The sequence below is a fragment of the Gymnoscopelus braueri genome (assembly GCF_963280865.1).
Source record: "Gymnoscopelus braueri genome assembly, chromosome: 15".
Taxonomy (NCBI): Eukaryota; Metazoa; Chordata; class Actinopteri; order Myctophiformes; family Myctophidae; genus Gymnoscopelus; species Gymnoscopelus braueri.
Window position 1 is genome coordinate 15,044,002 of NC_137620.1, and position 72,089 is coordinate 15,116,090.

The 72,089-nt window shown below is 41.7% G+C and overlaps 4 protein-coding genes across 4 annotated transcripts; 1 reads left to right on the plus strand and 3 right to left on the minus strand.

Annotated features, from left to right (window-relative positions):
• Window positions 1–2,402: 2,402 nt before the first annotated feature.
• On the minus strand, window positions 2,403–4,139 carry LOC308101383 (tetratricopeptide repeat protein 39B-like; the record flags this gene model as incomplete). The annotated part of the gene is made up of 1 exon (XM_080450805.1): window positions 2,403–4,139. One exon carries the CDS (start codon window positions 4,137–4,139, stop codon window positions 2,403–2,405), a length of 1,737 nt encoding a protein of 578 aa, XP_080306931.1.
• Window positions 4,140–6,358: 2,219 nt separating this feature from the next.
• Window positions 6,359–14,956, minus strand: LOC308101384 (uncharacterized protein; the record flags this gene model as incomplete). Its single annotated transcript, XM_080450806.1, has 5 exons — window positions 6,359–8,072; window positions 8,186–9,123; window positions 10,422–10,555; window positions 12,788–12,949; window positions 14,332–14,956. 5 exons carry the CDS (start codon window positions 14,954–14,956, stop codon window positions 7,253–7,255), a joined length of 2,679 nt encoding a protein of 892 aa, XP_080306932.1. The 3' UTR covers window positions 6,359–7,252.
• Window positions 14,957–40,726: 25,770 nt separating this feature from the next.
• Window positions 40,727–42,258, plus strand: LOC308101806 (uncharacterized protein). The gene is made up of 3 exons (XM_080451289.1): window positions 40,727–40,896; window positions 41,360–41,788; window positions 41,911–42,258. The coding sequence occupies exons 1-3, from the start codon at window positions 40,745–40,747 to the stop codon at window positions 42,008–42,010; spliced, it is 681 nt and encodes a 226-aa protein (XP_080307415.1). The 5' UTR covers window positions 40,727–40,744; the 3' UTR covers window positions 42,011–42,258.
• A 7,867-nt stretch (window positions 42,259–50,125) lies between these two features.
• LOC308101998 (uncharacterized protein) lies at window positions 50,126–54,687 on the minus strand. Its single transcript, XM_080451572.1, has 3 exons — window positions 54,135–54,687; window positions 53,030–53,220; window positions 50,126–52,564 (listed from the first exon to the last, which is right to left on the minus strand). Exons 1-3 carry the CDS (start codon window positions 54,210–54,212, stop codon window positions 52,522–52,524), a joined length of 312 nt encoding a protein of 103 aa, XP_080307698.1. The 5' UTR covers window positions 54,213–54,687; the 3' UTR covers window positions 50,126–52,521.
• Between the last annotated feature and the right edge of the window lie 17,402 nt (window positions 54,688–72,089).

Below are 72,089 nucleotides of genomic sequence, written 5' to 3' on the forward strand. Positions count from 1 at the left end.
GAACTAATGGCCTTGGGAAGAGATATTGACGATGTGATGTGATGTAATTTATTTAGTCAATCCTGATGACTTGAGCATCTTGGTCATACAGCTGTTATAAACACTTAAAGGGGCATGAAACCCAAGGCCGATTTTGTAGTTTGTTGTCAAGTTCAGGTTAAAAACTACAGCAGGGTATATACGTGGCAGGTTAGTATGCAACGCAGCTGACCAATATAACGATGGCTGTGTCAGATTTAGGCTGCCATGGATCTGCCACTGGTCAATGCTTGCACATTCACACACCGAAATCCTACTCACCCATTATTAATAGCTGCAGGTGGGTTGCTTACACCACGGTGAACTATAAAGGTCAGTATGCAGTCTGCCATGTTTTTACCCTGCTGACAAACTCCAAAATCGGAGCCTGTCCGCCCCTTTAACCACTTAACCTCAACAATATTCAAAGTTATCGAGAATAGCTGATCTAGATCACAGTGAGTGAGTGTAGATCAATCTGCTATAAAACTAAAATAAGACAAATTCTCAATGATGACATACCTAAATTGGGACGCCAGGGTTAAAGTGATTAAACTAACTGTCATAGTCGTTTGCTAAAATAGACAATGGGTGCACTATGGTTTTTGTTGTTTGGCAATTTAATATATTTTTTTTGGCTTTTATATGCCTTTATTGATAGGATAGTAGTCTGACAGAAAATGGGGAGAGAGATGGGGAGTGACATGCAGCAAAGACCGTCGGGATCGGGGCTCGAACCCGCAACGCGCTGTCAGGCTATTTTAGAGCCTAGGTGCCTGGACCACTGACGTTGCGGTCCAGGCACCGTTGTGTGTCATTTTCATGTAATACTATGTCTACAGTGACGTTAGTCCCTCACTTTTTCACCTCGTCAGAGAGTAAAACACCCTGCCCAGTACTCACGGTATAATACCAGCATAAGGAAAGTTAAAGTAATATCAAGTGTTCTTTAAAATATTGAAAATTATAAAGTCTGACTATATTGGGTGTTATTTTTAGCCATGTAGTTATGGCTATTTGTTTTATGCAGGATATTAGGAAGGAACATAATGACATAAGGTGTTATATTCTGTCATGGCAGAAAACACAAAAGGACAGCTATTCTGGTGGTTGTGATGGTTTCAGATGTTTATCCCTCCAAGGCAACGGAGTCAAACCTGGGCACACATGACAACCCCTTTAACCATATTTTATACTTTGGCTTTTCAAAAATAGCAGATACACAAGCTCTGAGCTTGTAGATCTGCTATTTTAGAAAAATCGTGATTTTTTTTGCAAATCTATATTTACATTTTTTTTAACTAAAATCTTTGCTTCTGGAGGTCCCTCGCAAACTGTTTTTGAGATGGGGGTCTGCGGCTAAATCCAGTACATATGAACTTGGGGGAAAAAAGTTTGAGAACCACTGGTCTATGATGCATCTATGACGTCTGACTCGAAATGTGGGCAAGGTCTCCTCGGTCTGATCAGAGCCCCATTGACTTTCATTATCAAATCAGTTAAACATTTCAAAAAGTCTAAAGCATAATGTGGGAACGCAACAGATATTCAGTCGATTTCTTTTCAACGCAGACTCAAAGACGGTGACGGCATCAGTGAACACAAATACGGCATCAGAACAAACAACCGAGATTACCCCATCCGCCAGGCACTTTCCATGCCATGCAGTAATGACACCCTACTGAGAGCAGAGGGAATTGAAAAAGGGGGATCACCTCAAGAAACTTCTCCAGAGAGAAACGCTCTGGATCTTCAAGCTGGATGCCATGGTTTATCCAGGCTTGATAAACCATGGTCTTCTGTCGCCTATCACTAGTTGACTGCACACCTGTGCAAACAGTTCCTGCCCTGACGAAGGCCACTTGGCCAAACACGTACGTTTCTTTCCTTCTCCCTCAACCGAGAGCAGCCTTGGATGCGTCAAGACCACCACCAACCCCACAGTAAGTGGCCTATGGCATTTTTCCTTTCCAAGAGCACCTCGGCTACACAAACAAACAAACAAGACAGAGCACGCCAGACCCTAGCTTTTTTTTAATTCCTTTTCATGTTTTATGTCCTGATGAATATAAGTGCAATGCTATAATTTTGGTGGCGTTTGAATGGATTCTCAACTGTAAAAAATGTATAAAAAATAGCAGATCTACAAGCTCACAATGCGTTGCAAATGGCTAAAATGTATATAGGGCTGAAGTGGTTAATGTATGTTTTGTGATAATAATCAAAATCTACAAAGTAACTAGTAACTTAAGTGTTCAAATAAGTAGTGGAGTAAAAGTATAATATTTGCCTCCGAGATGTAGTGAAGTAAAAGTACTGAAAATTGGAAATAATCCAGTAAAGTAAAAAATACCTCAAGATTGTACAATACTTGAGTAAATGTACTACGTTACACTACTGCTGGCCGTTGACTTGTTGAGGCTGTTGAGCGTTGCATGGATTCTGAAATGGAGCCTGTCCTCCATGGAGTAGTTTTTATAGTTCTTTGTGTTTTCCATATAGGCAGTAGCCTTGGTGATGTCTCCCCGCTGTTTGAAGAGTAAACCCAACTCAAACAGAGTAAAGGGAACCAGGTAATGATCGTACCTGATTCGATGCTCACTGGACAGTACTTGTGCGAAACACAGCTCGGCCTGCAGGGGTCTGTCCAGGTGTTTGAGACAAAGACCCTTCAACATCTGGACCAAACAACTGTCATCCGCATGGAACTCTGATGGGTTGGGGTCGCTGCGCAGCATTTTCTCTGCTTTCTCTACAGTGGTGAGGAGAGCTTCGGTACAATCTGCTCTCTTCCCAACCATGGAGTAACTATTGCACATATACATCATCTCCAGTGCAGGTATGACAAGTCTAACTGGCGTGGTTGCGTTGTATCTTCTAGATTTCCTGATTGCAAACTCTTCTGGAGGTATAGTCTGGCCTGCCACACACCGTTTCAATCCCTCTACCTGCCTGAACAGTTCCACCAGATTCTCTCCAGTTTCCACTACTTCATCTTCTGACATCATACTGAGAATCGCTGCTTTCTGGTACGCGTACATAGCCTTGGACCATCTGCTCTCCTTACACAGAAGGTCAGCATACTGGTAGGCCTGCATCCAATTCTGCTGGTAGGTATGACACCACATCAACTCCCAGTAACACAGATGATGGATCTGTCTCCATTCCTGTTGGGAACACATACACTCCTCATACCTGGACATGGCCTTCTCAAAGTCTCCTTTGAGTGTTGCGATGCGAGCCGAGTAGAAGAGAAACATTGCGCTGTTGGGGTATTTCTGTTGGCAAGGCTCCAACAAAGCTTCAGCTTCCACTAGATCAACTTCTCCTGTTCCCATTATCAGTGTGGTAAATGTGTGGTAGAAGAGCAGTGTCAGGGTGCTCATTACCGATGGAAGAGTGCAGCTAGATACTACCTCTCTGAGCTGAGACAGACCATGGTCCCTGTTTCCTGAGACTCCAATGAACTCCAACAACCTCAATATTCTCTGAGGAAGGAGAGATAGCATCAGGTTGAAGGAGCCAATGCCAAACTTGACTCCACCCTCAAACTGTCTGAACAAATCAGAGCTGCTGGCTAGATCATTCATAACCTTCTGACAGTCCTTGTAGATCTGATAGCTTGTTCTGATCCTAAGTCCTCCTTTGACAAAACTGATCATGTTCTCATCCTGTAGAAAGGATAGCGAAGCTTTATACAGCAAACACTGAGCATAGCAGATATCTGCATGCATCTGCTCCTCCTGCGGGACGGGCTGGTTGAAAACAAGGCCGAACAGAGAACCAAATATGGAGTTTCTCTTTCTGAATCTCTGGCATGTTTGCAAAGCATCATTGACGGTCGTCATGGCAATCTGGATGTCTCTCTCTTCAAATGTCATGGTAGCCTGCATCGCCAGGATACTGCTGTACCCCAACGCATGGTACATACTGTCTCTCCACCGTGGTTTAAGCAGGCCCAGAGCTTCTGAGTACTTGTTATTGAGGACCAGATCGAGCGCACACTGGGTCTCCTGAATGGCTGAATGTAGATCCACCTGCTGACAGGAGACAGGTATCCTGTCAAAGGCACCTTGACAGCAGTCTGACTCAACTGAGGCGGTGTTACCGACGTGTGCCATGGTGCCATGGGTCTATCTTCACATACCGGTACATACTGGTACGTACTTATATAGGCTGACCAAGCTTTGGTCTGACATCACACACAACACAAACCATTGCTTACGACGTCAATTTGTGCAGGCAGGCGTGTTGTGAGTTGACCATTGATTAATGGATTAATGTTTTAAGTTACAGGCAGCCACAGAGGTTGAATAAAGCACTTTAGAGCTTACTGCTGCTTGTACTACTGTAGTATATTAAATAGTTTATTTAAAAATCTGATTTGAAGTTATCAAACAATGCAACAGTTCAGCTGTGGAGGTGGGTGGTGTGAGGTGAAGGGAAGGGGGTAGAGCGGAGTGTGGACTAGCGCATAAGACACTCGACAAATGCAAATATTGATATGAAACCTTTTAACTAGCAGGTGTGGGTGTGAAATTAGTCAACATTGTGCAACTATGCACTAGGTAGATAGGCTATATTTACTGCTAAAATGTATACATCGTTTACAAACAAGCTGCCAGAAATGTGTATTGAGTGTCTGTTTCTACTTCTTTTGGCAGCCTGTCAGCTCCCCAGCCCAGTCGCTAACACTAAGCTGAGTCAGGCTGCTTGGAGCACCGTTGCATTTATTGCTGATATATAACTCTTCTGAGCTGTGCAGTGTGCACCCAATAAATAATTTTGTTCATTACTTTTCACTGAGTTGTGCTTGAATTCTTTCTAGTTTGATTCTCCTCTCTTCCGCACACAGAAGATGTCATGTCCTACTGTCACTGCAGTTCTGCTACTAACATTAGGTTTTTCAACCCGGAGAGGGAAAAACTGCAGATCTTTATTTTTATATTATTGTTCTCTCCCAAGCAACTGCTGCTGCTGTAACTATTTATAATGATGCCTCCATATACAGTATAATGTACTGTAGGCTACTCACAAACGCGAGTACTGCCCACAAGCCACATTTAATATATAAGACACTTCTAATGCTAATGTAACATTATAGTATACATCACTGCTAGGCGGTTCTATGTCAACCTTGAGGATTTCTCTGCAGTTCTCTTTCCCATTAAATAAAAATAATAATAATAATAAATTAATTCAACCTAAAGTGGGCCACAAAACGTTGCAATATCATTTCCAGAATAGCCGATCTACAAGCAGCTTTTTTCCCCGCCTAATGTTTTCCCCCTAGAATAGGGACGCTAGGGTTCATGTGGTTAATGTAATAGAGTACTGGTAACTGGTAAATTAGCGCACTGAACTAGCTTATTATAGACATCTTATTATTAGACATCCTTATCCAGAGCAACTTACAAAGTGCAAGATCAGAGTAAATGGCAATGTAATGGTGTAAAGTAACTAAGTACGTGACATGTATTCAAGTACTGACTTTACTGGAGTATTTCCAATTTTCTGTACTTTTACTTCTACTCCACTACATCGCAGAGGCAAATATTGTACTTTTTACTCCACTGCAATTATTTGAAAACTTTAGTTACTTTGTACGTTTTGATTATTATTACAAAACATACATTAATCACTTCAGCCCTACACATACTTTGGCTATTTGAAAATAGCCGATCTACAATCTCACAACGCGTCACATCGCGACACATTGTGAGCTTGTAGATCTGCTATTTTCAAAAGCTTATTATACATTTTATGCATTTGAAAACTTGTGAAATGGGACATTCTGCATGATGAGTACTTTTACTTTTGGTACTTTAAGTATACTTTGATGTCAATACTTTCATACTTTTACTCAAGTACATTTTTAATACAATACTTTTACTTGTAACAGAGTATTTCTATATTGCGGTATTTATACTTGTACTAGATTTTTCTAGATCTTTCTTCCACCATTGATGGCATGTAAACCAAGTCAACAAACAGGGCTTTTCTATTCTTATTCTTCCTTTAGTGTCCAGTTCTCTTTCCCTTCTATGTGTTCTATGTGTCAACCATTCACGTTGACGTGAGGAGAGAGGGGTGTATGTATAACATTTACTAGCCATGCAAACTAGCCATTTCTGAGAACATTCTAGTATGGTGGGCTATAAATGTTTATACATTTTTTGTTTCAATTCAATATTGAATCTCATATAAACTCTCTCTCTTTTCTTCAACATATTCTACCTGTTGAATAAATAACAATGGTACAAATTGAAGGTTGTGTCTTAATTGAACAATGTTTATTATATTCCATCAAACAAATGAAACTCTGTGAAAATTAGCCACGGATAACCATTTCATCTCCCACTCCCCTGTGACTTACAGCCAACTTTCAATCATTTACAATCATGTGAGAAAAAGGTGAAAATAAGCAATATGAGAAAAGAAAAGGCGAAAATAAGCCCTAAACCAGTGTTGCTCAACCTAGGGACAAGGGACCCCAAATATCATAAGAGGGGCGTGAGGCCATATCAGTTTTGAGGTAGTCAAATGTTCATATCATATCACATCACATCAATACCTGCTTGTTCAGATAAGTCTTGCACTCACCTACTGTCTCTGCCTGTGTGTTCTCAATGTGATATCAGTCCAACTCATCATACAGTATCTATTTCCCCTAAACTTTAACGTAGCTAACTCCCATCCATGTGATGACTCTCACAATAACAGCGTGTGTGTGTGTGTGTGTGTGTGTGTGTGTGTGTGTGTGTGTGTGTGTGTGTGTGTGTGTGTGTGTGTGTGTGTGTGTGTGTGTGTTTGGGGTATTAGCTTCTGTCAGATGGGATAAGAGGTTGGAAACCATTGCCATAAAACAGTGGTTCTCAAACTTTTGTAATTTCTGAGGACCCCATAACTCTGAGTGTACAAATGGGGTCTATTTGGTTCCATCTGTACACTCTAAAAGGGTTACAGACCTGCAAGGGTCCATTGGGAAACCCCTCAAGAAGGAACCCTGAGGGTCCCTGGATTCCACTTTGAGAACCCCTGCCATAAACCAAGCCAACAGAATATAGACAAGATTGATCTCTTCCCCCGCCCCTTTTTCTTCTTCCCTTTGTTTTTATATTTGTATGGAAATAACAAAAACGATAGAACTTGCACAAAAACAAATTTCACCCACTTTTTAGGACTTCTGTAAACCTGTGATGTGATGTGACAATAAAGCAGATTCTGAATCAAGTCAGTGTGGTCCATGACACGCATAACAAAGAGGAGGTTGTTCTACACGACATGAGCCACACATCCTTCTCTTACATTTGCCACATTCACCTTTGGTTTTGTTTTTACACCTGCCCAGCTGGCACTGCCTTCTTTTCAACGGACGGATCTCTGTGTCCGGTGGCGATCGTGCTCTCTTTGTGGGTAGCGGCAGGTCGGGTAGGGGTACGGGACACCGCCCATGAATATGGTCCTGACGCAGCTGAAGTCCCAACTCATTTATGAAGGCTCTCCTGGTGTTCCGTGTGAAGGCTCTCCTGGTGGTCCGCGGCGTGTCCATGCACTCTTTGAACAACGCGTAGGCATTGATGGCGGCCAGGTCCAGAATGTTGTAGAACACGGTCACTGGCCAGCGACGGCTAGCAACTTTGACCGTGTAGCTGCGTGCCATCTGATCCAAAATGCCCTTTCCACACATAGTCTTGTTGTAATAAGTAACAGAATCTGGCTTTTGCTTTGTGTCCGTGCCAATGGAGACGGCGGGGTGCTTGGTGCTCAAGACACACACGTTTTCGTTGGGTTTGCTTTGGTAGATTGTAAGAGTTGCATTTGTGCTCTTCATCACCGTCGTGCTGCATCTCTCTGCCTTCTGGTTCCGTGCACTAGGAGGCAACTCACGTCTCTGTCTGTTCATAGACCCGACTATTGTCGTTTTCTTCGCTAGAAGACTTTGTGCGAGCTTGATCGAGGTGAAAATGTTGCCCGTCGTAATATTTCGCCCTTTGTTGAGAAATGGTTTGACCAATTCCATAACTACATGTTGAGACAAAGGCACGTCACTGCTGCAAGTGAATGACAGGGGGGGGGGGCAAATATCATTATTAGATATAATATTAGATATAATTAGATATTGTGAAATGTGAATACATGATTAGAAAAATCATCATTAAATTACCTGCATTTCAGGTCCTTCCCAATGTAGGGAAATCCATTCAATAAGTATTTGGCATCCACATCAACAGCCATCCAAAACTTTATGCCAAACTTGCAGGATTTACTGGAGTACTGCGTAAAACCACATTGCGTCTTCGTGGGAAAAGGTTGATCATGCACGGTGATGTTGAGGCCAGGTACAAAGCATTTCTGACAGTTCTCTATGAAACCATTCCAGACATCTGTCATTGCCGCAAATTTGTTGTGCTTTTTGCGAGCAGACCTTGTTTCCTTGTCATCAAAACAAAGGTACTGCATGATTGACCTAAAACGATCCCGAGACATTGTTTCTTTAGCAAAGTCCAATCCATTGCGGTATCCCCAGAGTTCATCAAAGGGCTTGCCCGGTGTGTGAATGCAACGCATGAATAAAATAGCAATGAATGCCTTCAGCTCACTCACAGACAAATCCCAATTTGTATTATTTCCTTTAAAGCGGGCCATCTTGACCGTACAATCTGTGATATACTGCAAAATGTCCATATCCAACAAACACAGGAAACTGCTCTGCTGATCGATAATCGCCGCCTTAGCGTGATTTGTAGGGCCGGGCTTGTTGTCTCTGAAAAACCAAGGCGCGCTAAGGACACAACTTCTGCCAGGAGGAGTCCTGTCCGTATGCCCCGTAACAAGTTCTGTCCACACGGTCCCATCCTTACCGATCTCCTGTCTGCGAGCAGTTGTTGGAGCAGGTTGTGGCAGCTCGGGCGCGGCGAGATCACCGGGATCGTCCAATTCCGATTCGGATTCAGAATCGGAATTCTGGCAATCAGAGTCTGGTTCCGAGTGGTGCGCCTCTGGTTCTGCCCGCCCCGTCTCGTCATCTTCATCGTCCGTGTCCACATCACTCCACTGCATGTCTTCAAGCATGACGGATGCCGCCGATTTCGTCATCTTTTCCTAAAACAAATTGTGAAAGTCAATCTATGAATGCATGTCGGAGAGCTTTTTTGTTTTGTTTGTTTGTACCATTATGTCACGTTTGTAAATGATATTTTGGTGTTAATCTAATCATCAGATTAATGTTGTATGTACTGTATGTGTACGTGCACTAGGTGTGAGCCTACGTCACTGTAAGTAAGTAAGCCTTGCCGGGCCATGTGGCCCTGCCTGGCCCATGGGGCAGGATAGGCCTGTCACAATTATCACATAATCGTCTAATGGCAATTATTTTTGCATAATCGTAAAAATCGTTTCCTTGATCAAAAATACATTTTCAAATATAAAAAAAGCTAGATCAGCTATTTCATCTTTTTAAATATTTTTTTGAAAGTATAAGATTAAATGTGTCAGTAATTTATTTGTGAACTCAAGTTACCTGCCCTGTGCTTTTCATTACGAAGCTTAAACGCCAAACAGAAATGTAAATTAACTATTGAACCCTATATTTTTTTTGTTTGGCGTACAAATATTGAGGGATGAATGTAGGGCTGTCCCCGACTCAGGATTTATTGAGTCGACTCAGAGTCGCAGGTTTAATGCAGAATCCACGGAGTAGAAAAAGGTTGCCAAAAAAAAAAAATCCAAATAAATGCATATTCATTCATTTGTAGCGTATTGTGTTCACAATAAGCAACGTGTCGTATTAGTCAGATCCGGAAGAGTGTATATTTATACTCCTGCTCCCAAATAATTAATTACATCACCAGCGCGCAGCGCAAAAGTAGGTCAAATCAATCAGCTGTCTTGTCACTGCAAGTCAGAGCCCCCCTTAAAGTTTAAACCATAACATGACCTATAGAATGGATCTTCAGACAAACTATTGAGATTGAAAAGCTTTCTTCATGTCTTCCTCACCTCAAAGAAAACGTTGGATTATTTCTTCAAATGACCGGAGCACAGGCAGCGGCCAGCGGACAGTACGAGGTAACATGGGCGATTCACATCCAGGTCTTTATATTGGATGTGATTTCTCCATCGCAACTCTTTCCCATCAAACAAAGTAATCCAAACTATTTTCACTGCTTATTTTGCTTGTTAAAAGCATAATTTTATTAAGACATGACAGCAATATGGAAAAAATGAAAATATCTCAATTCAAAATGCGGTATATGTCATAGAATAACCAAATATAATTTTTTTCTTTTTTTTTTGATGGCTCGACTCAAGGAATGTGAGTCGACGTCAGGCTCTTTGCCCGACGTGTCGACGCGTCGACTTTTAGGGGACAGCCCTAGATGAATGTCATCACTGCTCACCGTTGTCCCAGGCTCCTCTGGTCTTTGAAGTAGCTCCTCCGGTTCCTCTTTAATCTGTGGATGTTTTGAGTCCTCTTCGACTACATTGGGGCTCCAATCCTGTGGAGGTATTGATTCCTCTGTGACTACGAATTCTAGGAAGAGAAAAACATAACACGTATCGAGATATATGTAAATGATTTAACAACAGTACACATTTGTATTTGGTGATGTTCCACTGTTCCTGTGATGTGTCAGATCAAAACAAGCATGACTTGTCGATAGAATTTACTCGAGCTCATAAAACATCAAACTTGTGCTCCTGATAACGGAGAAAATTGAGCGGAGCCACAAGGACTGAGGCGACCCATTGATGCCATTGTTTGTGGAAATACAGTGATATACATAACGTACGTACATTGGTGTATCGCAATGAAGTAAGATGGCAGCCTGTGACCAGTCAAAAAATGATTTCCCCAGAGAACAACTGAAAAAAACCTTGCCCACGATCATCTAAAGTGTGTGAGTATTTTAGACGAAGACGCAACAACATGGTGCGCAGTATACTTAGCGAATTGGAAATGGCTTATCACAGCATTACAATAGGCTACAACGGTATAAAAGTTATTAAGAAGCAATGTTAAAACAGAGCGGTTTCCTAGCTTCCTGAAGAATTGTTTTACTCAGGTCAGGAACACAAAGCATTTACACTAGAGCTACTAGTGTTGCGAATGTGTGCCTTCTTAACCTATTCAAACCGGGAAAGCCATTTTAGATTTTAACAACTTTAACCATTATTTAACACATTGACTGCCAGAGTTAAAACACCAGCCATAGCTGCCTGTGCCAGACATTTTTGAGCATTCTGACCAGTCTATCTAGAACCACAGAATATTTTGTGCAAGGACTATGAACACATGGAATACCTCAAAATAAAGATCAGAATCTCTACTCTAACCAGAAAAAAAGTTCCTAGCATGTTCTGTTCTTTAGCTATTGGTAGATGAATATAGCTTGCTTTCACCAAAAACAGTTGTCTGGAACAAAAAGCTGAGATAATGAGGTTTTTGTGAAACAGTCTCTCTCAGGCAGAACAGTGATTAGACCCTTATATTTTCACCTTCAGTGACACATTACTGACATCAGACAGTGAAAGTGTCTGAAAAGAAAGTGCTTTTGAATATACTTTTATATAGCTTTTTCACATCTCAACGTTTATCAACATGAATCTTGTTGATAAACATCTCAAGCTCATTTCAACGTTTTTCTTTTCAAAGTTATATCAAAAGAAGTGCAAAATGACACACACCATTTCATCTCTGTGTGTGTGCGTGTGCGTGTCAAGACTTGGCATTATCTGTGCCAAATGTTTGAGTTTGTTTTTTCACACACACACACACACACACACACACACACACACACACACACACACACACACACACACACACACACACACACACACACACACACACACACACACACACACACACACACACACACACACACACACACACACACACACACACACACACACAGGTTTTGGCTGGCTCATCTCCTAAAACTTGAAAGATGTAAGGATTTAATTTGACCACCAGAGGGGGCCCTCCTAACCTCCTAAATGACCTCCTCTTATATGAAGTCCTCTTATAATTTAGGTTAGGAGGACCCCTCTGGTGGTCAAATTAAATCCTTACATCTGTATTGGATGCATCCAATCCAATAGACATATTGATGACCCCTGATAGAAACCATATAAAGACATATAGACTGTATGAACGATAAGTGAGGCCTCCCTCATTACACACGTGCAGATTTATACACTGAGTGAATGCAGTCATACAGAATTATTTTCTGTGAATGCCATGCAGACAGCACTGAGATCCAGATAGCATCTATGACATAAAACCAATCAAATCAGAAAATGTTTGACTTTTTATAGAGTGAAACAGTCTTACATACAGCCTTATTTTGATCACAACACCCAATAACTGAATGTCAGTCCCCCATAACTCTTGAGTGTGTGCAAATGGAACCATACGGGTCCATTTGGGTCCATTTGTACACATTGTACTGTAATGGTCATTTAGGGCTAGCTATTTATGTGTATGTCTATGTCCAGGTTTTCTTCAGATTAGGACACTGATTTCACTGGTTCCATTTGTACACACAAGAGTTACATACCTGCTAGTTTGCAATTGTATATCTATGATATAAAACCAACAGTCTACCGTCTACAGAAAATGTTTGAAACGACTCAGGCAGACACATTTGAACACACTTTATATGGCTTTCACATTTTCAAGTACAACTTTTTCAAGTACAAGTACCTTTCAAATGTATATACAAAATACAGTACAAAATGACACAATATATTTTGTGTGTTTTGCCTGGCCAGCACATCGATGTCTCCTCAGATCCCTCAGGGGCAGTCTTCACCTCCTCGGATGGCGGAGGTGGTCCCGGCGGAGGTGGTCCCCGTGAGGGTTCTGAGAACGTGAAGGCATAGATGTCTTTCACCGACAGAGATGGCTCCACGTCCTCAGATCCCTCTGGGGCAGTGAGAGACATTAGCAGCACATTTACTGCCAACTGTTGGCTGGCTCAGAGCATAATAAATCATAAATCAAAGTCAAAATAAATACAAAATGAAAATAAAACAAAAGTGCATTTTAGTAAGTAAAACAAACAAATACAATCAAAATGATTCAAAAATACTTCTCCTTAGTGTGGTACACACTGAAGCATTTCTTAGCATGGAGGGGGACCAAACAGCTTTCGCACTGTAACGTTGTCTCACTCCGCGTTAGCCCTCTCCTCTTACAAACTCTGCACCACTTCGATGTGTGCGTTCGTTTGGCGGTGGGGCCGATATAGACAAGCTTATGGACATCCATATCGCCACTCAATCGGTGAAGAGGGTCCTTTCTTGGTGCATAAGGACGGCGGGGGGGGGCAGGGGGGGGGCGGGGGACGGCGGGGGCGGGCAGGGGGGGGCGGAGGGGGGATGTCCGCCCTAGGTTCCCAATCTGTGTCCTTCCACTCAGGCTCTACAGCTGGGGGCCTCCCACCACGTCCTGTGAATTACAGAAATACACAATTACCATAAAATACATATTTTTTCATTTGTGTGGCAGTGTTGATTCATATGAAAATATGAATAAAACTAAATGGAATTTTATTCAACAGACTATGACTAAAACTGAATCAAAATGTGCTGTCAAAATCGTGTGGTACAGCGGTGATGATGAACAGAAAACTGTCTTACTTCTTTTACGGGGGACAGGTGGTACAGTTGAAGACGATGGCCCTGCTTCGTCCAAATCCATCATGTCTGAAATCACAGTAAAACATAAAATCGTTTGGTAAATAGTATGTACAATTATTTTCACTGCCAGCATGTCAGGTGGTGCATTACTTTGTGGAACTTAGAATGAATGACATTTATCATTGCAGAGTGGGGTTTTAGCCATTACTGTGGTAAATCTGAATGCAATAAATAATATTATATACATCAAATAAGTACAAAATGGCACAACATATCATTGTGTGTGTGACATTACTGGCAGAAATAAGTAAGAACGATGCCAGCTATGATGTAAAACCAATCAAATCAGAAAAAGTTTGACTGAAGTTTGAGTGAAACAGTCTTATGGCCTTATTTTGATCACAATACCCAATTACTGAATGTCAGTCCCCCATAAACTCTTGAGTGTGTGCAAATGGAACCAAATGGACCATTTGGTTCCATTTGTACACATTGTACTGTAATGGTCATTTAGGGCTATTCTGTATGTGTTTGTCTATATTGTATGTCCAGATACAATACTATACTATACTATATTGTGAGCTTGTAGATTTGCCATTTTCAGAGTGCAACCAAAAGGTAAGATATGATAAAAAAAAAGATATATATATATATATATATTCTTACCACTGGTAAACGGAGACAGACATCGTTTCCTTGGGCTTGGCTCCCAGCTGCCAGAGTCGTCGGAAGTTTCTGGGTCTGGGCGATACGACGCGGTCCTCGGTCTGCCGCTACGACGCAACGGGACCCCGGTATCGATGTCTGGTACCGTTGGGTTCGTGTCCTCAGATACCTCCGCAGGTGGGGGAGGTGGTTGTGGTGGACGTGGCGGAGGTGGTTGTGGTGGAGGTGCCCGCCGGCGCCGCCGCGGGGCGGTGAAAGACACCGATGTATCCTCAGATCCCGCGGGGGAAGTCTTCACCTCCTTGGATGGCGGAGGTGGTCGCGGCGGAGGTGGTCCCCGCGAGGGTTCTGAACATGTGAAGGCATAAGTGTCTTTCACCGACAGAGATGGCTCCACGTCTTCAGATCCCTCCAGGGCAGTGAGAGCCTTCATCTCCGCCTTGATCTCCGCCTTCATCTCCGCGGATCTCCCAGGTGGCGAAGGTGGTCGCGGCGGAGGTGGTCCCCGCGAGGGTTCTGAACACGTGAAGGCATAAGTGTCTTTCACCGACAGAGATGGCTCCACGTCTTCAGATCCCTCCGGGGCAGTGAGAGCCTTCATCTCCGCCTTGATCTCTGCCTTCATCTCCGCGGATCTCCCAGGTGGCGAAGGTGGTCGCGGGGGAGCGGTGAAAGACGCCACCGCCGACGGCTTCACGTGCTCCACAGGTCGTGGTGGTGGTGGTCCCGGTGGTGGTGGTCCCGGTGGTGGTGGTGGTCCTGAGGGAGCAGTGAAGGACATGGTCTCCAAAAGAGTTCTTTGGGTCGGGTCCCTCCGAGGCCATTTGGCCTTGCATTTCCTTCCTCGCATCTCGCCTAAAATCTATATTCCCGACTCCCACCTATAAATATGTACACCTAACTCTCTCACCTATATATCTTATAAACTATAAGATATATAACTATATATTGCACCTCTCCTAACTTTACCTAACTAACTCCAAACTAACGATCGCTTGCTCTTTCTCTGTCTCTCAGTCGCTGTCTCTCGCTCTCTCTCGCTCTCTTTCTCTGTCTGTCCGTCTCTGCTCAATGTTTGTTTAGAATGCCACAGGGACTGTGACTCTGCACCCGGATTTGTAGTGTTTTGCTCAGATCATGAGACTTTTGCGATCATGTGACTTTTCTTTTGTCCTAGAATAGGGTGACCAGATCCAAACAGGGCCATTGAGGGACAGATCAACCCGTTCCGCGGGACATCGCGGGACACATGCACGCGCGCGCAGCGCGCGTGCATGCGGACCCCCGCGCGCGCGCGAAGCGCGCGCGCGCGAATTTTTTTGGCGGTTCTGGGCGGATTGGGTTGGTTTTTGGGCGGTTCTAGGCGGATTGGGTTCGTTTTTTCCCCAGTTTTTGGTTACTTTATTTCGGTTAAAGGGTTAGGATTAGGGTTAGGTTAGGGTAATGTTATTTAATTCTTATTTTTGCCTGATTTTACCGATTTATTATCAAAAAAATTAAACACAATTAAAACTTTTTTTTTTTGCAAAAAGTGGGGGGTATGAAATCTTAATAGGAGTATGATAATAACTATAATAGAACTACTATGCAAATAAAAACTTAACAACAGAAATGCATTTGAAATGATCTGTATTTACTGGACAATACAACCTACTAAGAGGCTTTGATTTGATTGTGAAGACATTAATTACATCCAATAAGGAGCTCACAATAAAGTATGTAGTTTTCACAGTAGTCAACTACAGTCCCAAGTCTCATGTCTTGAGGTACAACTTAGGCTACTACTCAACTCTCAAGTCTACATGTAGAGCAGCAACAGCAGTATCAATTTTATATTAACAAAGAAAATACCAAAGCAGCATCCTCCTAACAAAGCCAACTACTGCAAATTATTTTCAAATTAGACAGGCAAAACATTAAAAAAAATAGATAAAATAAATAAAATCAGTAATATAAATCAAAACTGGTCAGGACTGGAGGGAACAACAACTAATAATAAATGAAATTGTAAACAAACTTGTCCACCATAGCAAAACAGGCTACAGTATGCACTTCCAGAACCAAGGAAATATTTTAAGTTTTGTCCATCACAAGTCTTTCAGTTTTCTCCATCACAGCAACAACTGTGTGTAGGCAGGCCTGGCCCACACAGGCAATGCACATTCAGCACCATAGAAAGCACCTGGCAGTGAGTGAAACACAAGAATAGCAGCACAAATTTAAAATCTAGCACCACACTGGCCCAGAGCCCACAATAAACTATTCTATTTAAACATATCTTACCTTAGATGTTCTTCTTGGGTTTATACTTTTTGCTTGAGCGTGCTGCTTCCAATAAGGCCTTCTGCTTGAGAACATAGCTGTAGAATTCCTTACAACTGTATTCAAAGTTGGTCTTGACTTGGATTTCACTCTTAATAAGCTCCACAGAACAACGGTTCCTCTGGTCGCTCCATGCAGCAGTCATGAGGGAAAACACTCTCTCTACTGGAGCATTGGTGATGGGGATGCTGAAGAGAAAGGATGCAACAGCAGTCAGATTTGGTGTTGTTGTGCCTTTAAGCAAGATGGACCACTTCTCCAGAAGAGGAGCTCTTCTCTCCACAATTTCCTGCTGGCGTGGCAGAATCACACAGTACTCATCATACAGTTCATCCATGTCCAGTTTCCCTCTGATCTGTAGGACCTCCACCGCATCACTGAGCTGGGAGAATGTGAACCTGCTCTTCAGTGCCAAGCATGCAACATTCTTCTGGTAGTTGTTGTCTGTGAAGTCATACCACTTTTCCAGGTAGTTGAGTGCAACGTTGTAGAAGTTGGAAAGATCATTTCTGATTGTTGCTGCCTTTTGGTCTGGAAACTCTTGGAGGAGAGCACTGGCCTCCATTCCAAAGAAGGAATCAATTTGGCGTTGTTGGAGCTTTGACTTGAGAGTGAACATTATATCATATAGCTCACAGACAGTCCCATCCTGTCCCTCCAACAGCAGAACAACATCATGGAAGATCTTCAGCACATTATTGAGGAAGGCCAGGTAGACCTGTAGCTCAAGGGGTTGCCCTTCACCGTGCTGATCCTTTTTAATCAGCTGCCACAATGCTTTTGGGCACTGATTCTCTCCCAGTGACAAGAAGTAGCTCTTGATAGCTGCCCAGCTGTCATGTAGCCTCTTGACAGCAGGCCAAAGACTCAACCATCTTGTGGGTACGTGTCTCCGTACAGCATGATACTCCTCTTCCACAAAGGCAAACACTGCTTTCAATGCTTCTGTACGGTGTGCAGATACTGAAAAGTGACTGAATATTTTGTTCACTACTGAGTCAATGTCAATGTTCAGCCTGTCTCCAGCATGCTTTGCACAGTTGTGTACTATGTGGGCCATGCAGTTTGCCTTGATGATGCCACTGTTGTCTAACTTTAGCTTCTGAAACACAGAATTATTTTTCCCATAGTTTACACTAGCATTATCGGCAGTATATGCTGAAATCATGTCTAGTTGCAGGCCATTTTCTTCTAACTTGCTTGTAATCTGGCGGTGTATGGTAGCAGATGTCTCATCACTATCCTCATAAAAGTCAAGTATTTTGCTTTTCAAACCCAGCTCTGGTGTCCAATATCTCAGAGACAATGGGAAGAGCTTTGTTGTGCCATGATTAGAAGCATCTGAAGCCACTGAAAAGAATGGAGTGTGGGCTTTTTTGTCATCTGGGAGTTGAACCACTGGTGTTTTTAACTCTCTCAAACAACTCTCCACACTGGCAGGTGCAAGCACATCTGTAACTATGGATGCTGCTTTTGTACGACCACATGCCATTTTCTTTGCAATATCAGAGTCTGGAAACATGACTGATGAGAGCTTATTAACACAGTCTTCTGACCTGTATGACTGGGCGTGTTGCACAGTGTGATAAACACTAGTTATCTCAGCAGCTGTTACCTTATCTGAGTTAGAATCTTGTTTTTTTTTTTGTATGAACGTATCCATAGACTGTGAAGCCTCCTTTTGAGCAACACGTTTTTTGTGAGTGTCACATTGTCTGTGTCTTTTCACGTCGTGTTCACCTCCATGTGCTACTGAAAAACGACTTTGACAAACGTCACAGAAAACTCTATCAGATTCGCCTTGCACTGGTTTCACCCATGTATAAATACTTTCCCAGTCCTTGTTGTAACTGCATTTCCTTTTCTTTGCCTTGGTCGTAGTTTCCTCCCTTTCCTCCATGTTTCATTCAGTAATGTATCACATTCCACTCCAGTATAAAACGCGTCGCGTCTTTATCGCTGTGTTCCACGGTTTGTTGTTGTTTTAGGTGGGCGTACCCGTAACATGCATTGAGTTCCGCGCCGGCTGTTTGATTGACAGGATCCCCCCCCCCCCTCCCTCCCTCCCACACACACACACACACACACACACACACACACACACACACACACACACACACACACACACACACACACACACACACACACACACACACACACACACACACACACACACACACACGGCCCGCCCCCAGTGATGACAGACAGCCACACAGGCAGCCTCAACAGTGAGTGGAGGCTCCACTGCTCCGCTGCGCACAGCCAGTTAGTTGATAAAACCGAGATTTTAAACGCACATTTGAAAACTGGAGCCTATCGATCAGAATGCGGGACAGCGTCTCAATTTGCGGGACGCTTTCAAAGTCACTGAAATGCGGGACTGTCCCGCACAAAGCGGGACATATGGTCACCCTATCCTAGAAGCTTAATATTAATACACAGGTTGTGGAAGGTTGCAATATACCATATACCAATTAAAAGTCAAATGAACGCATATATGCGATCTTGGCACTCAAGCGATGGATTTAAAAGAACGCATCAATGCGTTCTTGGCAATCAATGTGTTAATACTTTGGCTTTTCAAAAATAGCAGATATACAAGCTCATAGCGCTACGTTATGAGCTTGTAGATCTACTATTTTTTTTTATTGTGAAAATTTGGAAACTTACCACGGCCTAGCTCGTCTTCAGGTTCCTGTTTAATAGAAATGGTCCGGGCTGGCAAAGGAGAACTCTCAATCTTCTGGTCTGGAATGAGTGAAGGAATAGAATAAGGACTTATAATGTGACATGGGTTGTAGATAGACAGACTGAACACAATAAGTGTTTTTCAAAGACTGTGGAGGGGGGATTGTTGCAGTCGAATAAAATGGCCAATAAATAAATTATTAATTATTAACCCGCAATGTATAACAAACATTCTATATAATATAGAATTTTACTCTCTTTATACTTGCATAATGTGTATGTTGTACTGTCATTCAACTGTTTCCTTATGTAGAATAATCACCAGACAGCTTGTGTTTACTTAACTTACTAATCCTTTTTTACACTCTACAGTCTACACCAAATATTTTGGTAAAAATAGCTATTGTACAAGTCATTTTCAGTGCACAACACCCATGTGCAACTAACACACATTTTTTGTTACTCCGCTGCGCCCTCTACAGTTTGGAACTGTAGAGGCCGCAGCGGAGTAACTAAAAAATGTTTTCCTTCAGGTGGATTATTATACATTTTGGTGTGAGGTGGGGGGCTCAGAGTGTTCCCACTTAGTAGAGTTGGCTTTCAACTCCATAAAACCATCTATGTTTTGGTGAGTAGCCAAAGTGTTTTTTTTTTTTTATTGCAGATGAGAGCCTGCGCAGCCTGTGGTGTGGGCGCATTGGCTCGAAAGTCCCATACCCTTAAGGGGTAATCCTTCAAGGCTATGAATCAGAGCTAGGGACCCCCCATCCTGACAAGCACTTGGAATTGCAGGAGTTCAGGCATTACATTTAGTCTGACTCGATTCCACAGCTAAACATTCTGAAAAAAGCCGATCTACAAGCGAGCTTGTAGATCAGCTATTTTAACAATTGTTACCTCTTTCTTATATTATTTGACAATTTGGCCAGGCAGTCTTAGACCAGTTTTATAGTTTGTTGATTACTTTTGACGTAGTAATGGTATTTTTATTTGCTTCTTTTGAAAGAACGCATCAATGCGTTCTTGGCAATCAATGTGTTAATACTTTGGCTTTTCAAAAATAGCAGATATACAAGCTCATAGCACTACGTTATGAGCTTGTAGATCTACTATTTTTTTTTTATTGTGAAAATTTGGAAACTTACCACGGCCTAGCTCGTCTTCAGGTTCCTGTTTAATAGAAATGGTCCGGGCTGGCAAAGGAGAACTCTCAATCTTCTGGTCTGGAATGAGTGAAGGAATAGAATAAGGACTTATAATGTGACATGGGTTGTAGATAGACAGACTGAACACAATAAGTGTTTTTCAAAGACTGTGGAGGGGGGATTGTTGCAGTCGAATAAAATGGCCAATAAATAAATGATTAATTATTAACCCGCAATGTATAACATATATTCTATATAATATAGAATTGTACTCTCTTTATACTTGCATAATGTGTATGTTGTACTGTCATTCAACTGTTTCCTTATGTAGAATAATCACCAGACAGCTTGTGTTTACTTAACGTTGTATACTAATCCTTTTTTACACTCTACAGTCTACACCAAATATTTTGGTAAAAATAGCTATTGTACAAGTTATTTTCAGTGCACAACACCCATGTGCAACTAACACAATTTTTTTGTTACTCCGCTGCGCCCTCTACAGTTTGGAACTGTAGAGGCCGCAGCGGAGTAACTAAAAAATGTTTTCCTTCCGGTGGATTATTATACATTTTGGTGTGAGGTGGGGGGCTCAGAGTGTTCCCACTTAGTAGAGTTCTGACAGATAACTCACGAATAGATTGAACCAATATTATAGACCAAATATATGAAACAATATAATAGAATGAGAATACAAGAGTGGATGTAATATATTTTATTTTGGCGTTCAGGCTCTGCTACATTTTTCTCCCTGCTCAGCATAATTAAGACAACCGTCATTAACCTTTAAGAGCAGGGAGATATATATATGTTACAGGGAAATTGGCATTCCAGGGAAATTGAAAGGGGTACGCTTGTTTTCATGCCCCTCATGCAATTCTGTAGAATCAACGCTAGAGGGCAATGCAAGCCAGACATGAGCCCCACACCACACACGCAGCATGCACAAACGAGCACGCATGCGCACACGCACGCGTGTAAGCGCGTGTACACACACACACACACACACACACACACACACACACACACACACACACACACACACACACACACACACACACACACACACACACACACACACACACACACACACACACACACACACACACACACACACACACTCTCCAGGGGGCGGGCCTGGCGGGCTATGTTAGTGCAGTGAGTGGCACTTGGGGCAAACGCAGTCCCCACACAACATCATTTACGATTCTGTGCCTATCGGTACATAACTCGGACGGCGCTTAAGTCGACTAGCAGACCATCGGCCGGTCGTCGCGGGCACTCGCGCCTGGAGGCACTCGGGCGCGACTCCTCGGCCTCAAGGTCTGCTAAGTCGGCGCGCCTCCGTCATGGTCCAAAACTATACTTTATCAGCGAAAAAAAGTCCGCGGTTGTTTGAAAAAGTAATGTCCCAAGCTGGAGTCAAAACCCGGCTCCCAGTGGTAGTGGGTGGGGAGTCCAATGATTATCGAAGTGCGCCACTGAGGCTTGTACTAGTGATGCAAAGTAACAAAGTATATTTACTCAAGTACAATTTTGAGGTATTCGTACTTTACTTGAGTATTTCTCTCATATTATCCATTTTATTTTCAGCGTTCCCCTAGCGTAGCTTCCTGGTTACTATGTTGTTGTTGTGGTCGTCGTCCTCGCATCAAAGCCCCGCCTCACAGCACCGCCCGCGCCTATAAAACAATCGCTCCCCTGTCAATTTCCCTGCAATGCCAATTTCCCTGTGACATATACATAACAACCCCCCATGGGGAACAGAACCAATAGCAGAGCTCAATGGTGGTGCTGGGAGTAAACGCTGCATGACAACACCTATGAAACACAAAGCAGACAGAACACAGATGAAGGTGAGCTTAAATAACCCGCCCGATTGGACAGCTGACTGCCACGTCAGAGTATGACGTACTGTATGGGTCTGCATGATGCTGTAACAGCCCCATAGAATCTCTCTCGAGTGTATGCTGCCAGAACTAACTCGCAGGCTACGTATGATTTCTGTCAGATAACTCACGAATAGATTGAACCAATATTATAGACCAAATATATGAAACAATATAATAGAATGAGAATACAAGAGTGGATGTAATATATTTTATTTTGGCGTTCAGGCTCTGCTACATTTTTCTCCCTGCTCAGCATAATTAAGACAACCATCATTAACCTTTAAGAGCAGGGAGATATATATACATAACAACCCCCAACACTGCGGAACCAAGAACGCCCTACGGTGAACGCTCACCAAGCAGATATCCCACTTGACTCCTGATGGAGACAGTGACAAAATTGCAGCTAGCAATTCTGGATCATGCTAGGATATTCTAACATTATGTGAACTTCTATGTGGAAACTATGTGTGGGGTGAAACCTCAAACCCATACCAATTGACCTAGCTGATATCCCATCCTTTCCCCCAAAACAGCGAAGACCAGCGTCTGGGATCAGCGAGGACATACTAACTTTATGTGAACTAAAGGCCTTAGCTGCCATGGCATGGCAGCACTTGACCATTCCCCTAATAACACATAGAGGAATATCCTATCTGATGGTAGAACTATGTGAGTGGTGATTACCTCAAACCAATTGACCAAGCCGATATCCCATCTTTTCCCCCAACACACCGAGACAAGCGTCTGGGATCGACTAGGACATACTAACTTTATGTGAACTAAAAGGCCTTAGCTGCCATGGCATGGCAGCACTTAACCATTCCTCTAATGCCACATAGAGGAATACACTACTTAAACTTAACATGACTAAGTGACGTAAGTGTTAATGCAACCGTGATGCAAGCTCAGAGTTGATGCCCCCGACCGCATCACCGTGATGCCCCCAACCACATCAACTCTTATGCTACCCAACCGCATCAGCCGTATGATGCCACCCAACCGCATAAACCATGATGCGATTTATTTATTATTATTATTATTTTTTTCCATTATTATTATTATTATTATTATTATTTATTTAATTTCTCAAATCCATGAGTTCAACAGAGCACCTGTTGATTCCTGAACTTCAGGAGTCCTAAACGGTGTCCTAAAGCGATGTCCACCGGCGTGCGGTGCCGCACCGCGAGTAGGATCGAAGAGGACATCTATATATATATATATATATGTATTATTATTTTTTTTAAGAAATCTGAAATCAGTACCCGTGCACCATGCACCACGACCCAAACATGAGCAACCCAACCGCATCAGCCATGATGCCACTTAACCGCATCAGCCATGATGCCATTTAACCACATCAGCCATGATGCCATTTAACTGCATCAGCCATGATGCCTTGAGTTTGAGTAACCAGCTGAACTCTCTAGTGCCAACTAAAGAAACATTTTAAACCTAACATGACTTTGAGGTTACGCTACACCTTAAAGGAGAATTCCGGACAAATTAAGTGTTATCTTTCATGTCTCGTTACTCACCTAGCGACGTAAAAAGTGGCGTTCTTTTTTTCCATATATTCCCCTGTCGTCATTTTTTAAACACCCTCCGTTGTTATAATGGGAGCGCGTGGCTTAGTGAAGTTCGTCTATTATAACCGACGCAATGTTATTTTTTTCTCTACTACGATTCATTGTAGAGTCTCATGATAGTCAAACATGCGCTGAAAATTCCTGCGAGCCTGCCGTTAATGGCGAACGATTTAACACTGGTTGCTTGTTTCCAGAATCTGGCAACACGAGTTGCCAGGTTCTGGAAAGAAACAAGCATCCAGTGTTAAATCGTTCGCCATTAACGGCAGGCTCGCAGGAATTTCTCCCATTATAACAACGGAGGGTGTTTAAAAAATGACGACAGGGGAATATATGGAAAAAAAGAACGCCACTTTTTACGTCGCTAGGTGAGTAACGAGACATGAAAGATAACACTTAATTTGTCCGGAATTCTCCTTTAACTTCACCCAGCGACCACCATATATGCATGGTAATAACAGAACTACCATTTACATTTAGCAATTACAACACTTGTATTCATTACATCCTGAGCCAACAAACTCCCCATTTTAGCGCACATGACGAACATGGCACTAAGGACCATTTTAATCAGAACGGTTGAACTGTGCACCAACTGAAAATATGCAGAAAGTTGAGATTTGTTCTGCTGAATTAAAGCTTAAACTAAAGATGGGACATGACCTGTTGAACAAATGAGCCACAGATAAAACATAATGCTGCTTTGTGTGAGAACAGACTAAGATCTGTGTGTTAACAGCAAAGATCTATGACTGCCCCATCTAACCACAGATTGACTTTCTAATTAACAGAATACTGAAGCAGCTTCCAATGAGAGACTTAAGATAAATCATAAATGTCCTTCCATAGAAATGCAACATGGAATGATGGATGCATGTCTAGCTCTTGATATACGCTCAGATTAGACTCCACATAGATGAAAGCAGTGGATATGGACTTGGCTAGCAGAACCAACATATTTAATCTGAATCCAGTACTCTCTTTACATTACATGCTTATAAATTGCAACCTTGCTTACAAGACTGCAAGGAGAACCACAGCCTGTGTCAAATACCGAGAATAAAACACCCTTAAAAGGACAACAACTGGAGTAAACTAAAATGTTTGCCTCCTGAGATGATTTAATTAACGACCATAACATTCATCAAGTTCAATAACTTCATAACAAAAATGTCAAGTTTGAGCGGTTTCAAGATCTTAAACCTTAAAAAGCCCCTCAACCACGGTACTTGGTTTACTGGGTAATTATTTTTTTAACATGGCCAGCGCCACATAACCTGGACGGAGATGACAGCTATTAAATTGATGCAAATCGGAGACCGCCATTACAGTCTATCGCAACAAGATGTCTCCTTCCCTAATGCACACTCTACTATTTAATGATCCGTTAGGCCAACCCATTAAACAAGCAGTGTTAGGTTCCCAGTCACATCGACAACCAAGATTATCCTGCTGCAATACTTACTTCTGAAAGCTTGTCGCACGTAACATGTCAACATCACTTGTCAACCGCTTTTCATAGTATGCATTACATCCGGGGACTGGAACATACGTTGTTTCCAAGACAAAACCAACTTAGCAGTGTTTATAACCATCTTCAATATATCACCATGACCATTTAAACGGGCTGCCATTTGCTAAAGAATCAAATGAAACAGATGGGTTCCTTTCAGTGTTCAAAGATTACTCAAGAAAGTTACTGCAGCCTACCATCCTCATATCCAAGATGTGTGCCGCAAAATGAGAATCACCTTTTACTCATCCCGACCTTTAAAACAAGTATAGCTTAGCAATACAAGAGCATAGGCAACAGTAGAATGCAACCAGTACATCGAACCAGCACTGCAAGCAAACACAATAACCTATTATTACTTGCTTGATTTGAAATTAATTCACTTCATTATAGCCTACAGCCTACTTTACCGCCACCACAAAATAGAGGCAATTGAACTGCTACAATTAATTGACAACCTCCGATGCAATTCAGCCTACTCTGCAAAGTAGATATCAGAAGACGTAGGTTACACAAATGATAAATAGCTATAACCACCATCGGGCACATGAAAATAAATCAACCCCACACCTACTAGCTGCAACATTAAATAGATTAACATGATATGACCAGTCTGCACAACTATAGACTACTTTAATTATAAAATGTTTTATATATCTATATATATGTATTATCCAAGGTGTATTCAGCAAATGTAAATCACCTTTAACTTATCCTGGCTTTTAAAGCAAGTTTAGCTTAATTAGCTTTGCAATACAAGAGCATAGGCAACGTAGAAGTACATCTAACCAGCATTGCGAGCTAGCACAATATAAAGCCTAATATAACTTACATGATTGCAGATAATTACTTCATCATTATATTTAACAGCCTACCTCCACAACATCTTAGCGCAATTAACTGGCTACAATTATTTGACAACATCCAAGCCATTTAGCCTACTCAGAAGTTATAATAATAATATAATAATATGATAATATAAGTTATAATAATTAAAAGAATACCGGAGAACGTAGCTACATCGAATGAAAATAGCTGTAGCCACCATCAGCACATGAAGATAAAATCAGCCCTACTCATACTGGCTGCAACATTAAAAGATTAACACAATATAATGACCAATCTGCACAACTATAGACTACTTTAATCATAAACATTTTCAGATGCACCAAGAGCCATTATAGTTTCTTTACAGTATATTTAAAAACATCCATTGATTGAATATTGTTTGAAATCATGAACCAGACCAACTAACTGAGACTTACTTTTTAATTCCTAACGGAGATACTTGCTATAATTGCTGCTTTACTCAAGTGAAATCTGCCTACTCCTGTATCACTAAAGTGACAACAAGTAAACTTTAGCTGAATTACTTGAAATTATTTGACTTTATCTTGACCAGACTGCACCAAAATTTCAACCAGTGACGTCATAGTCAGACACGACAGCGTGTATTGCGGAATGCGGAAGCGAAGCTCGCTGCTTTATACCATAGAATTAATCATTTAATCCATTCCGCCCAGAAGCCATAGGCTACCAGAACATTATATAGATTGATAAAATTATTTTCAATTAATGCTTCTGGTAGTAAACGGTAGCAGCGTAAGTTTCACGATAAAACATCTGATATCCCTTGAACCCGTCTCTCTGTCTGTCAGCCGTCAGCTAAACGGATGATCTCATCCTGCAGGAATGCTTAAGTTGCCAGATGTTGAGAGAGAAATTAGCATGAAATGTAAATTATCTGCTAATTTCAAATCCTGAGATACAAGCGGAATATTTGAAAGATTTTGAAACAAATCCGGGGACCATGACATAACCACCTTAGGAAGCAATCCTAAGCAACTATACCCCAGAAATAAGCCAAACCAGAATAACAACGACTTTACAGAAAAGTAAGCCCAGCAATGCTTATAATAAGACATGGCAACGTAGATGAAATCACATAGCCCGGAGGGACACACACCGTTGTTATTGAATGAATTGTGAAGCGTTTCGCCAGAGACAATTTAAAGTAGCTATGCCTTTAGAAATCGAACGAATACCACATTAGAACCAGCAGCCCACAGCTGAACATCAACAACAGCATTTAGCAGCAACAGCAACTTAGCTTTTGTTGAATCAGAATAATGCACTTTAAGCATTGTGTAGCAGTAGCACCAGCAACAACAGCAGCTACTGAGCTAGGGAGCATGATTTTTAAACAGTGTGTAGAAGTATCACCAGCAAACAACCGAACAACCAACCAACCGAACAACCAAACAACCAGCAAACAACCGAACCGCAACCGCTGCATGACAACACCTATGAAACACAAAGCAGACAGAACACAGATGAAGGTGAGCTTAAATAACCCGCCCGATTGGACAGCTGACTGCCACGTCAGAGTATGACGTACTGTATGGGTCTGCATGATGCTGTAACAGCCCCATAGAATCTCTCTTGAGTGTATGCTGCCAGAACTAACTCGCAGGCTACGTATGATTTGGCTTTCAATTCCATAAAACCATCTATGTTTTGGTGAGTAGCCAAAGTGTTTTTTTTTTTTTATTGCAGATGAGAGCCTGCGCAGCCTGTGGTGTGGGCGCATTGGCTCGAAAGTCCCATACCCTTAAGGGGTAATCCTTCAAGGCTATGAATCAGAGCTAGGGACCCCCCATCCTGACAAGCACTTGGAATTGCAGGAGTTCAGGCATTACATTCAGTCTGACTCGATTCCACAGCTAAACATTCTGAAAAAAGCCGATCTACAAGCGAGCTTGTAGATCAGCTATTTTAACAATTGTTACCTCTTTCTTATATTATTTGACAATTTGGCCAGGCAGTCTTAGACCAGTTTTATAGTTTGTTGATTACTTTTCACGTAGTAATGGTATTTTTATTTGCTTCTTTTGAAAGAACGCATCAATGCGTTCTTGGCAATCAATGTGTTAATACTTTGGCTTTTCAAAAATAGCAGATATACAAGCTCATAGCGCTACGTTATGAGCTTGTAGATCTACTATTTTTTTTAATTGTGAAAATTTGGAAACTTACCACGGCCTAGCTCGTCTTCAGGTTCCTGTTTAATAGAAATGGTCCGGGCTGGCAAAGGAGAACTCTCAATCTTCTGGTCTGGAATGAGTGAAGGAATAGAATAAGGACTTATAATGTGACATGGGTTGTAGATAGACAGACTGAACACAATAAGTGTTTTTCAAAGACTGTGGAGGGGGGATTGTTGCAGTCGAATAAAATGGCCAATAAATAAATGATTAATTATTAACCCGCAATGTATAACATACATTCTATATAATATAGAATTTACTCTCTTTATACTTGCATAATGTGTATGTTGTACTGTCATTCAACTGTTTCCTTATGTAGAATAATCACCAGACAGCTTGTGTTTACTTAACGTTGTATACTAATCCTTTTTTACACTCTACAGTCTACACCAAATATTTTGGTAAAAATAGCTATTGTACAAGTTATTTTCAGTGCACAACACCCATGTGCAACTAACAAAAAATAATGTGTTACTCCGCTGCGCCCTCTACAGTTTGGAACTGTAGAGGCCGCAGCGGAGTAACTAAAACATGTTTTCCTTCCGGTGGATTATTATACATTTTGGTGTGAGGTGGGGGGCTCAGAGTGTTCCCACTTAGTAGAGTTGGCTTTCAACTCCATAAAACCATCTATGTTTTGGTGAGTAGCCAAAGTGTTTTTTTTGTTTTATTGCAGATGAGAGCCTGCGCAGCCTGTGGTGTGGGCGCATTGGCTCAAAAGTCCCATACCCTTAAGGGGTAATCCTTCAAGGCTATGAATCAGAGCTAGGGACCCCCCATCCTGACAAGCACTTGGAATTGTAGGAGTTGTTCAGGCATTACATTTAGTCTGACTCGATTCCACAGCTAAACATTCTGAAAAAAGCCGATCTACAAGCGAGCTTGTAACAATTTGGCCAGGCAGTCTTAGACCAGTTTTATAGTTTGTTGATTACTTTTGACGTAGTAATGGTATTTTTATTTGCTTCTTTTTTCTTTATTTTTTTAGGTCTAGGGCCTAGGCTATTAAAAGGGTCTTAAAAGTCCTTAAATTGTCAAAATCATGGACCCACAGGTTGAGAACCACTGCTCTAACCACCAACCTGCTCTGTGTAGTTTGACGTATGGATTCAGAACCACGTCCAGCAGATGGCGCTGTCGGTCCAGCTGTGTGTGCAGCTGGTCTATCTCTCTCTGGTAGAGGTTACAGATGAACTCTGCGGCCGCACTGAGTCGCTCGTTGACAAACACTCTGGCGAACACTTTGAGCTCGAGTTCTGACAGATCGCGTGTTTTTTCCAAACACCTGAATATCTCATCTCCGACCGACGTCAGTGTGTTGCTTGTGGACGCCCTGAGAGATTGTATTTTACACGTTTTAAATCGTGTAAACGACATTTTTACGCGGTGCTGCTGGTCTCTGCTGTTCTTCTTGCCCACCGCGCCAGAATATACAAAAATTGTAAACAAACAAAACGATAGACTTCCGGGTCAACCAGTGTTGCCAGATTTTGTGAGAGAAATAAGCAACCAGGTCTAGGAAAATAAGCCCAAACGTAGAGACTATGCTACGGCTATTTAAAAATCAATGAAAAAAAATGTACATTTTTGAAACATTTTAACAACACATATCTGGGGTCCCCTGGCATAAAATATTTTCAGATGGGGGTCCGTGTGGACAAATACATATTAATTTGGCGGTCCTTGCCGTGAAAATGTTTGAGAACCACTGGTTTAAACAACATTAGGAAACAAGCCCAGATAACACTTTAGAAACAAGCCCAAATAAACATCTACACTTTGGAAACAACAAGCCCAACAAAACCGCAACCCGCAACGACCAACATTTTACAACCAACAGAAAACCAAGCCCAAAGTCGCTTATAATACGCAGACATGGCAACGCTGGTCACCACTCAAAGCTGCTGCCGCCACCTGCTGGCTGGAAGTGTATGGGTGCGTTCGGAAATACAGCACTGAGCGCACTGGCCAATAGATGGGTTTCCTGTTTGTAAACATCAGAGGATGATGCGCGCGCAGTGGCGGGAGTAGCCTGTAGAGGGCGCTATTACCCGCAGCAGCTCTGGCATTGTACATTCAGAAAATAAATGGTCTTCACCAGGTTTAATGAAAGTAGATTAAATGATGCAGTTTGTAATATCTTCTTTACTCAATAAAAATGATTTGTCGAAAGTTGGATCTGTTTGTATATAATAGCAGCATTATGCCTATTATGCCTATAATAGCAGCATTATGCCTATCTAAATCCCGAAAATAACGAGAGAGTGAATGGCACTTCCGGTTCGTTCTCCCCCGCGCATGCGCAGATTGCGCACTCTGCTCTGTGATGACGTCGCGCGGAAACCCATCTATACAAACTAATAGGCGAGTGCGCTCCGGTGTGCAATATCCGAACGCACCCCATAAATCACTGAATTAAGTTTCCATGGACAACTGACAACACATAATCCAGTAGGTCTGGTCTGGTTCAAAATACTGTACACCCCACCAGTGGTGGAAAAGGGACTCAAATGTTTTACTTAAGTAAAAGTATCAATATTACAGTGTAGAAATACTTTACAAGTGAAAGTCCGGAATTCTAAATTTAGTTCAAAAGTATTGGTATCAAACTGTACTTAAAGTAGGACCAAAAGTAGAAAGTAGGCTACTCATTATGCAGAATGTCCCATTTCACACGTTTTCAAATGTATAAAATGTATAAAAATATTTTGAAAATATTGTCAAATGCCCGAAATGTATATGGCCTATGTTTTGTAATAATAATCAAAATCTACAAAGTAACGAGTAACTAAAGTTTTCAAATAATTGTAGTACAGTACTTGATAAACAGCACTTGAGTAAATGTACTTTACACCACTGTTCAAAACATGCGTGTGTATTTTCAGTCAAGAAAATAAAAGAAACAGCACACACAGTTCATTAACTTATGGAACACATGAGATGTGATTCCAAAACACTATTTATATATTTTTTATAAATTAAATGGGTTATCAAGTAGGCCTACACATTCTAACCTTCTGTAAAGGCAACAGTAGCAGCAACCAGTGGGGATATGGCAAAAAAGGGGGGTATTTAGTATCAGCTTTTGTGTATGGTATACATCAATACACTTATCTACAGTAGTATAGATATTGTTTTTCTTTTCTTATGTTTTTGTTTTCTATTCATTGCACTGTATGTATATGCCATGTTCATATTGCCACAGTACCATTCAAATGGCACCTTAAACCACCTCAAAAGTGTAGTGTACACATGCACATATTGCATTTTATGTTTATTTATTTTATTGCTGCTATTTTTCATTATTTATTTGTTACTGTTTGTTACTCTTGTGTACTAAGATGTAACAATGTTATAGTAACTTATCAACAGGTGACACATTCTTGATATGTAAACAATCTAAAGTTGCTTATAGGTTACCTTGCACTACTAGAACAAAGCAACTTAAGCAGGAATGCATGGAATGATTTAGACATTCAGATGATGAATAAATGCATGACCAGGACATTCAGCCTTTAGAGTCAACTGAAAAGGCTGCCCCAAAAGTACAATTAACAGTTTAATTACTGCCAGCCACAGACAACAATATAATTCTAACGCCAGAACTATTCATAGCAGACTATGGTCGTTGTCACTCAATTGTTATGTAAGCATTGACTCAGGTAGTAGATGTCTTTGGGTCTATTCAAGCAGTATTGCACACATTACATTACATTACATTACATTACATTACAGTCATTTAGCAGACGCTTTTATCCAAAGCGACTTACAATAAGTGTATTCAACATAGGTAGGGAACAAAAACTACTAATCACCAGAAGTCTTTAGTGCATTTTCTGCAAAAACAAGCAACCAAGAGTATACCTAGCGCTAAGGTAAAAGTGCAATATATCAGCTACCTATTTCCTTAAACAGATGAGACAAAATAGCTAAATCAAATGAGCATGAGCTAAAACAAATAGGTATATCGACTAAACAAGATCCAATAAACAATACAACAATAGAAAACAAGCGTTCTTACAACAGGCCACACAGATGCAAATCACCTGCACAAGTAGTTTGTAGATGTAGAGCAGCCATCATGACGAGAGTAGATGAGAAGAAAGAACCACATTATTTTATAAAATCTTCAATTGTTGTTCTAGCAGCTTATCAAATCTATATGGTTGTCATCAGAACAAGTTAACTTCAATGGTGTGTGTAAACAATGTATGCTGAATGATGAGTTGCACCATTATGATGGGCTGCCATTACGTCATCAACAGGCCTCAGGCAGTCAAGGAACCCACTGTCCATATTTTTTACTTTACTTGAGTAAGACGGGGTGCCGTTTTCAGTGATCCCCCCCCCCCTAAAACATAATCATCAGGTATTATGGTTATACTAGGAGGAAGATTTTTTTCAAAAAAGTGTACAGAAATTGTTAAAATTATGTTTTTATGTGGACACGCCTCCAGTTCATTAAGTATACCTGGTTCTCACCTTAGCACCTCCTCCACCACCTTAGCACCACCCACCTGTCCTAGTCCCTCCTCCTCCTCATGCCCACACCTGTTGTGTTATGATAATGAGGGGGAGGGTATGTTTTTACTATGTCACTAAAGCGCTGTTTCTCTATTGGCACGTTTGACCCTCAAGGTTTCAGCCTCCAGGTAGAAACTCAAAATAGTGAGTAATGAAGTTCTATCAACCTCATAGAAAAAGTGCAAAACCATGGCACCACCTCTTTGAGTATCTTCTGATACTTTATACTCCACTACAATTATTTAACAGCTACAAGTTACTTTACAGATTGAGATGATCAATACGAAGCATAAGATAATTATTTTGAAATGACAATTGCATGCTGAAACAGATGGTTTCTCTTGGATGCCAGAGGACCAGGATTTAAAATTGTTCACCCATCACATCTATGCAGTAATCACCTTGCTTGCTAAGCCTACTCAACACCATAAGCAATATCTCCTGAGATAGGGTTTAGTTTTATATTCATTAAAGTCATCATTATTTGGTCAAGGAAATGTAAACGTCAGCTTACTGAATGAAAGGCATTAACACACCAAATTAAAGTTGGAACAGTTGCAACATGCATTCTGGTAGATAGCAGTGACAACATGATGTTCGCCACATGGGATCCATTCCTGCATTCCCCTGTATAGCAGTGTGGCTTTATCTGCCATAATATCTACCAAATTTATATAGCTGTGGTGGTCAAGCAATGTGGGGTCTTCCCACTGGGTCTGAGCCTTGAAGCATTGGTTGAAATTAGGCTACTCTGGTGCCTCCATTAGTAGTCCTATGATTTTGCACAACCACAATAGGCCTATGTGATGAGAAGCCACATCAATGTCTCCAGTCATTTTACTTTGTTGAACAAATTAGGTCACAAGTGCACAAGTCAACAATGACACAGTGTCCTGCATGGTCCAGAAAACAGTGAGTCATCGTGGCAAATTATTTTGTTGTGCTTTTCGGTTGTTGTTTTTGTTTACATGATTATATAAGTTTGCTGAACCTTCTAAGAATACCAAAACACAGTCGCCCTGGGGCAAATCTGGCGGTATTCACCTGGTATTCCTAAACGTAACCTCAGTAAACTATGCCTAAACCTAACCTTATTCCTAAACGTAACCTCGGAAAAACTATGCCTAACCCTAAATATAAAAGACCAAACTCCCGACTGGTTGTTTAACATGCTACTACGGACCGGGAGTCCCACCCATGTTACTTCATGTTACATGATACTTCACACAGAGATGTTGGATCGATCGGTGATGAATGAGAGAAAGGAAAAAGTTAACTAGGTTCTCCAGCATGTATAGTATGCTGGTGTGTCTTCAGGTGAACTAACTGACTGATACTCTGATACTCGTCACACTCTTTACAGTGGAAAGGTTTTTCTCTAGTGTGGATATACGCTGGTGTCTCTTCAGAGTACCTAAGTGACTAAAAGGTTAGTCACACTGTTTACATTTACAGTGTGGACATACTGGTGTGTCTTTAGGTTACCTAAAACATTGAAAGTCTTGTAACATTGTTTACAGACAAAAGGCTTTTCTCCAGTGTGTATACGGTGGTGCCTCTTTAGGTCACATAACTGAACGAAACTCTTGTTGCACTGTTTACAGTGGAAAGGTTTTTCTCCAGTGTGGATACGGGTCTCTTTAAGTTATCGAAAGCACTGAAACTCTTGTCACACTGTTTGCAGAGATAAGGTTTTTCTCTGGTGTGGACACGCTGGTGTGCCTTTAAGTTAAGTAAAACACTGAAACTTGTGTCACACTGTTTACAGTGGAAAGGTTTTTCTCTGGTGTGGACACGGTGGTGTATATTCAGTTCAGTTAACATACTGAAACGTTTGTCACACTGTTTACAGGTGTGGGTTGTCTTTCCTGTCAGTGGATGGGTATTTACTTCTGGCGGAGTTACCACAACTGTATACTGATGATTTCTGGAAGATCTTGGTTCATCTGTATCTCCTTGTCTTTGGCTGGTTATTTGATGACGTGCAAGGTGTGTACTTGGGCTGTACAGCCAGCTAATTGTGGTTTGTATTGAAATTGTATGAAGAGTGATTTTTTTTTAAAATTAGTTTGTAAACAAAGCTCTGTTTTTGTGTGTTTCCTGCCTAGACCCCTTTGGGGGTGGAGACTGGAGACGCACATCAAGACAACATTTACATGTGCATTTTGGTTGGCTAATGTTGCCTATTGTCCTCTGGTTTCGGCTACCGATCACCGCACATAAAAACCGTGCGCGGGTGTGTGTTGTTGTGTTTACTTTCTTCTTGGCTATCAGAATGAAGTACGACCATGGATGCTACTAGATCGTAATCCATTCATTTCACTGGGAGTTTCTCTAGTACTAGTTGGTGTGTATCTCACAGTGCCAGTGCTCTTTCAGCAGTATTTAATTTAGCCAAAATGGGATGGAATTGTTGCATGAAAAACTGTTCCACGGCGTCTCACCATCGACGAGGTGAGAATAGAGGGGCTAAAATAGTAGTCCGGGAGTCATGGGGCTTAACGTGGTTTTGTCGGTTAAAGTTTTTTTCTCAACTGATTCTTGCTGCTGGGGGTCCCCTCTTAAGGATTCAAGAGGGTGCCCGGTGAAATCCCTTGGGCATTTTTTATTATTAACCCCTTAATGCCCAAAACACAAAAAAATCACCCAAAATAGACTTCTATGGTATTTCATGCAAAATACCATATCTAATTGCTTTCTACAGTGTGTATCCATGTAAGTGGATGTGTACAGTGCATTAGATTGAATATTTGTAAACTTTTAAATATTAACCCCTTCATTCCCAGAACAACTTAATCTTTAAACTGTGATATTGTGAAATAGCACACAAAACGGGCGGTACCTCCCAGACCCTGGGTCGCCCGGCGCCGGCGGAGGGCTCGTTGGATCCGGGCCGGGGGTGCGCACGTGTCGTGCCCCCCCCGGGTCCTTGGGTGGCTGCCCGGGCAAACTGCGGCCGAAAAACCCGGGAAAATAAGTGAAAATCGCACTGTGTTTGCAGGCCCCGTGAGGTCTGGGGCTCTGGCCTCTCCCCTGCGTGAAATTTTGCGTGGGGGGAAAGTGGCCACTGGTGCCAGCGGGTAGCTATGGACCATGCCCGGAACCGGGGCATGGTCCTGGGGCAGTGTCGGCGCCGCGAGGGGTCCCTTGTCCTGGATCTCCGCGTCGTACCTCCCTGTCACCTGCCCGTAGCCCAGGAGGCGTCTGGCTCGTGCCTGCCTCCCTCCTTTGAAAAAGTCTCCCGGGCAAGACGCCGACTCGCTCCAGACCGTCGCGATGCCCAGCGCGAGGCTCCGTCTCGGGTGGCGGCGCGGGCCCCCTCCTCCTGGATCTCCGTGTCGTACCTCCCTGTCCCCTCCCCGTGGCCCAGGAGGCGTATGGCTCGTCCCTGCCTCCCTCCTGTGAAAAAGTCTCCCGGGCGAGGCGCCGACTTGTTCAGAACGTACCTATGGAGCTTGGCCGTCGCGAAGCCCGGGGCGAGGCTCCGTCTCGGGTGGCCCGAGCGGGGCACCCGGTGGTGGTGGCCGTGGGCCCCTCTCCCCCCTCCCCGCGAGGGGGGAGAGAACCATGAAATCGGAGGCCTCTTCCCATAAGCCCGCTGGGAAGAGGGCACGGCCGGGCGGACGGGCGCCCTGGAGGTCCTCGTGGAGCCCACGAGGATCTGGGCTCTGCCCTGGCCCCCTCCTTTGAAATTATCTCCCGGGAGTCTCGGCAACTTTTCCCATCCCGGATATATGGAACCGGCGTGCGGACGCCGAGGATGGGACGATGGCAGGCCAGAGAGAGGTCTCCGGTCGGACGCGGTAGGGCGGCCTGGCACCCTGGAAGTTCTCGTGGAGCCCACAAGGACCTGGGCTCTGCCATGGCCCCCTCCTTTGAAATTCTCTCCCGGGAGTCTCGCCAACTTTTCCCAGCCCGGATATATGGACCAGCGTGCGGTCCAAACAGCTGCGTAACGGGCCACGGGCGCCGATCCCCTGTAACATGCTTTTGACCGGCTAAGGGGCAAAGGAAGAAGTGGTGACCGACGCAGTGCGCGCCTCCGGGAGACACCGCTGCCCTCCTCACGGGGGGCCTCGGCGGCCTCCGCGGACCGGCAACCCCACGGCGCGCGCCTCAGCTGGGCGCGACGTCCGCGGCGGAACAGGAGGCCTACCTGGTTGATCCTGCCAGTAGCATATGCTTGTCTCAAAGATTAAGCCATGCATGTCTAAGTACAAACGGCTTGTACAGTGAAACTGCGAAAGGCTCATTAAAACAGTTATGGTTCCTTTGATCGCTCCTCAGTTACTTGGATAACTGTGGTAATTCTAGAGCTAATACATGCAAACGGGCGCTGACCTTCGGGGATGCGTGCATTAATCAGATCCAAAACCCTCACGGCGCGGCGCTCTCGGGCGCCGCGTCGTCCGCTTTGGTGACTCTGGATAAACTCGGGCAGATCGCCTGCCCTCCGCGGCGGCGACGTGTCATTCGAGTGTCTGCCCTATCAACTTTCGATGGTATGCTACGTGCTTACCATGGTGACCACGGGTAACAGGGAATCAGGGTTCGATTCCGGAGAGGGAGCCTGATAAACGGCTACCATATCCAAGGAAGGCAGCAGGCGCGCAAATTACCCACTCCCGGCACGTTGAGGCCCTGTAATTGGAATGAGTGGACTTTAAATCCTTTGACGAGGAGCCATTGGAGGGCAAGTCTGGTGCCAGCAGCCGCGGTAATTCCAGCTCCAATAGCGTATCTTAAAGTTGCTGCAGTTAAAAAGCTCCTAGTTGGATCTCGGGATCGAGCTGACGGTCCGACGCCAGTCGAGCCACCGTCCGTCCCTGTCCCTGCCTTCCGGTGTCCCCCCCCGATGCTCTTAGCTGAGTGTCCTGCTTGGGGTCCGGAGCGTTTACTTTGAAAAAAATAGAGTGTTCAAAGCAGGCCCGAGTCGCCTGAATACCGCAGCTAGGAATAATGGAATAGGACCCTGGTTCTATTTTGTGGGTTTTACTATCTGAACTGGGGCCATGATTAAGAGGGACAGCCGGGGGCATTCGTATTGAGCCGCTAGAGGTGAAATTCTTGGACCGGCGCAAGACGACCGGCACCCTCACGCGGGGGTCTGGAGGCACGAAAACCCTCGCCGCGGTCCGCGGCCGGGCGGGTGTCGGCGGTGGCGCGGTGCGCCTGGCTCCTCCTCGCGGGGGGCTAGGTATCGCCCGTGTCGTGAGCCGCCTTCCCCTCCGGCTTCGGGCCCAAAGGCCTTGTCAAACTCGCACGGGCGTCCGTGCGCCTAGCCGAAGCCCAGGCATGGTTGTGGTCGTTCGCGGCCATCGCAAAATCCCGCAATCGTCACTCAGGTCCTGCCCCGTCGCTCTCTCTCTGTGGGGGGCGGCGGGCCTGTGGGCCTTGTAAACTTTACGTGTTATCCTGGGCCCGGCGGGTGTACGGCGTTCATCGTCTCTGGTCTCTCCCCCCTCGGGCTCTGGCCCCGGGACGGGGCGTCTCCGGTCGGAACCAATAAACTCAAGGCCCGCCCGAACGGACGGACGGGCCTGCCTCATGGGTACCAAAAGTTTTAGGTAAAAGCAGGAACAAGTTACACATGTAGGAATTGTGTTTATCTTGTGCTATTAATGTGCTATTAATGTGTTATTAATTGATAATATATTAATAAAAACGGCATATATAACGGCATATATAACATATATAGCATATATATAATGGCATATATATATATATATATATATATATATATATATATATATATATATATATATATATATATATATATATAAAATTAATAAATATATTTTTTTAATGTTTTTTTCTTTTCCCCCCCCCAGGGGAATATGTTCTGTAGATATCTTTGTGCAGGATGCTCAAGATGGAAGGCCTGAAAGGGTTAATGTGCATTCATCCAAAAGGAAACAAGTTCCACTATTGTAGAAAGCAGATCTAATGCATTTGATTTGATTTGATTTCTGTGCATGTACAATATCACAGTTTAAAGATTATGTTGTTCTGGGCAGGAAGGGGTTAATATTAAAAAATACATAAATATTAAATCTAATGCACTGTACACATCCACTTACATGGATACACACTGTAGAAACCAAATTTAAGCATTTAGATCAAGTATTTTGCATGAAATACCATAGAAGTCTATTTTGGGTGAATTTTTAGTGTTTTGGGCATTAAGGGGTTAATAATAAAAAATGCCCAAGGGATTTCACTGGGCACCCTCTTGAATCCTTAAGAGGGGACCCCCAGCAGCAAGAATCAGTTGAGAAAAAAACTTTAACCGACAAAACCACGTTAAGCCAAAAATCACCCTTTGACTCCCGGACTATAGTCAACGGACTGACATTTCACCGCATTCCCACATGGAAGCAGTGTGAGTCGAGCCTGGTCTCTGAAGTAACGAAGAGAAGGCGTGTGGCATGGCTGTCTGCTGTGCGTCGAGCCGACTACACGTTTAACAACGTTCCTGAACATGCAAGAGTGTGTTCCCGTCATTTTCATTCTGGTGAGTTTTATGTTATGTTTATGTCTGTGTGTCTCTCGCTCTGTCTCTCTCTCTCTCTCCCTTAAAAAAAAAATCTTCGTCCCTGGGTGGGCTTGAACCACCAACCTTTCGGTTAACAGCCGAACGCGCTAACCAATTGCGCCACAGAGACTGTACGATGACGCGTGAATATATGTTTCTAGTCTATGTTGCAATCCGGTCTATGTTCTCTGGATTGTTCTCGTCTCTCCCTCTCTGTCTCTCTCCATGTCTTTCAGTAAGTTGCAGTGGTAGAAAGTAACTAAGTACATGTACTCAAGTACTGTATTTAGGTAGGCCTACAAATGTGAGCTTTTTTGTGTCTTGATGCAATGCATTATGAGCTTGTACATCTGCTATTTTCAAAAGATTCAAAAGATCCAGACGTTTACTTGTAACATAGTATTTCTACATTGTAGTAGTATTGATACTTTTACTTAAGTAAAAAATGTGAATACTTTTTCCACCACACACACTCAATCACTCATTCTCTTTTCTGTCTTTCTGTAAGGCGGGGATGTAAAGTTGTGCATGTGATAATATAGTATACAGTAGGTATTATTATTGACTTTTTAGCCAGCTTGACAATGTCTGACGGCACTATTTCTGTTGCGTGTTCCCCCAGGTCAACCAGCATATGAAATGAAAGAATGCAATCCAGACTGGGCACCGTCCTTACACCTGGGCCATAGTGACATCAAGCCTTCAGGGACTGACCGTTTTGCCAGACGGTCAAAGAGAGAACACCAAAAGAGAATCGGCACACCTCCAGCAGTGGAGGAGACTGCACAGCCAGGGGCAGCACCCATGCCACCAGATGAAGATGGAGAAGAAGCAGAAGCAGCAGGTGAAACTGAGGTTTTCGAGCCTGTTGCCCAGATGCAGAGTGCTTCCCATCCCCTATTGATTAACTTGCACGTCTTGGATGAGTCTGATTTGGAGTTTTCTGACGAGGAGGAAAACGAAGAAGACGAAATATCAGTGGACATCGATCACCTGGCAGAAATGGAAAAGATAAGAAACTTTGATTGCAAATGTGAACAGAGACGAAAGGAGAATTCAGAACGGCAGCCTGTGTCTTGCAGTCAGAAACTGTCTCCAGACTTGATCTATGAGACCCGAATGGACATGGCGTCGTTGTCAAAAGACCACAGAGACATGCTTCTGCTAGGAATTATAAAGACGTGTATGAATGATTCAGAAATGACCCAGTCCTCTAAGAAAGTGTCCAGGAAGAGAGAGTTTCACAAATCAAAGTACATGGTTCACACCGTGGTGGTCTGTCGAGCTACGTTTTGCTTCGTCTATGGGTGAGTGTCATCTATATATGATAACCAATGTCTTGTGTGTTTATAATAACATGTTCATTCTATCATCGCAAACGATCATGTGATGTGCTATATCCTGCCGTATGCGAGCATTGTTACATTGTGCAAAATTATTTGTTCTTAGAAAAAAAATAATCACAAGAAGGCTGTAAGGTAATCTGTGCGTCTGCTTAATGTTCTTAAGTGTGTTTTACGTTGTGCTAACACTAGGGTTACCAGTAATAACTAGATATACTGTAGCAGATACGGAAACAACACAAAACCGGATACAGAAGGCACTGGCAGGCTCTAGACCGGATCTGAGCACTTCAGTGAATATAGACCAGCCGTTCCACCATAATTATGTACTGTGAAGCGTACAGACTACTGTACATACCTGTGTGTACAGTATATTGCTGTGTTTGCTGTTAGTGACTCTGAAAGTGTGTTTGTCTTTTTTGTTCAGCATCAGCAAAACACTTCTCCAAGCCCTTGTCCAGTCCTACAAGGAGAATGGGGGAACACTACGCCAGAAGAAGAAAGGTCCAGCAGTTGATAATATAGCAGTGGACACCAATCGCCTGGCAGAAATGGAAAAGATAAGAAAATTCGATTGCAAATGCCAACAGAGACGAAAGGAGAATTCAGTACGGCAGCCCGTGTCTTGCAGTAAAAAATTGTCTCCCGAATTGATCTACGAGACCAGAATGGACAAGGCGTCGTTGCCAAAAGACCACAGAGACATGCTTCTTCTAGGAATTCTAAAGACGTGTATGAATGATTCAGAAATGACTCAGTCCTCCAAGAAAGTGCCTTCGAAGCGAAAGTTTTGCAGATCAACGTACATGGTTCACACCATTGTCATCTGCCGAGCTACATTTCAGTTCGTCTATGGGTGAGTTTCAGCTACAGTCAGACAGATATGACTTGTTTATATTCCGTTGTTTCAGTTGTTTTGCTCATGCAAGCATTGTCTGTTAGTCTGAAACCGAGTGTGTTTGTGTCGTTTTTGATCAGGATCAGCAAGTGTCTAACCCAGGCCCTTCTCACATCCTACAAGGAGAATGGTGGAGTGCCACGCAGGAGGAAGACAGGTCCACGGATGGACTTGTCTTAAGTGCTCCCCACCTGGACTGGACATGGCCATTTAGGAATGTACTGTATTTCAGTTAGACACTTCAGCTCAGGATTAACCATTGTGTGTGACTCTGCTCCTGTGATACTACAGATTATTAAGCATGACACAGAATCTGAGATCACTAACATCTACAGCAGAGCATAAGATACAGAGTTAATGCATTAACATTGAACCCTTCAAGGGCAATACAATCCACAGAAACATAGATTCCACGGAAACAGAATCACTGTCCGATTATAGTTATCATGCTTACATATTTACTTAGAGTACTTGTAGCATGTTGTGGTTTTTTATTTTTTTTTAATACTGTTTTAAAACTTACTGTTTTTATGTAATCACTCACTATGCTCTTGTTTTTTGAGTTAGCCAAGATGTGACTGGGGATGTGCATTGTTATCAATTATATAAAAATAAATTTGAACTTCTCTTATTCTTTTTAATTGTTCTATATCAATTACTCACCCCATTAAGCCTTGAATTCATAGAGATTTATGTTTAGGTTTTGTCACATTCATGATCCAATATTCCTTAATTTAATGCATTTCTTAATTCATCTTAACAAGAGCAAAACTATATTTAAAACGATTACTTATAAGCAGGACAGTAGTCATCCCTGGATTAGACTAAGAGTTGTTTTGGAGTTTATACTTTTATTATTTATTATTTTAATATAGTTTTGCCTTGGCTTCCCCTAAGACATCAAGGTTCTAGGTTACTTTATTCCTCCCTAGGGACATTATGTCTTGGTTTATGTCCAGCTGTCACATAATAATATGTCAATTTGATTCAATTCAATTCAAAGGGGCTTTATTGGCATGGGAAACATACATTTACAAGTGTGAAGTAAAACTAAGAAATGTATGTATGAATGATTAAAAATAACAAAGAATGTGAACAGAGGGTGTAGAGCAATGTAAAGATAACAATAACATTTAAAACTAGACCAGAAACAAACATTGTGCATTTGTTGTTAAATCATTATATCTAGGCTACTAAGGAAGGATAACTTGGTGGAAAACTTAAAAGTAGCAATTCTTCACATTTATTTAAAGGCAGTTGCTGTGTTTGTATGTACATTCTATCTACCAATATCAACACAGGGCAGATAGTGCAGGAACACACATATGATCAATAGTTTAAAGCAGTTTTAATTAATCTGGACGCCCTTCCCCTGTCACTACACCACAAATCTTGCTGCTGTGTTTGCGCAACTGCCTGTTTCTAGATTTCAGGTAGAACAACATTTAAATATAAGCATATTTCTACAAATATATGAAAGGTTACATTCTGTACTTTAATAATCTGTAAAAAGCTGAAAAATTACCAGGGTCTAGATGAGGATCAAAGCACCGGATTCACTGAGGCCACCATCATGTATGCACCTATTGCAGGTTGCCACTACCCTACCTATCCACAGAGTGGCGCCAAAGGCTTAAACATTAACTGTGGACGATGACATCTGTCTGTCTGTCTGTCTGTCTGCCTGTCTGCCTGCCTGCCTGCCTGCCTGCCTGCCTGCCTGTCCCTCCCTACACATCACTTTGATTATCAAAAGGTCATACACTTTATGGGAGTTATTTTATTTTATGCTCCTATCAGGTTCTTGGTTTATATCCTTGAAAAGGGACTGTTTTTTACTTATGGAACAAAATATCACTGAGAGGCAAAGGCTATCAGAGCAATAACAACTGCCCTAATGGGCATTCCAACAAAATGTCAAGTTGGCAGTAGGTCACTAGAATGTTTTGAACCGACAACAATGTTTTGCCCTATGAATGAACTGTCTTGAGTTGCACAAATCTGGGGTTGAAGCCTTTGGGATTCAATTCCTCAAATCAGAAAATCCTACCACCACAACAACAGGATTGTTCAGTGGTTCTTTTTTTTATTCACTATATTAGAACTTTGTGTATTGAACATTTCCTAATACAGAGGCAAATTATATACACTAAAATATACATTTTAACCACTGTACCTTAGGGGCCAATAGGAGAAGGTCTACATCTACAAGCTCACAATGGGTGGCAATGCAAGTGCAACGCATGTTGAGCTTGCAGATCAGCTATTTATATATTTAATACAGGTGTGCGTTGAGATTTTGACTTGTCTATTTGGCATCGAGAATGTAAATAAGCAGCACTTTCCCTTAAACAAGTAACCACATCCTAGTCTTTTTATTTTTACCAGGAACAAATGACTTGGACTTAGCTCTTCCTTGGACCTACCTGTAGATTATACCAGGGACAAGTGACTTGACTTTTTTTTCTTTGCTCTTCCTCATGGACCTACGTGTGGATTCTACCAGTGTCAGTCTACTATGTGGATTATGCGGTCGACACGCGCTGATATTTTGCACCTTAACTAGCGTCCATGGGTGTATCATGCACAGTGTACAACTGCTGCTATGCTCACGCACCTTTATATCTTATCTCAGGTACCATGTGTAAATATGTAGATAATCCCTTGACCCCCCCCCCCCCCCCCCCCGTCCTCTTCTTCTTCCCTTTCGTTTTTTTCTATGGAAATACGATACGTTGGGAACTATGCACGAAGGTGAATTTCACCCACATTTTTACTTCTGTAGACCTGTGATGTGACATTAAAGCTGATAAAAGCAATACATTCTGATTCACATCAGGCTCCACAGGGACTGTTGTGCAACACGGTGCATTCTTCAGTTCAGTTCAAATCAGATGATCTGTCTGGTTGGCAGCAGCACCAATAAAAACAATTAAAAAAAGGACGCTCTGGGGAGTGCACCAGTCTTGGTTGCCCATTCTGATTGTATGACTTGAAAAATGTGTGCCATGACAAGTCACACCAGGGGCCACATCAGGGGTCCCCGGGGTCCCCTGGGTGCCACAGGCTCACCGTTGCTCCAATCCTTACCAAACACTGTTTAGGGGACTGCCATGACAATAGTCTACACCAGGGGCCACGTGTGGCCCCCAGGGGCCATGTCTGGGGGCCACAGGCACAGTGTTGCTCCAATCTGCACTAAACTTGACACAAACACTGTTCAGAGGTCTGCTATGACAATAGTCACACGCACACCAGGGGTCGTGTCAGGGGCCACGTCAGGGGCCCCCGGCAGCCTCAGGCACACGCACACCATTGCTCCAATCCTCACCAAACAGGACACACACTGCCATGACAATAGTCACACCACAAAACCATAACTCGGTGACCATTGCATATATTTAAAAACACACACTTCAAGATTATTCAATTGACCGAAAGAATTATCGATAGAATAATCGCTAAGAAAATAATCTATAGTTGCAGCTCTAAATATAAATACTGATACTTTGGTACAGTATGTTCGTTTTGACATTGCTGAGTAAGATGATTGATTTGCCAAACACGTGTCATCACACTTTGGAAACCATCTGCCTTGCAACTATGACATCTGCTGTTCTCTATACAAACTGTACTTGCCAATTTTGTTGCATGCCAGAAGTGATTGTGTGAGCGTGTTTTTTTATTTTATTGTCTCCGCCAGGCCGAAAGGCATGGCGAGAGAGTATGTTTTACCCCCTGTCCGTCCATCCGTGTGTCCGTCCGTGTGTCCTGTCTGTGTGCGACCAGCTAATCTCAGGCACTGTCGGCCCGGTCGCTGCGAAACTGTGCACACACACTCCCTGGATGCCAATTCAGAACTTTTTCCAAAAAAAAAAATCACATGGGCCTGTTATAGCGCCACCAGGAGGCCGATTTGCAAAACCCATTTTTTTATATTACTCCTACAGATTTTATCCAAACGTCATGCAAATCGGTACACAGTATCTCTATAGTCATGTGATCGACACGGATCAGATTTCCCATATTCCATCCTGATTAGCTAAGGTTGGCTTCCAAAGTTTGCATGATTGGTCCGTTTTGAACGAAATGCCTCAAACTATGCACGCAGCTTGCGATTTCCATGAAATTTCACACGCACATTCCCACTAGGCCAAGGAAGAAATGCCACCCTTTTCACATTGGCCTGTTATAGCGCCACCAGCAGGTCTAATTTAGCATAACACATTTTTGGAACAAAATGCATCAAATCATGAATGCAGTGTTCGATTGCCGTGAAAGGCCTAAGAATAAATGGCACCCTTTTCACATTGGCCTATTATAGTGCCACCAGGAGGCCACAATAACGTACCTGACCTGGCGGAGACCTGTGCTCCGAGGAGCACTTTTTCTAGTTGTATGTGTGGCTATCTGTGTTGCCTCGTTCACATACTGTAGCCGTAGCCATGCCTGGGAATTGTAGTGGGTCTAATGTGCATGTTTGCACATGAATGAATATTGGTTAATAATAGTGTGTGCACATCATGTTCTGTTTATCTGCTTTGGGTGCAACAGTTAATCAAACTAATGAATTTCAGTGATTATAGAAAATAATAATTGAAGTAAATGATTTTCAAAAATAACTGAATCGCAGATCTACAAGTTCACAACACGTCCCATTGTGACACGTTGTAAGTTTGTAGATCAGCTATTTTCACTATTTCGGCAGGACACTGTTGTATGACAAAGTATGAAATAGGACTTAACCCGACTAAGCCATTGCATCAATGGAAATGTTTTGCATTGATATACAGATGATATACAGAAACTATGTACTGTGTATATCGTCCAAAACTGTAACTTTTCAGGATAAAAAAATAGCAGATCTATATTAAAACGTGTTAATTATTTAATTAATTAATAATTTTATTTATATATGTTTATTTGGACGGGACAGCGCATATTAATGAACACCACACATAAAATGTTGTGTAAATACACCGGATTTAGCAAGAATGCTAATTTCCATCCGTAGTCCCCATACAGAAAACAAGCAACATTACAAAAAAAAGAGCACATGTAAACATTACTAAAAGGGTACAAACAGAAGAGAAAAAACAACAGTAAAAGGCCTAGTTTTGGCCTAAAATACAAGACACTCAAGAACACATTTTAGCCTATTTAAAAATGTTCACATGATTTTTTTGTGTGTGTTTTATGTCCCCTTCCGATGGTAGAAGTACTGAATCTAATCTCTAGAGGTAATTGCAACTGTTATACCTGGGAATTCCCAGTGTGGGAGTCTAGACCAAACATTATTACATAATCCCAATTATTTGAGACAATTATTTTTTCATAATCGTTTCCATGCTGAAAAATATTCATACATTTTCAAACCTTTAGAAAAAACAACGCATTGTGACCTTGTAGTAGATCGTCTATTTCCACAAAATAATCTTTAACAAATAAACTTTACCAAGTAAATTTGTCATTTATTTGTATGTTTAAGTATTTGGTCATATCTGCCCTGTGCAATGTTTGTCTGACTTTTAAGTCAAACAGAAATGTAATTTTGATTTATATGTTCCAATGTTCAAAGCCAAAAACACAATAAAATCGTTGATTGCAATTATTTAATTGACAATTAATCATCAAGTGAAATGTGATGATCGTGATTCGTGACAGCCCTGTGCCAGAGGGAACCCCCACTCGGCACTAGGGCTCATGAGCTTCATATCAGGCGGGGCTACTTGACAACCAGGAGGTGTCCTACCCAAACCCAACACCAGGGTCTAAATTTCTCAACAGAAGAGTGTCGCTATGTAACACCTTTTGAGCTTGTAGATCTGCTATTTTTGCAATTTGTGCGCAACATCGTTGTGTGATGAAGTATAAGACAGGTATAATACAGAGAATAATCGCTAACAAAATATTCGATAGTCGCAGCTGTTACGGATATTTAACACATTGAATGCCAAAAACGGTCCGGACCGTTTTTGAGAAGCCATGCATTGTGTGCCAAAAACGGTTATGACCGTTTTTGAGAAAAAAATTATAAAAAAATTATATTTTTTTTTATTTTTTTTTATTTATTTTTTTTTTTTCCCAGCACCAGGAGATATCATTTTTCGAATATTTAGACTCCAATCCACTTCCTGGTTAACTTATGACTTCAAAAGCCTGTATCTCGGCTCTTGTGTACTTTTTTTCTAAAATATGTATTTTTGACTATTTTCGACTATTTGAAAAAGGTTAAAAAATGGTTAAAAATCCAGGCACCGACTGTACCCTGTTTTAAAAAGACCCTGGCACTAAGTTGTCCTGTGTAGATCGATCGGCTTTAAAATCCCAAATAATTCAAATCCTAATGTTTTCTCAGACCAGATGCTATAGATGACTCTATAGCTCACACAAAATGTGCAGTCAGCAGAATTGTGTGTGTGTGTGTGTGTGTGTGTGTGTGTGTGTGCGCATGCGTGAGCATAACTGCACACATGTACACCGCTCACATTTGCGCTGTTTCAACACATTCCATGACATGTCGCAAAAGCTGTCAGGAGCCTATTGTGATTTGTAGGTCCACATGGCCTGTGACAAATCACTGGCGTCACCCACTGACTCCCCCTGTCATTGGGAAAGAAATGGATGCCAGACCCTGTTGAACTCAGAAATGCAGTGTCACGCCCGGCTGTGACGGGGACGGCGTATTCATACTGGTGATCGAGGTCCGTGCGTGTGAAAGAGTCAACGGTCGTTTCGATGTCAACTACATTTTCCTCTGAGTCATCATGGCATCAATGACTCTGAGGAAGATGTAGTTGACATCGAAACGTGAGTCACCCTTGAGAGCACCTTTTAAATAAAAAAAGCTTAAAGGAGTAGTTCACCCAAAAAATGACTTATTTTCTATCAATTACACACCCCATGAAGCCTTGAGTTGAATTCATGGAGATTTTTTTAGTTTTTGTCACATTCCTAATAATTTGATGACCGATGGATTCTCTCGTAGGAGACTAAATTGAGTAAATTGAGTCTCCTACTGGCACAGTAGTATTACTCTTCTTCTCTTACATAACATTTCATGTTGGAATGGGCAGTGTGTAGTGGCAGCGGTGGCCTAGTGGTTAGAGGGGCGGCCTTGATACCGGAAGGTCCCTAGTTCGATTCCCCAATTCATCACATCAATCATGAATCACCGCTGAATAGCCCTTGAGCAAGGCTTCCATGCAGGGTCTGGCTGTAAATAAGTTTCGCACTTAGTCCAACACCCTGGGTAAACAACAAACTTTGCTTTGCTTTGCTTTGTGTCCAGGCAGACAGTCTACTAAAGCCAATGAGCTTTTCACCCAAAACATTTTAAACAGGGTCGCTTGTTTCCCTTACATTGTTACACTGCATGATACATGCTATATAAATACTGCTTTCATACTTACTTACTTAAAGGCCTGTTGCCTACTACACGCACGTATGCACCATAGAAGGTAAAAAGTATGGAGAGCGGTACGCCCATAGACTTTACAAACCGTAAATGAAGCCTATTTTTCAGCAATTTCAAATCAGCCATCTTTCTATATCCTATGGAAACGGAAATTAATGCTATTGGTTGGGACCAGAGCGGGGGTGGGGAATTAATGCTATTGGTTGTGTAGCTTGTCAATCAAATCATCACAAGGTAGCCTCGCCCCTCCTACAGCATACCCTACTTTATCATACATTTTACAATAAATGGGACCATAATTTACCAAAACGCATATAATGGTGATTGAAAGAAGACTTTAAACTAGTGATTGGAAGCATATAGTTTTTATGACATCGTATTACGGTAATAAAATCAAGTGTAAAGTTTGGCAAAAACTCATCCGCTTGAATGGAGCCTAATTGCCTCTGACACCAGCAGGGGGGAAACAGCGAGGCTACAGGCCATTCATATGAACTGTCACTTCCTATACAGCCTCAATTTACAACTTTGAAAGCTAGCCCCTTGGTATGCACGCACATAGAGGCAGCTACGCTCCCACAGTCACCCATTGTAAAATCACCTCAAATTATGCTATGTACATACTTTATAGCTATTTCTTACCTTACTACCTGTTGCTATTCTTATTTATCTCTTTGTTAATGTTGCCATTGCTGCTACAATACTGAGGAACTGAAACCAAAGAATTGTACTCATATTGAGACAAATAGTACATATCTAATAGACAAATAGTACAAATCTTGAATATTGAACAAAATGTTTTTATAATGTGCTTTCAGAACATCTATCAGTCACTTACAGTACAAACTCTCTCACACACTCATGCTTGGCATTTCCCCATTATTTTTATTAATGCAGACATTTCTCCCATAACCACTGCATGGGAGTAACACAGTACATAGATAGGATAGATACACAGTACAAAGATAATCTGACTTAAAAGTGCAATCCTACTCAAACATTCCACAAATTAGTGGAAGAGTATATGTAACCTAAATATGTCTCGTAAGAAGGTTCAGGTTATGAAAGATTTAACATTTCTGTCTGAGCAGGATAAATGTATATTGCATCTGGGAACCCTATATGCTGTAAAATATAAGAAAATCCAGTCAAGGTGATTAAACAATTTTGAACATCAAGAAAATAAAAAAAAGTCATGCATAAAAATAGAGCTACATTCAACAGCAAGTAAAATGGATACAGAATAGGCATTTTTGGCAAAGCCAAGGTGGAAAACAATGTCAAATTTGTATTCTATCTATTTTAAATAAAACAAACAAACAAAAGAAAACCTTTTCTTTTTTTGTTAAAGGAACGTGAACTCAACGGGGCAATTGTAATTTTGTAATGTATACAAACCTTTTAAATTTGAACCCCCCTCCAAATAAATAAAATAAAACAAAACAAACAAAAAATAGCTACAATGGATGCCTGAGCAACATATGATAAATGTGTAACGTCTGCTCCATTTCTCTCTCTCGCTATTTCTCGCTGTCTCTCTCTTTCTCTCTCTCTAGTTTACCAGCCTTTCTCTTACCCTTTACCCTTAAAAAAAAAGTATTTATCTATTATCTCTTCTTGAACCCTTCGCTCTTTTTAGAATGTTCCCACTGGGGACCAGAGAACCAGTACAACCATGGTCACAGAGCATGTCAATGTCCAAAGACTAAGCCGTTCTTTCACAACGCAACCTTACACACTACAGTCTAAAAGTCAGTCCCTTTTAGAGGCATCTTTACGTCAAACATGATGGACAGTGTACCCAATAATTGGGAGATTTTAGCCATCACAGAGCATGCTCTGGTGTGTTGTATGGACCATAAATGTTCTGGACCGAAGGATTTGCAATTTTGGGCCAAGATTCGTACATACTTTTACCTCCAAAAAACGCTTGCTTTCTTAATTTCTATTGATGGTTACCATGAGACAATAGATCTCCAGCAGTGTTCATTTACATTAAGATTGATGTTTAGGACCAAAGTTTTGCCCTGAAAATGTATAGCTTTATAGTTTCGGAAATGTATAGCTTGGCAAGAAAGGAACCGTTTCCCGTGGTTGGTTATGTCCTTGGTCCGCTGATAACATATATCTGGTACACGTGACGGTCATGGTGAAGTCATTGGTAGTGTAAATGACAGCAACCTTTAAAAAAGTCTGCAATCTTCAATGTACAATGAACCTTACCCCACTTTCTGACACCATTAACTGACAGAGGAACTACTGTAATACAGTAGATAAAACAAAGTCTAAAGGTTATATAAGCCTCAAAGTCAGGGGAAGAGAATAGTCAGGGGAAAGGATATTAAGAAGATGATTAAGATTATATCAAAAAGCTTTTATCCAAAATGAGAGGCGATGTCTTGCAAAATGATTGCTGTCTTTAAAGCAGAGATCATTATGTGTTATGCTTGGCATTGTGAGCCATCTTAAGAACTTCTCTAACAGACATTTCAAGATGGGCGCATCATTTTGGTGTCAGACTCTTTTGTCGGGTCTAAAACGAGTTTAAATAACCTACTTATTTATACACTATCTATCGTGGGCTAAGGTTCAAGGATACATTAGCTAGCCAGAATTGTCAACAATGTCAGCTTTTGGCTGACAGATTGTACTGTAAAAAAAATCATCATTCATATAATAATTCAAGTATTTCTCTTTGTAATACTGAAAATGTTCAATATTATTCTAGCTTTGAATCAAAACATAAGAGTTTTAGTTTAAATCAATAGCTTTTGGTGGAGAATCTCTAGTTTAGATGTTTAACTGGAAGTATACTGCTGAGATTTGCTTGCACCTTTTTGATTCTATGGTATATAAAAAACATTACAAAAAAGAGATCTTGGAAAAGAATAAAGGTACCCAGATCTATAAAGTGTCTGTTTTCTGACCCGTAGACGACAAGACAGATGGCCACCACAGAGATTCTTTGGTGCGGCTGAAATCCCTGAAGTTGTCTTTGATGAAGGCTGGTGTCATCTTTTACTCAGAGAAGGAGAGTAACTTCATAAACACTGCTGACTGTGTTTACATGCACAGAGAATTAGCTCGAATGCGTATATAGGATATGGTGTTTACATATCAACACATACGGTATATGAAACAAATGATTAATATTGATTGTCCTGAAGAATTATTCAGTAGAATATCAATGTGCATGTAAACCCTGTCATTGTATCTGTGGGTCTCTGTCTGTGTCTCTCTCTCTCTCTCTCTCTCTCTCTCTCTGTCTCTCAAACTAGTACTTCGCTGGTTCGAAGGCGGACCGGCAGAAACCATTCCTGAGGAGAGGAGAGGAAAGGAGAGTTTTTAGTTTTTTTCCTATAGTTTGTGTGTGTGTGTGTGTGTGTGTGTGTGTGTGTGTGTGTGTGTGTGTGTGTGTGTGTGTGTGTGTGTGTGTGTGTGTGTGTGTGTGTGTGTGTGTGTTAAAGGTACCATTTCCCCACAAATGTAATCATTCATGAATTTAGTCGGCTGAGGTAGCATGTCATGTGTACGAATACGAAATAATATGCATACATACTATACTGTATATTTTCATTTGACATACCCAGTATTGTATTACCATTCTCAGAAGCTGCAGGTATTTTGACTTATATATCGTACTGTATCGATATAAAAAGAGTTCGCACTCCATGCAATTGCTGAAACTGACTAACTTGAAACTTTCACTATAAGGTATCATATCAGACTGGGTAGGAAGTACCATAATGAATGTTATACTGTAGTGAGAATATTCCAGTTACCTGCAGAGACTAGTGGAGCACTCCATGTTGTCCTTGCAGTGTGCGTTCAATGGCTTGGTCATGATTCTCCACAGAGGTGTCATACGAGCCACTCTCCTCGGGGTGTGAAGGCTCTGGTCCGCCACAGATCCGGCAGCCTGCTGTGAACTGGATTGGACCGCTTCATGAGACTGGACTGGAGCCGCACACGCCTGGAACATAAAAGTGCATACGTTACATATATGGATGACATAGAGTAAGACTGGCATAGAATAGATGATGTCTCTCTCTCTCTGTTTTTCCTTCAGATTTGCATTGATTTACACAGTATACTGTACACTGTTCTTTTATGTGTGTCAAGTGTCTCTTCTTGTTCACCATGACTGTGTTAGGATGACATTAGCATTGTACAGTAGTTTTCATTGGATGTATTTAATGGAGCGAGAAGACATTCCATTGTGTATGCTCTGTGTAAGTAAAACAGAAATCTGTATTTTGGCTCAGAAAGAGAGCAGACGTCCTTCCATTTTATGATTTATTTCAGATAGGAGAGAGAGACAGTAAACAAAGAGCACAGAGAAAGACGTGCTAGACCATATGGGATTTGGACTTGAACCCGGGTCCTTGCGTTCACTAGGAGCATAATGGTCCGTGCACGCATATGAGTCTATCCAGGCACCCATATGAGTCTATTTTCACTCTCAGAGTTAAATTAACACTGAGGATTTGTATGAGTACACAGTACCTTCGTAGTGTTGGAGCATTAAAATATAGACATCATTTACGTGATGGGACAACACTAGTAATATATTCATCGCTAATCGATGACATGGCTATAACTGCTATTAGCTTTATTTGAGCTGTTATTCTTTCTAGTTTCATCATTTACAGCTTTGTATCACTGCAATGAAATATGAATTGCTCTTGAGGTGTTTTTTTCAGGACTATACCAGTATTTCTCCTCCATTTCTAGGCTGAGAGAGGACATGACATGCAATGCAAATCATGGTTCAGACCAGACCCAAGCACAGAACATAATGATGTGGTGTGTGCACAAACAGAAAACATACATACTGCATTTATGTGGAAAAAAAAGAAACTACAATCAGTATTGAAATCAACCCACCTGTTGAGCTGCCATCAGAATGAGCAGGCTGAGAGCCACCACTGCCATCCTCCTCACAAAGAAGCTTTGCTGTTGCATCTTGAACCAATGGCAGACTAATCCAGAGAGTTGTATGGACAAGACAAGTCTCGACTCCTGAACCCAGCGTCCAAAACGTCTTGTTCTTCAGCCTTTAAGCCTGACCTGGTCTGGCAGCACCGGCAAGGTACACTTAGATCAAGGGATCAATCAATGAGTCTTGAGTATAAGTTTGTCATCGGTCAGTCACTGATCAAGTTTGCTTTGAGGCACAAACACTTGATTCAACTGATTTCAACCTATCACTGCTTTTCCAAATTAAAAGAAAAAGCAGCTTTGGACAAATGATGAGTTGTCTTCTGTCTAATACTGTCTCTAAAGATTGCTCTGATCTGCCCTCAGGTCTTAGAACAAGGAATCGCTGCACCCTAGACTGGTCTCAGATCTGTTGGGGTTGGACTCGAGTAGAGCTGTGGATGAGGTGAATCCAAAGTGAACTCTCGCTCTCTTTCTTGTCAGATCACTGGAACCTGCAACCTCAGCTGTGGCGCTGGGAGTGGAGCAGGGAGAGAGAGAGAGAGAGAGAGAGAGAGAGAGATGGGGAAAGAAAGGGAGGGGGAGGGAGATCGGGGGAAGAGAGACAGTGGAAGAGATAGATAGGTTAATGATAGACAGAGGACATATAAATAGATAGAGGGGGAGACTTGACCCCCACCCAACCCATATCTCTCTTTTCGTCTTTTTTCTCTCTTTTCCAGAAGTGACGTTATGTTTGCAGAACACCGTGCAGTCATTCCCTTGGATGGGACCAGCGTACACGCGCACGCACGCACGCACACACGCACGTACGCACACACATGCGCACACGAGTGAGTGAGTGAGTGAGTGAGTGAGTGAGTGAGTGAGTGAGTGAGTGAGTGAGTGTGTGTGTGTGTGTGTGTGTGTGTGTGTGTGTGTGTGTGTGTGTGTGTGTGTGTGTGTGTGTGTGTGTGTGTGTGTGTTCACATGCCCTTTTAAGATAACCTGTGTCATTGGCTTGCATCACTATATCCATCTGTGTGCCATATCTTTGACTTCATGGCCTCTGATATGATACAGTACCTATGTCACGTTCAGTATCAGCCTGTGGAGGTCATGTAGGTGGGAGTGGAGGGGGTACGGAGACTCTTCTGATCCACATCTCTGTGGCCTTGGAACGTGACATTCTGCTCCTCCAGTGACAGGCAAGGAACATTTTAGTTGACTGAAACAAAAATGAAAATAAGGCTTTACAAAAAAAATCAGCTAACTAATGTCCTTAGTTTTATGGCTCTTTTCGGCCACAAGAACTAAGATGGCGTGCAACGTATTTCACAGGTTCTAGATACGTTTCCATGCAGTATATGATAGATAGATAGATAACACAGAATTCAGAACTTGCACTAAAATAGCCAATCTACAAGATCACGATGCGTTTCAGTGCTACGAGTAACGGTTCTGGTTATACACGTAAACAAACAAAAAAAAGTCACTGAACTTCACAGGTTCTGGAAAGGTTCTGGGTTACCCTTCGTAGTCACTATACAAGAGCCACTATAGTCTGAATGAATATTTCTCACAAAACCCTAGTATTGTGAGTGGATATTAAATCTTCCAAATTCAGTAGGCTATTACCTGTCAATATGTGTTTTTGTATGCAAAACCTCTCACCCCTCACAAATACCCTATACAATATCATTGCTGTCCGGCAGAAACCAGCTAACTCCATTTTGACGCTTTTGCATTTTTTTCCATAAATCAGGGCCATTGAACACCCTTTACGTCTGTGTGTTGGTAAAAAAAAATATTGAACCAATGAAAAGCATTAAAAAGCGCTTCTGACAAAACCACCAGCTAACTCCATTGGATCCTCAAATTTTCTGCAAAACCAGCTAAATCCAGTTAGCTGGTTTTGCTGACTCCAGGCTCCACTCCCTTTTGACCTCCAACCTCATTGTGAGCTTGGAGGTCCATTCAGCTGTTCTTATCAATGATGAACAAAACCTCCTAACTCCACCTTTTTTCATTTCCTGAAAAAATAACATTTTGGAGTTAGCTGGTTTCTGCAGAGATATACAATACAGAAAAAATAGAGCTAACCCTACAGTACTTAGCCTTCTCAAAAAACAGAATCTAAACTAATCTAGCAAATCTAAACGAATTAAAACTAAACAAGATGTCAAAATGAAATTAAAATGAAATGTAACGCAAAAAGGAAAACTATGACAACCTTGGGGACAGGCTGGCGTCATATATCCAATCATTGTTTTCGAATTCACCCTCTGAACAGTAAACACCCATCCAGTGGCACCTCGCTGTCTGAAGGAGTGTACCATACACAGCACAGTGGAGAACTTATCTAGAAGAAAAACTAGGAAAGGATGTGGATCTCAGGATACACATAGAAACGGCCAGGCTCCAATGTGGATCTCGGACTTCATATGATCAGCCTGTGACATCAGTCATCTGACGTCAGTCTCAATCATGACGTATCTATGACATAGGACTCCAAACATGGGCAAGGTTTCAGTGTGATCACACACCGGTTGATTTTCGGTGCAAGAACCCAAAGCTGTAGAGTAATATTCAATTAACTCCAAAAACACAAAACACTCTCACCTTTAAACAATAATAATCAACAAGTTTTGTTATTTAGATTTTATTATGATTATAAATGTTTAGAGCCCAGTGTCAAGGTCTTTACACACCAGGAGCATCAAACAAAACAGTTTCTGGGATAATTGTAGGTGACACATAGGCCATGGAGTGGATCAATATTGATTTCACATTTACAATGGCTAGTTTAAAAGTGTTTTCTTCCGTGCCGTATAGGACAGTGTTTACACATCATCTATCACCTCAGCTGGCTTGAAACCTTGACAGATGTGATACCAAAGTCAAGGCAAGTAGAATTGAGTCGTGTTGAGCGCACCATGTACAGGGTTTCCACACATTTTTACCAATGAATTTCCAAAACTTTTCCAAAACTTTTCCAGAATACTTAAACCAAATTTCCAGGCCTATATAACAATCATTCAGCGCAATATTGAGTCTCTTACTCCTATGTGCAATGCCCAAAGACAGGCAGTGTAGCAAAAAATAAGCATAGAATATAGAATTTTGTGCAAAATGTACTAACTACGCATCACGCTGCAGCTTCTCTTTTCTTTTTGTCACGTCCGGTATACATTAGGCTGCAATCACGTGGCCCGTTTGGCGAAAAACGACTATGTTACATATTTCGTGTAATGTTGAACATGTTTTGGGAGAAAAAAAATTATAAACAAAAACAATGCATAGCCAAATATTTTTCCAGGACCCTTGATAAATTCCAAACCTTTTTCCAGGACTGGAAAAAGTGTTTTCTAATTTCAAAATATTTCCAGGAATTTCATGACCTTGGGGACTGGGGACCCTGCATGTAGTTGGAAAAGCGCCAAATCACATGCATCCACACCTGCACGCACATTCTTGGAAAGCTCAATTGTAGATTCTGAGATCATGATTGACCCATAGCCTACTAAATCGCTGACTCATTTCTCACCAGTCATGGCCAAATGCATTAAACTGTGGCTCTTCATATCGCATTCTTTTTTTATACTTTGTTTTTATTCTTTTTGTTTTAGAACAAGCAGATCATCTCGGACAGTACAGTACAATAAAATGAATAAATTTCAGATGTTTTGAACACTCATTATGGGCTATACAGTCCAAAAGAGAGAGATCCTATAATAGAGCAACATCAGTCATTCATTCTTCTTATCCTAAGAAGAGAGATCTTATTCATAATTTCATTCAGAATTGATTTTAAGATTTTACTTATGACCTTCTAAGCTGTGAATAGACAGGCTCCCAGCTATATCTCTGACATGCTGGAACCTTACAAGCTTGTACGCAGCGTCAGATCCTCAGATAAGGCCCTCCTGCAGACTCCCACACCCCAGCTCATCACAAAGGGTGGCCGCCGTGGCCGGGCTTTTGCAGTCCGGGCCCCTAACTTTGGAACGCCCTACCTGTTGACCTAAGACGTGCAAAATCAGTGTACAGGTATTGGGTCTGTAACTCTGAGAATGTACAAATGGAACCAAGTGGACCTCAACAAGTCCACTTGGTTCAACAAGTCCACTGGGGGGTCCGTGGCCTAATGCATATCAAACTGGTGTTCCTTGAAATTATAAAGGTTGATTCACCAAAGTTCACATTCAAATCATTAATATTTTACACATTCTAATCCACATTTGAATTGTGTGTGTGTGTGTGTGTGCGTGTGTGTGTGTGTGTGCGTGGTGCACGTGCGTGCCAGTGTGCATGTGTGTACAGATTCAAATCCTACAGCAACTTTCCTAAAAATGGACCAAGCTAGCTATCAGGGCAGAGCACATTGAAAAGGAGAATGGGTGCTCCATGCACATAATACAAAGGGAAAGTAAGGGTTAAAAAAGAAACATGGGATTTCTGTGCCACACAGGGGCAAAGGTCAGGTATTCTTTGTCTCCTTTCCTTCGCTCCTAATTCAGTTATGTATTAGTGATTCAGACATTATATAAATGGGTCAATCCAACCGAGGTCAACAATCTGCTGTGTGTAAAGAAGGAGACATGGTCCAGACAGCAGCTGTCAGTAGAGTAGCCAGTGGTGGACAAAGTACTCAACCCCAGTGCTTGAGTCAAAGTATAGATACTCCTGGTCAAATATTAGCCTACTCAACTACACGTGAAAGTTGCTAAGTCAAATGTGTGCTTGAGTTAAAGTACAGAGTACTTGCTTTAAGTATTCAAAAGTACAAATTACAAAGTACATGTTCTTTTTAATATGAACACATAGCTGTATTGAAAGATTTTCCAGAAAAAAATTAATAATAATAATAATAGTTGGACTCGATTTACTTTTGTCCATCACTACCTCTCTTTACCGTTTGCGTACGTTTCATTTAAAACATGCACAGTGTTGTGCGTATACAGACATTCACAAACCCAATGCTTTGTTAAATGCACAGCTGAACAGTGGTCATGCAATCATCTACTGGCACTTACTAACAATGAACCAAGCTAGCTAGCAGGGCAGAGCTACATTGAAAAGGAGCATGGGTGCTGCATGCACATACAAAGGGAAAGTAAGGGTTAAAAAGAAACATGGGATTTCTGTGCCAAATCTACAAGTCCATTTGGTTACATGTACACTGAGGATTTTACTGTGCACCATTTTTCACAGCTTTGACCTCGAACAACACTCCACTCACTATGGCAGTGGTTCTCAACCTTTTCAAGCCACTACCCCCAAAAATAATCATATTTGAACAGGGGACCCGCCACCCTGATAAGCACTTGGAATTGTAGGAGTTGAGGCATAACATTTAGTTTGACTCGGTTCCACAGATAAATGTTGTGAAATTAGCCGATCTACAAGCTCACAACGCCTCGCAGCAGAGGTGTTGTGAGCCCCCGCGAAAATTTGCGCTGCGCACCCAATAGCACGGACATAAATCGGCGCCCCTGGTCGCCGGGATCGGGACTCGAACCAGCGACACGCTGTCAGACTGCAATGAGCCTAAGTGCCCGGACCACTACGCCAGCCGTCCGCGCCGGAAGATCTGTCCTAGTGAACAGTTTGATCACCTGGAACAATCGAATATCATAATAATGATAATACAGCGCATTAGTTTTAGACAGAGTGTTCCATCATCATAACAGTTAACTGATATCAATTTATCAGAAGGAGGAGGAAAGAGAGAGAGAAGAGAGACAATTTTCAAAGGATGGCGATGACATTCAGATGGTTGGACGGTCCGTCTGTCCGTCTAACACTTAGGTCAACACGGTTGGTTGGGTTGATCCGGTTGGGTGTGGCTAGGCTTTTAGACTCTTTTAGTCTCGTTTAACTGAATCACATCACTGAGTGACAATTCCTAAAATCAGTTACTAGAGCACCAATCATGCAACCAAGACTGCATAGTCTCGGACAGACTTTTTTTTTGCTTGTAACCCTGTTTTGTAATGTATTGCGTTATTTATGGTGTTTGATAGTATTACCGTATTACTGTATGCTCTGTCTTGTATGTTACTTGTTTTATGTTGGGCACTGAGGATGAGCATCTGTGTATCTACAGTGCATTATACAGTATGTATTGTTCATTAATACATGTAAGGTTGAGAATGAGAAACTTCCACCATGGCTTCCTGCTAAATTACTGTAAGTTCCTGCCATTACTGTTGCTGTAGCATTAGGAAAACACAGGACTGACAGGAATAATGTAATACCTAACTCAAAACATCTGCACCATAACTCACTGCGAAGTCTGAGTCATCAGAATGTGCTCATTAGACTATGGCTCATTACTGAGAGGATCTGTGAGGAGAAAATAAGCTTCTCAAATTGACACATTAGAATAGGATTTGAAAGAGGACATGCACAGTATACATACATTGCTGCTATGCTCAGGCACCTTAGTTTTTTATTATCTCAGGTACTTTGTAAATATGTAGATTCTTCTGTTGCTCTCTTGTTTTGATCTCCTCCCCACTTGCCCCCCACCCCTCTTCTTCTCCCCCCCCCCCCCTCTTCTTTCTATGGAAATTAACGCTGCGATGGGAACGATGTACAAAAACGAATTTCACCCACTTCTTTACCTTGTAAACCTGTGATGTGACAATAAAACTGATTCTGATTCTGATTCTTTGCAGTTAAAGAGTAGCGTTAATACTGCTAACGCTAACAGTATGGCGTTTACAGTATCAACGCCATACTGGCGTTAATACTAAGGAGAGAAAAATGGATTTTCACGTTTAAAATCTGCAGAGCAGATGTGCAGTTCAGGATGTTATACTTTTACAATGGCCGTCTCTGCAAATATGTGACATTAATATGTCACCAATAGGTGACAAATATTCTTTGACAGTTTTGACCACGTCTGCACTTCACAAAATCATAATGCCAGCCAAGAACGTGCGCTATCATAATATTTTAATAACCATACCTCTACAGAATAGAATAAGCTCTGTGTGTTTCAAGTGTAGCGAACAGTGGATTTAAGGTGTAGCGGACATTTCTCCCACTGGTGTATAACACAATGACAATGACTGTGACCTGTGTTGACAATGACTGTGACCTGTGTTTCCTGTTATGTTATGTTATGTTGTTGTTATTGTTACTGTTGTTGTTTTGCTTTGTTGTGCTGTTTGCTCTTGTTTTTGTTTGGATTGTATGTTGTTTTTTGGTTTGTTTTGTGATGTGTAAAAAGGGTGACTTTATATGCAATGACGTTTGCCATATGCTATGTAATTGTCCCCAATAAAAAAGAAGAAAAAAAGAAGAACGTGCGCTATCAGGCATCACACGATTGGTTATATCACAACGCTTATCAAAGTGACTGGCACATGGCACCTATCATATTTCTTATGATGATAGGCTTTATGTCTGTTATATTGCTCTCCATACCATTTCTGCTGTGAATGTGAATCATCAGTGAAGTTCAAGGAACTTAACTAATCAGTAAGTCTGCCATCAGATAATTTCCCACAATGACGATAATTATGGAAGATAATGCTTACCATAATATCTGAAGAACTAAGGGTAGTTCACACCAAGCACTATAACTATAAAGATATTGTTTTAAAAATCATTTGAAACTGAAGTAGAAGGCCACACCACAACTATAACAAAGACAAGGTTATAGTTACAGTGTGTGACCCTGTAGTCACCATGAAGACAAACAAAGTGTGTGTGTGTGTGTGTGTGTGTGTGTGTGTGTGTGTGTGTGTGTGTGTGTGTGTGTGTGTGTGTGTGTGTGTGTGTGTGTGTGTGTGTGTGTGTGTGTGGGGGGGGGGGGGTATGACCTGGCATCTGTCTACATAACATGCTATCTAAATTACATTTAAGACGTCTGATACTATTTAACTCATGACTAATGGTGACGCGTACAATAGGACCTTCTTTAATCCCATGAGGTAAGATGGGTTTTGTGGCTTGTGGACTTGGAACTTTGATTACCTTATAATAGTCTATCTGCAGGCTAGTTCTTCACGTACGTCAGAACCTTCGCTAAAACATCCGGGACAACGCTCCACACGTCCCAGACTCTTCTCCCTTCTGGATCCCAAACTATGGAATGAACTCCCCATTGCAATTAGAACTGCAGACTCACTCCCAAATCTTCTGCCGTAATCTGAAGACTCACCTCTTCAGACTCCACCTCAACCCGTAGCACTTGCCCTAGCCTTGATGACCTTGCGGGATTATGCAAAGGCTAAAATGTAACTTAGATACCATGTTATGTAGACAGATCATTCTACATTCTACAACAGATTATCATTGTTGACCTGGCATCCTATAGTGTGTTTAGTTGCAATGTACAGGCTGATGATTGGTTTTCTTATGTATTACTTTATTATTAGATTACTATTTCTATGCATTTGATGTATTATTGATGTATTATGATGTATTATCTTGTGTCCTTGCTTACTGTAAATCGCTCTGGATTAAGAGCGTCTGCTGATTTGTACCGATTTGCAAAAATCTGCCTCCTGGTGGTGTTATAATGGGCAATGTTAAAAGGGTGGCATTTGCTCCTCAACGTAGTGCAAATGTGCGTGTAAAGTTTCACCGCAATCGGACGCTGCGTTCATGATTTGCGGCATTTTGTTCAAAGCGGGCCACTCGCGCAAACTTCAGATGTCAATCTTAGCCAATCAGGATGGCACATGAAAAATCTAACAGATCCGTCCTGATCACATGACTATAGAGATCGGGTGTACCGATTTGCGTGGAATTTGGAAAACAAAATTCCACGAAAACATCACAGAATCTTGATATTAAATGGCGAATTGCCATCCCCTGGAACCCCAGGCGTCACTTTGTATGAACATAAAGTTTGTACAAAGTGGGAACACACAAATACAATTGTTGAGTATGTGTGTTCCCATATTGACCATGTTGAAGCCAGTACAAGAAACAAGGATGGGGTTAATGCCACAGGAAGAAGTGTAGAATCAATATACATTTCAGATATCCACTTCTCAAAAAGTTAAAACAGAACATTTTACCAAAACAAACTGTCCAAACCCGAAATTAGGGGTCTGCAATCTTTTTGACAGGAAGTGCCATGTTTTTATTTTCTTGATAGTCGGTGTGCCATATCAACATTAAATATAATTATGACAAAATAAAAAATAAATAAGAATTTCCAACCAATTTTACATATATTACATATACATAACAAGCTTTTTATTTCTTTTACTTTTTCTTCTTTTTAAATAATATTGTCTTTCACTAGCCTGACACTCAGCCTGAATTTTCATTTCGTTTCACTCCATTATTCAGTCTGAAAGCCCTCTCAATGCAGCCGATTTCTGAGATGGGGGAGTGGCCAAAGTGGGACTCCACTATGAACCAACGCGATTGGTTCATACTGGATTATCCCGATCCCGATTCGTCGTACAGATTTTCAACTGAGAAACACCCGCCTTCGACAGCGTCACCAGACCCTGAATGCGAGGCAAACGATTCAGGGGATGGAGCCAGGCTAGTCTTTCACATGAGGACATTGTAATAAGACTCCTGTGCCAATGTTGGCACCCGTGCCTAAGGTTGCCGACCCATGCCCTAAACGGAGGCCACAGACTCACAAATTCCATAATCCTCCTGCCACATGATCCAGACAGAGCGCAACACGTCTGACCTAATAGCAATGTCTGAACTTCAAACCTTGATGTTCAGACATCAAGGTTGATGTCTGTGGGATAATTAATCCGATATCTCTGCAGATACACTTTGCCTTGATCAAATAAGATAGAGAGGTGGATTACAAACATGACCTCATGTGGCCGAAGCAGCAGTGTGAATGCCCAGGGAATTTCACAGAAACACTTATCTACGAAAGTGGTCTAAACGTGGACACGGGCCTCGATTCAATAGTCAATAATTGTGTCATAGAGCAGTGGTTCTTAAACCTTTTTGAATTTTCAAGGACAACCAGTTTGATATGCACGAGGCCAAGGACGCCCATTTGATTCAATTTTCTATCTCTGGGAACCTAATCTACACCAGTGGTTCTCAAACTGTGGGTCAGGACCCCCAGAGGGGTCCCCATATGATTTTGGGGGGGGTCCCCAGATGACAGTAATTTGACAGCAATTTAAGGAATTTTAAGATCTTTTTAATACCTGAAAAATAATTATAAATTAAAAAAGACTTACTGCATCAAAAGTAACCAACAAACTATATTATAAAAACTGGTCAAACATTGGTCAAATTGTCAAATAATATAAGAAAGAGACAAAAATTGTGAACATACAGTAGAAACATTGTGAGCTTGTAGATCTGCTAATTTCACAATATTTATCTGTGGAACCGAGTCAAACTAAATTGAATGCCTCACAACTTTCTCAATCTTTCTTAGGAAACAGTTCAAATATAATTATTTTTGGGCGTCACAGTCTGAAAAGGTTGAGAACCAGTTCAAGTTGTGGGTGGACGGGCGGGCGGGCAGTGTATGTGTGGGTCTGTCTCTGGTGCGTGGACAGATATGCCCATATATGGACATGCCTGATGTCAGCACAAATCAGAAAACACACCCATATATGGACTGGACTGCATGCCCGACATCAGCATAAATCGACGTCAGTTGTGATTTATTTTATGTTTAAACTTTTGAAATAATTTCTTTCTTAGGAAAGATATTTACTCGCGACCCATAAAAGTTGGTCCGTGACCCAAAGATGGGTCAATAACCTGGTAAATGCTGGGTTCCAGAACCTTAGTGATGCATTTTCAGCGCAATAACTGTGGCAACGCTAGTTGCCGGGCAAGCAGCTCTCTCCCTTGTCCTCAGATCCCCAAATTCACACTGCAAGTGCTAGCCAACTAGTGTCTGTAGCTGTTTTCATCAGAACCTGTTGTGGTAACCGGACCGCTCGCCCCCAGCGGTTCTTGTACAGTGTTCTTGTATTCGTTTCACTGAGATTATGTTTAGGAATAAGTTTAGGTTTAGACATAGTTTTAATGAGGTTACGTTTAGGAATAAGGTTAGGTTTAGGCATAGTTTTACTAAGGTTACGTTTAGGAATAAGGTTAGGTTTAGGCATAGTTTTACTGAAGTTACGTATAGGAATAAGGTTAGGTTTAGGCATAGTTTTACTGAGGTTACTAAATACCTGGTGGCGACCACTCCAAGGTTGCTTGATCTGACCCGGGGCTAGGGTGTTTTGGGGCGAGCGTGTATTCGTTGTCCACCCCGCCCCTTTCCCCCTCTTCCTAGAAAAAGGTTTATCCTATGACCTCTACCAACCCACCCTGAAATAGGACATAGCAGGCTACAACCATGCCTGGACCCGGGTCTTTTCTCGCATGTCTCTCCTCTTTCTCTGCTCTTGGTTTCCTGTGTCTCTACTAACTGACCTATCTGAAATAAAGCATACAATTATATCATAAATGAACCGTAGCGTCCCTATTCTGGGGGGGCAACGGGTCGCAAAGTTCTAAGAACTAAGTTTAAGTGGTTAATATACACGTATATGTGATGTTCGAATGAATATAAGAGGTTAGCTTGACGCATGGGCTGATTGTGTGTATTCTGGCTGGACATCAGCTGATTGCGAAGGCAATCAGATGAAGGTTGCTTGCAAAGGGCTGTAATGTAACATGAGGACAGAACGGGGTGGCAGACAGACAGATACCGTAGACAAAAAAGGGATATGTCATACCATTCTGGACACACACACACTGGGTCTAATTTAGACCAAGGGCCATTGACAGATGGGACAGATAAACAGAAGGGAGCAGTTTGTACCGTCTGACTCAGAATGTAACCGGCTGCAATTCTTGGCCCCGCGACCCAGTTTAGTAAATAACACACTCAGATAAACATTATTGATTCCCCGAAGAGGAAAGCACAAAGCAGCGATAACCACCTCGAACACAAGATAAATAAAGAGCTCAAATTTAAGGTTTTCTATACAATTGGTTCCATTGATGGCAGTGTGTCTATATGTGTCCCTCAGCCCTAAATTAACCCTAACCTTGAGATAGACTTGCTTCATCTCTGTTCACTCCATTGGACCATTTAAGACTATTCATATAATATTCAATATTCAATCATTTATTGCCAAAAACAACTTAAAAGTTGATTTGGAATTTGATTTGGAATTTGAAATTCCTCTGTGCTCGGAGATATTAGAACAACAACTTAGAACAAAAAGAATGTGGAAGTAACGCCTGTCATTGGGCAACCAATAGTTCCACAGAATCCACACACTACGGTATACAGTACATTGAATTCTCATCAGTGGTGTAATGGTGATTTTTTTCCCCCGGCGGCACAGTGCGGCGGTACAGCGGTGGCGTACACACGCGCGTGAAAACATACTGGCCACACACCGTGGTGTACCATCCAACGACCAAAACACCACTGATCCTCATAATGCATGTTGATGAAGGACACATGATACATGAACCATGTGACCTGCAGTGTTTCTGACCCCTCATTGATGCAACTCTTTCCATCTCAATGGCTCAGGGTGTCCCAAGTCTCGACAAATATCTGTAAAACACAAAAATGTCCCCGTTTTCAACATTCACTACCAAATTCTCCCGGTTTTCACCACACGCTTATGTTGAGTTCTGTTGAAAGGTGCAGTCACTAGGAGTCCTAAGCGCTAACATAATTGTCCCCCATCCGGATGAAAATGCCTATGGTGCGCATTCATGTGCATGTACATCAACGTGCATTTGTCATGTTGTCATTGTGGAGTATTTGCATGTGGGACAAAGGATGGAAATGAGCTTCTAGCTAAATCCGGCATGTTTACATGAAATCATGTTTATTGATTAAAATGTTCATTAATGTGTACTGTCCCGGAAATTAACAAAAATGACAGACAGCTTGCGTAGCGGTCCGGGCACCTAGGCTGCTAATGCAGCTTCACAGTGTGTCGCGGGTTCGAATCCCGACTCCGATAATCTTTGCTGCGTGTCTCTCCCCATGTCTCCCTCCCCATTTCCAGTCAGTCTACTGTATACAGTACTATCAAAAAAAGGCAGAAAAAGCCAACAAAATATCTTAAAAAATATAAAGATATGCATGCATGGACGAACGGACATGCACATTAATTTAAGGGTCCCAGTCTGTGGGGTTGAAAATATGGTGACCCTTGACCCTAGCATAACCCCAACGCTAAACCTACCCTAGGAAGCATAGGATCCTGATAATATAGGTCATTATGGTCATACGGGACCAGTAGCAGGTCAGTTCTTTGTTGCTGCAACGTCTATGAAACATTTATGGGAAGATGATTCACTAATGTATTTGACCGTCTCCAACCGTACACTCAGGCCTGTGTGCGGTCCTGGAATTTCACTGCGTCTGTCGTAACAAATTAGGGCGATGGAACAAAACGCACTCTTGGACACACACACATACAACCTCCCACAGGGACAGTAACATGATGGAGTCTTCCAGTCAGTCCTCACTGAGACGTTACCGTAATAGGCCTCCGCTGTAGAACCGTAAACTTGCTCAGAAACGCTATTGTAAACTTGCTCGGAACACTATAGAATTACAATAACATCCTCAACTGGCTCTCTGCAGCGTTCCATAACCTTATGCAACATGCTACACAATCTGTTAATATTGTATGTGTTACGGTAATATTACGTAAAAAAAATCAATAGCTTTATCTTAAAGCAGGTTTTATTTTACTTCTATTTCAAATGTATCTATTTTTACTTGTAATTTTATCTATTTCATTCCATTGTACATGCTTTATCCCTGCAATATTCCTAATGCATCTAATAGAGTTGATAAAGGGTCGTAAATCCTTCTCTATGTTAATTAAAACTATTTGTAGTTAAACAGCTGAAAAACCCAGTGTAAAAAGGATGAGACGAAATCAAAGGCAGACACAGGCCGGTTCTCAAATTAAAAGGTTGACATTGTGTTAAGAGAAAGAATCCATCCACGAGGCACCGTACAGCAAAAATATCTCTCTGATATTACAAATACAGGCAATAGTATTTATACACAAGTTGGAGCCCGGACATCAGATATAAGGTGGATCCTAAAGATTGGTTAAGACCCTCAGACGTCAGATCATATCTGATGAGCTGTCAGGCATCAGGGTGTCATCATAATAAGTTGTTGTTCATCGTATAGTGTCCTTGTGTACAACTTTTGGTTCCATAAATAAGTTATTCCTTCGATAACATAGGACATGTGGCAGGTTTATCTGTGACAGGGTGACAGCTGACAGAGTACATTAGTGACAATATCCCGGTCATATTACACAGATACAGGTCATTTGACATTTAATCACAAAGCGTTGACCAAGACATGTTTTTACTGATTGGGAACATTTGGAGCCGGCACCAGGTAGCAAATATGGATCCAGCTACATGGCCTTGGTAGGGAAAGTATAGTAGAGTTACAAAAAGCATCTTTAAAACACTGAAGTACAGGCCCAAAAAGACATCACTATATTAATTTGACTGGTTAGATCGATAGTTCTAGATCATATCAATCTGGTCCACAAAACATATATATTTTTAACTCCATCAGCATCCTTGACTTGTTTTACTTTTCTTTTATCCACAAGTTTCCTATGGGGTGGTGGGCATCACTTCCTGTCGATTTGATCCCTGATACCTGATCAAATTGACAGGAAGTGATGCCCACCACCCACTAGGAAACTTGTGGATAGAACTCCGTTTTATCGTCTATAGAGCTCTTAGAGTTACATGAATGTAGTTTCTGAAACATGGCAGATGGCTAACAAATGCCAACTCCTGAAGTGGGGTTTCCTTTGCATTGCATTTGTTCATTAGTCAGTTCATTAGTCAGTCTAGCTAGGGCCGGCCAATAAACAAAAATATATCAAAACCTATATTTAGGACCAATAATCGACTTAATCTTACTTATGTACGTTAATCGAATAATCGAGAAGCATTTTTTTTCCCTTTAAGAGATTTTTTTTATTATCAACTAAATAGTCTGTGATCAACCACTAAAGCCCTATATTATATTCCGTTGTACAATGGTGGCATACAAAAATAGCAGTGGTGTAAAGTAACTAAGTACATGTACTCAAGTACTGCACTTAAGTACTTTTGAGGCATTTTGATTTTACTGGAGTATTTCCAGTTTTCAGTACTTTTACTCCACTACATCTCAGAGGAAAATATTGTACTTTTACTCCACTACAGTTATTAGAAAAATGTACTAGTTACTTTGCAGATTTTGATTATTACTACAAAACATACATTGACCACTTCAGCCCTATATACATTTCGTCCATTTGAAAATAGCCGATCTACAAGCTCACAATGCGTCGTGATGCGACGCATTGTGAGCTTGTAGATCTGCTATTTTCAACAGATTTTTATGCATTTGAAAACTTGAAATGGGACATTCTGCATAATGAGTACTTTCTACTTTTGGTACTTTAAGTACATTTTGATGTCAATACTTTTGCACTTTTACTCAAGTACATTTTTAATTCCGGACTTTTACTTTACAAGTATTTTTATATTGCAGTATTGATACTTTTACTTAAGTAAAAGATGTGAGAACTTTTTCCACCACTGAAAAATAGCGAAATATGACTAATAATTGTGATTTGAAGTCCTATTGCACAGCCCTATCCCATGCCATGTCTGCTGGCTCAATGTTCACACGGTTGCTGAGTCACACATTGTGCAAAATGAATATCCATCACGTCCTGGACAAATATGATATCTATTTAGCAGTGTTGCGGAATTCATTCAGAGTGAATCACATTGAAATCTGAACCGGTAAATATGACTTGTGAAGACAAGGATCGGATGACGTCGTGGAGGGAGGTGAACGTTGAATCTGTTCATGTTTGTTGTGTGTGCGTTGACTTGTGCAATACTGTGAAAACTAGAGTCCTTTATTTGACTGGCACTTGACAGGACAGGACATTACATCATTGGTTCTCAAAGTGGGGTTCGGGGACCCCCAGGGGGCTAAGTCATGTAGCCTACATTTGTGCAAATCTTTGAAAGAATTATATATATATATATATATATGCATAAAATATATTTTTAAAGCAACATTTTACTCAAATCTTTGCTTCTGGAGGTCCCTGCCACAAGGTCCCTTGACATGAAAAGGTTTGAGAACCACTGCATTACATAACATTCTGTACATTCTTTTTTCCATAATTCATGGATGAAAACCAGTTCTGTACTGTACTTGGTCCATAGTTCAGTTATGGATTATCATGTAAATGTGTGTGCTTACAGTCTAGACCATGACATTGCAGTGCACAGTACAGAAGATTGGCCTAGTAAATCTATAACATAACACAACACAATAGAAGCACTTACAGTAGCAAACCCCTTGCTTTGACTGTCTGCTGGTGGCACGTGTGTGTGTGTGTGTGTGTGTGTGTTTTAAATGGGTACTCTCTACCGATTGGCTGACATTTTGCAACCCCAGCTGAAAAAGTATTTTCGGTTTATTGAAGAGCTGGAGAGACAGGGAGACCCCTGATACTGAACAACTATGATTACTATCAGAATACAGTGCTTTAACCTTTGAACAAAAAAACGTTTTGTTTTAACCAAAAAAACATCACTTACCCTACCTTTAACCCTGGCATCCTTATTTTGGACAAAAGTACAAAATGTGTCAAAAAATGTCAAACGTATTCCATTTTTAAAACGATTCTAGTTGAATAGCAAACGCAACAAATCGCATTGTCACGCTGTGAGCTTGTAGATCAGCCATCTTCGGCCCGGGCGGCTGGCGTAATGGTCCAGGCACCTAGGCTTCAATGTAGCCCGACAGCGCATCGCGGGTTCGAGTCTCGTTCCCGACGAGCTTTGCTGCATGTCTCTCCCCATGTCTCTCTACTGTAAAACTATAAAATTAAGGCCAAAAAGCCCCCAAAAATATATTTAAAAAAAAAAGATCAGCTATGTTCGCCGTTTGTCATATGAAGAATATATCTGCATAGTATAACTATGCAGATATTGGTTACTTGTTCACACATGTCGTTGCCGTCGGGCAGAAACCTCTCATCTCCATATTCTAATTTTGTGTTTTTTCGTACATTAACGCCCTACTTGGTCACACAACAGCCTCACACAAAAGCGTCAAAAGTAGCAGATATACAAGCTCGAAGCGCGGCGCGAAGCGATGCGTTTTCAGCTTGTAGAGCTGCTACTTTTGCCATTTTGAACTTCAATTCTGAAAATGTACAGTTTACTGTTAGGTTTCCACCTGACAGAGGTGATATACTTGTGATTTGCTTGATAGCAACAATAATCTTATTTACACGGCATGATGTTTAGACAGATTTTAGGTTTGATGTTTACCTGGTTTACCTACTGTAGTTACTTTGAAGCACTTCATTGTTTTTCTTTGCACTCTGTTTACATGGCCAGCCTGTCATCTGTTGACTATAGGGTTCATGTCAAGTAGCTCTGGATAAGAGCATCTGCCAAATGCCTTAACTGAAAACCTTATCTTTATGTATATTGATAAATCTACACTTTGTGTGTGTGTGTGTGATTAAACATGTGTCTGTGCGTCCGACAACCGACATAGATAACGCGGCATACTGTAAGGGGGGATACGACCTATGAGGTCAGGTCACTGGTAAACAACCAAGACAGAAATAACCCTTCACGGGTGATTTATTTAGGTTATTGTGTCATGGCGGCCATTATTTCTCAGGCAAATGAAGAGAATCACTTGTTTTTGGATTTATATAGTGGCATACATTTTTATAATTATAGAGAAAGATGGTTAAACACCAGATGCTGTTTCACACCAACACCGATGGCAAAGCCAAGGTGGTGGCAAGCTGCTTTTTACCTCCAGTTTTAGCCGTGCTACTAGCCTCCGACTGCGGCCCCACTCGCCACGTTCACCAGTTGAAAATCTTAATTCTTAAAATCTTAAAA

Bases quoted from the DNA above. Each gene is read 5' to 3' on its own strand.
- LOC308101806 (XM_080451289.1), top strand. From the start codon at position 40,745: ATGCTTCTGCTAGGAATTATAAAGACGTGTATGAATGATTCAGAAATG. The intron at 40,897-41,359 runs GTGAGTGTCATC...TTTTTTGTTCAG, and splicing joins ACGTTTTGCTTCGTCTATGG to CATCAGCAAAACACTTCTCC. The intron at 41,789-41,910 runs GTGAGTTTCAGC...GTTTTTGATCAG, and splicing joins ACATTTCAGTTCGTCTATGG to GATCAGCAAGTGTCTAACCC.
- LOC308101998 (XM_080451572.1), bottom strand. From the start codon at position 54,212: ATGCAACAGCAAAGCTTCTTTGTGAGGAGGATGGCAGTGGTGGCTCTC. The intron at 53,221-54,134 runs GTGGGTTGATTT...TTTATGTTCCAG, and splicing joins TTCTGATGGCAGCTCAACAG to GCGTGTGCGGCTCCAGTCCA. The intron at 52,565-53,029 runs GTAACTGGAATA...TCCTCTCCTCAG, and splicing joins TGCTCCACTAGTCTCTGCAG to GAATGGTTTCTGCCGGTCCG.